The sequence below is a fragment of the Canis lupus genome, chromosome 38, assembly GCF_003254725.2.
Source record: "Canis lupus dingo isolate Sandy chromosome 38, ASM325472v2, whole genome shotgun sequence".
Classification (NCBI taxonomy): Eukaryota; Metazoa; Chordata; class Mammalia; order Carnivora; family Canidae; genus Canis; species Canis lupus.
In genome coordinates, this window is record NC_064280.1 from 9,993,545 (window position 1) to 10,065,633 (window position 72,089).

General features: G+C 33.6%; 1 long non-coding RNA gene across 1 annotated transcript; it reads right to left on the minus strand.

Moving 5' to 3' along the window:
- Positions 1 to 7,053: 7,053 nt before the first annotated feature.
- On the minus strand, positions 7,054 to 46,047 carry LOC125754566 (uncharacterized). Its single transcript, XR_007409177.1, has 3 exons — positions 44,911 to 46,047; positions 41,515 to 41,587; positions 7,054 to 7,937 (listed from the first exon to the last, which is right to left on the minus strand). It is a non-coding gene; the product is annotated as an uncharacterized LOC125754566 (long non-coding RNA).
- Positions 46,048 to 72,089: the final 26,042 nt, after the last annotated feature.

Here is a 72,089-nt window from a genome sequence, read left to right on the forward strand (position 1 = left end):
ACACAGGTCACAAACTATGAGAAAATATTTGGAAAACACTAATCTGATAAAGGAGTTGTATCCCAAAATGCAATGAACAATAAGAAATCAAACATCCCAAATTTAAAAAAAAAATAAAATGGGTACAAGATATCACCAGACACCTTACCAGGAAGGTATACAAAGAGCAAATAAACATGAGAAAAGATACACTGGGGGCAGCCCCGGTGGCTCAGCCGTTTAGTTCCGCCTTCAGCCCGGGACCTGATCCTGGGGACCATGGATGGAGTCCCATGTCAGGCTCCTCACATGGAGCCTCCTTCTCCCTCTGCCTATGTCTCTGCCTCTCTCTCTCTCTCTCTCTCTCTCTCATTAATAAATGGATAAAATCTTAAAAAAAAGATACACTGAATATCATTTACATTAGAGAAATGCCAATTAAGACAGTGATGAGGTACAATTACACGCCTATTAAATGGCTAAAATGTAAACATATGAAAAAATTAATGACTTACAAATATATGGAGGAATAAAATTTTTATTAATTGCCATTGGGAATTCATGTTGTTCAGCCACTTCCAAGGTTAGCAATCTTTTATAAAACTGAACATAGTGTTGACATATGATCCAGGTATCAAACTGTATTTACTCTATTGACTTCGAAAATTTATGTCCACACAAAAACCTGCATGAAAATGTTTATAGCAGCATTATTCATAATTGCTCCAAATTGAACCAACCAAGATGTTCTTCAATAGGTGAATGGAGGGGCTCCTGAATGGTGATAAGCATCTTTTTTCAGCTCAGGTCATGATCCTAAGGTCCTGGGATTAAGCATCGTGTTGGGCTCCCTTCTCAACAGGGAGTCTGCTTCTCCCTCTTCCTCTGCTCCCTGCTCTCTCTCTTGCTCTTTCTATCTCAAATAAATAAATAAATCTTTTTTTTAAAAGTAGGTGAATGGGTAAAAATGACTATACTACATCCATAAAGTGGAATATGATTCAACAAGAAAATGAGTTATCAAGCCATAAAAATACATAAATCAATCTTAAATGTATACTGCTGATTGAAAGAAGGCATCTAAAAAGACCAAACATTCCATTTTTATGCCATTATTGAAAAGGCAAAAAAAAAAAAAAAAAAGGCAGAACTTGAGATGTCTAACAAATCAGAAGTGGGACAGAGGTAAGGGTGGAGGATGGTTGAACAGATGAAGCACAAGGCATTTATCAGGGTGGTGAATCTCTTCTCTATGATATTATAATGATGGACCTATGACATTCATTTATCAAAACCTATAGAACTTTACAGCACAAAGAGTGAGCTTCACTGTAGGCAAATTTTGAAAAATCATTTAAGAGTTCATGGAGTCTCAGGATAGAATGCAGACTATAACAAAAGACTAACTTATCCCGATGTTTGAAAATTCTTAATGAACAGGGTGAGGGAAAATTTGGTAACCTAAGTAACTTTGGAAATAAGAGAAATCTATAAGACTAAAGGGAAAATCTTTACATAAGTACTTTACTCTCTTTGATAAAGTTGTATCCTACAGGGGTATGGATTATAAATTCTGACATAGTTTTTTTTTTTGCATACTGAAATTGAATAATTAAGTAAATGGATGGCAGGTGCTGGGAACCAATATTCTTACTGTTAGAGTGGGTCATTACAAATTAGCAAGGAGGAAATACCAGAATGATTTAAATGAAACTTAATTAGATTTGAAGCATCAGTATGGACATAGTATTTATCTTACTGTGGATACAGATATGGAGAAGTATTTATAGATATGTGCATGTATAAGGATTAGTTTACAAATACATAACCCCTTATTTACTCTGTTATCTGAGAGATTCTAGAAGCACTGACATTCAAGCAAACACACTGAACACCAAGATATTGCTCTCTTACACCATTTACCAATAAAAGGAACCAAGTCTCCTCAGAGAGAAAGCTGAATCTAGGACTGAAGCATAAAATACACAAGATTAGCTTGAAGCAACGTGTATGTTAAAAAATAATTAAGTAATAACAATAGCAACAATAACAAAAATCTTGCAACTGTGGGGGTATGTCAAAAGTAAATAGAATGAAACTGAAAGAAGACCAATATCCAAAACTGGAATTATTTGACAAAAAAAAAATAATAAAGTGGTATCAGTTCATAATCCAGTTTTAAAATTACCATGCATAGGTCCACACTGATAAACATTTATAAAAATTAGATAAATAAATGACAGAGAACAAACAACTAAATCTCACATCCAATAGAATTCCTAATAATTTATGTAGATACTCTGCCCTCAAGGACATGGGTCATAATTCCCCACCCTGGAAGCGTAGGTTGCACGAAGTCATTTCCTACCAAAGTTAATGGTATAGGTAGGGGAGAAAATAATACATTGAAACTGGAAAAAGTTGACAAACATTACCCTAGCCAAGTGTTCAGCCAAGTGTCCAAGAGGATCAACAGTGACCTATCAGGTTAATAATATCTACCTTTGATGGGATATGATGAGAATAACACTTTTTCTCTGGGATCTTACTCCCCTCAAATACATAACCTCATCTAATAATGTAAAAGCATTATACTAACCCCAATTCAGAAACATTCTACAAACACCTGACCATTACAATGCAAAACTGTCCAGGTTGTCAAAAAGAAAATAAATAAAAAGGAAAGTCTAAGAAACTGTCACAGTCAAGAGGAGCCTAAGGAGACATGACAATTTAATGTAATGTGGTATCCTAATGGGATCTTGAAAGGAGAAAAAAAAAGGTACATTAAAAAGAATGGGAAATTTTTAGTAGTAGTAACGTAACAAGCAAAATGATAGTTATGACAAATATATAAATACAAAAAATAAAGTTATGAATATATAATCTTTTCAATAAATCAGTAAAGGTAAAAATATAATCAAAATTATATATAGCAAAAGTTTTAAAGAAAGAATGTAATAATCACTGTTTCCAAGTATCCAGAAAAAAAATCTTTTTTTCATGCATTTAAGTGAGAGTTATCTACTTTATTAAGCTATTTGCTTTTCCATGGTTGTTGGATCAGCAGTCAACTTCAATGTGATAGTTGCTTCTCGAGGTTTCCTAACTAAGATATTTAATGGTTGTATCTTACTAATTCTTGTCATTTTAAGATGGCTGATGTCATTTCAGTTATTAAGTCTGCATCCAAAGATAAATGTTGTTTAACTGTTAATTAGGAGAGCCCCATGAGATATTTTGCATTGAAAATCAAGAGCAATCTATCTCTGGTCAAGTATACATCACAGTCATGCAGGGGATGATTAGACAGTTGGGAGAGTAAAGGTAGCCTGTACCATTAATGAATATAGGAATGATAGGAATGATCATACTTCTTACATTTTTCACAACATATAGATAGATTGAAATGTAAAAGATTGGAGTAAGTTATAAATACAGATACTTCTAGTGCATGAGCCTATTTGTGATGGGTTCTATCTCTATGACTTTATTAAAGGTAATCATGTAAGGCCATGACAGCTAAGGAAATTACTTTAAAACATGAATTTCAAAGTTGTTTGATAATTTAACTAATTTATGTTTTACATCATTTGTTCTTCATGTATTTTTCTTTTTTCATTTGCTCTTTCTTCTTTTCCATATTATTGGGCATAATCAGTACAATCAGTTTCCTGAATAAAGGGCAATGCCTTTGAGTCATCTACATCTAACTGTCCTAGTAAAATGTATTTCTTCATTACTGAGGAAGTAAATCAGAATGGTCCAGGCATTTTTGTGGTTTTCTCAAGATACTGTGAGTGTCATGGCTTTTGTTAAGTAGTCAATTCTTTAGACTTACACAGGAACTCAGTATATATTCAGTGATGCATTTTCATAACCTGTAATGGGAGATAGTAATATCAAATTCATTTAGAGATGCTCAAATCTTCCCTAGGATCTGATTACTGTTCAGGTGCCACTTTTCCACCTTTTCCAGCAACATTTGGTTATAAGTGAGTTATGAATTGTTACTGCAAAAATCCATCAGTGTTCAACTCTATTTTAAAAAATGTTGTCTAATGGAGTACTTTAGCAAGTGCCCACTTAAGGTTATCTGATTCCAATGCACAGTTACCTAGCTTTCTCAGATTATTTCCTCTTTGATCTGACAACCTTGATTTTTCCAAGATATTTTTTCAGACTCAGAGATTATGCACCTAACGTGAAACCTATAAAGGTCTTCATGGATTTGGCTTTGCAAAAAACCTTAGGTAGATCAATTTATTTAGCCTAATGATTTGCTAAAGCTTTTTCTCCTACTCCTATATTACCTCTTTCATACAGAGCCAGTGCTATTATTCTGAAGTGGACAATATTTTTCTGACTAATGAAAGACAATAAGCATTTCATATATTTATTGTCCATTTTTATAGCATAGTACCTGAAGAGGTTAATTAAAAAATTTTGTTTCTAAAGCACTCTATGAACTGTATCAAAAGCATAATGAATATGAGGATATATTTTTAGCCTCGCACTTTTAACAATTTGTAGAGTCCCAGGGAAGACCACAAGTTTGAATACCTGGAATTTGTACTAACCTAGATTTAAAGAAGTCTGAATTAGTTATTACAAAACCAGACTAAAACTGTCCATTATTTTTAAGATAAGACCCATCAAGAAATGAAACTAACGCAGGATTTACTTAACTATAATAGTATCCAAAAGATCTATTCTCAATAATATGTTTTATCATGAGTTTCTTCCTCCTTGTGTATTCATAAAAGTATTTTTGGAATCAGAGTCAGTGGATAGAAAAATGAGAAAAATATGTAACAGTGATGAGTTAATTATCTTTCAGAGAGATAGATATTAGGTACTTTGAAGCATCAGTAGGAAATATACCACATTTAGTAATTCTAGTTTGAGACCTGAGGATGCATGTGAATTGAGGGGAGAACAGAAGGAGGGAAACTTTAAGCAGACTCCCTGTTGAGCATAGATCCCAATGCAGAGCTCAATCTCACAATCCATGAGATCATAATCTGAGCCAAAAACAAGAGTCGGACATTTAACCAACTGAGCCACCTAGGTACCCCAATCCTTAGATAATACTCATCTTTCACTTAACAAATCATGGGCAAGATAATATAATTATTGCTTTACATAGAAGCTTTGTGTCACTTTTCAGACTGATCAGAAAATAAATGTATAGAATTGTGGTAGATAGAATGATGTTATCCAAAGATATCTACATCCTAATCTCCAGAAATAGGTTATTTTACATAGCAAGATGGATTTCACAAATGTGATTAAATTAAGGACCCTGAGATGTGAAGATTCCTGAAGACCATCTAGGTAGTCCTAATAAAATAATAAGAGTTCTTATAAGAGGGTCACAATCCAGAGGAGAGAAGTGGTGCTGGAAGCAGGGAGGAGTAATATACTTTGAGGATGGAAGAGGTAATTATGAGACAAGGAATCCAAGTGGTAGATGCTGGAAAAGGCAGAAAATGAATTCTCCTGGAGTCTCTGAAAGTAACAAGCCCTTGAGGACACTTCAAATGCAGCCCAGTGAGACTGATTTTGGACTCTCTAACCTCCCAAACTGTGAGAATAAACGTGTACCTTTATAAACCAAATTTGTGGCCATTGTTATAACAACAATAGGAAATGAATACCAGAACTGATTTTAGATTTATCCATATTAATACAACATTAAGAGAGGATTTCTATGTATTTTAACAGAGTACCCCCACAAGGATACTGCAAATCCATAAAATTCTAGTTTTAGGTTTATGAAACGTATCCCTGAATTTCAGTAAATCTTTGGAGTATACTTGCAATATTTACATAGTCTATGATTCATTTGTTCTTTTCCAATGCTTAGAGAAAAGAGAACCTTCAGATATTTTGGATGGAGAAGTAGGTGTTTTATGTAAAGATGATTAGTTGATTTTAAACAATAACATTTACTGTTTAGGGCTATTTGAAAGTGTTTAGCACATAGAGGAGACCTTCTAATTGTGTGATTTCCTTTTCCAATATATTTATTACTTTTCCTGACTAAATCCCTTATTTCAAGCCTGAAGGTATTTCCAAAAAAAAAAAAAAAAGACCAGAAATTCCTCTTTTATCTTATCAGTATTTTATGCAGCAAAATATTGTACTATAGTTTCTCAGAGTCTAATATTGAAGACTCTTACTGATTTATCTGTTTTATTGTAATTTTGAAACTTAACCAGTTTACCCTTAGATAAAAGCTTCTGAAATGTCTTTATGCTGTGTATTTATTATTTTTTCTCGTGCTATGAAGATTTTTTAAATTAGGCATGGCTGGGGTATAATTGTATATCCTAACTTGTTTTATTTAAACATTTTTTTCCTATCTGAGTTAATAAATAATGAAGTCAACTATCTTTTATAAATCTTATGGTCTAAGACCAAAAGCCGCTAGCTGAATCCTGAATTCTGAAGCAAGATTTTACACTATTTTTTTTTTTTGGCTTTGGAAATTCTTTAAATATAAGATTGAACATCATTTCAGATTAGGGTTTCAATTCCTATAGATCTTCCTTCTAGACTCATAATTTTAAGAAGTTATTGCTGCCATGATATGATTTTCTTTTTCTTAAGAAAAACCCTCAAGATATTCTTAACTCATCTGGCTCATTTTGTTTAGGGAAAATATCCAAAGAAATAGAATCTTCACAAGTAGATGAGTGAAGCTTACAGCTGCAGAAAGATACATAAAGCTGGTGAAATTATATATACTATATATAATAGTTATATACACACATATATATAAAGAGAGCAAGAAGAGGGTTGGTTACAGAATATATCAGGTAGAATTAAATTTCAGGTAGAAGTAAATTTTTTACTTGGTTTTTGCTTAGAAAATTTGTGAGAGGGAAAATAACATGGGATCATTTCATTCTGAAACAGCGTACAAATCAAAGGAATCTGATCAGTGTTTGGTATTTTCTTTGCTCTTATCCTTTTCTAGAATTGTTCTTAACTGTATTTTCTGACAGGTCATAAATTTACCATAAAGATCATTATAATTGTCATTTTTAGCAAACGTTTATTATTTGTAAAAAAAAGTGTAAGATCAAAATTATAGTGGAGCATACATAAGAAGCAAGAAAATGCTAACTAGGATTTATGGTTTTGACAAAGGCAAATCTATGGGAAACATAACAAGTCAATCAAAACTGTGTACTCATTAATGGTGTCTCATGTTCCCAACCAAACAGGGTATGAAATTACTGCATGATCAATAGCCCAGTAATCAGACCCCAGACTATGATCTAAGCAAAACAACTTTAATGATTTTCATTGCTTTTCTTTTCATTGTGCTTATTATTTTGAGGACAATCTAGTTACATGGTGCTATGTGCTACAAAGGAAATACCCTAAACTTTGAATTCACAATGACCCATGTTTAAATCTCAACTAGGATACCTAAAGCTAGGTTTTTATGTATGTTCCTGATCCCCTGTGGGGAGGATTAGTGAATTAAAACAAGGTTATCCTGTCAGGATGACCACATTTATTCAAGGTAAAGAATGTAAAACACCCATTTCTCTACCTGGCAATTAGAAAGGAGTTGTCTCGTTAAATATTAGTGTCTTCGTCATGCAGGTTAAGGCATGTACTAAATATAGAGAAAATTGTCTAATAGGAATATTAACTTTTCTTTCTTACTTCCAGATCTATTATTACTTTGTACACAATACAGGATAATCTCCATACTTTCTTGAAGTGTCTTGGATCCCCAGTTATCAGTTTTGTTTGTAGTGTTTTCTATTTTGGCTTTGTAAGCCACTTGATACTGGTACTTTAAAGGTTTAACTGACAGGCCAAAATCTCTCCTCATCACTTTCTTCTTGAGGATTTAGGTTGTTCTTATGCAAATGAATTTCCACTGGTCCAGTACTCAATTCCTCTTGAACGAGAACATAAATAGAAACAAGAATCTGAAAACATACATAAATAATAAAGAATTAAAATGAATTATAAGAACCTGGAAAATATCATTTCAAGAAATTAATCACAAATCTTTGCTAAGTGTTTTTATTTGGAAATTTTAATTTAAAGATTAATAATAATGAATTGTAGAACACGAGTGCATCTTACAATAAGTTTAGCATTAGAAATGTATGCAATTGGAAAGGATTTTTTTTTCAACACAGATGGCAATTGAACTCAATTTTATAATCAAAAGATAGTTTTTACATTTTCCTTCTTTGTTTTGCATGACATTTGTCAATAAACTAATAAATTTAGAAAATTATTTGTGATTATGAAATTTAAAGTCATTATAATAATACTAGAGATCTAGTTAATAAGGATAGCAATCCCAGGAGGGGCTATTATTCTTTCCACAATCTGGTGGTTTATGAAAGAAAAAAAAGAGAAAAAAATGTTGCATTTTCACATTGACAAAAATAAACAAACAGTCTTAACAGTAAGCTGAAGATTTCTTCCTCTTTTTTCTATTGTTTTTCCCTTTATTTTTAAACTAATGAGTTTTAGTGCAGTGGTCGCTAATCCATCTGCTATTGTATAAGCCTCAAATATTCACGTCAAAATTTAAGACCACAGGCCACTAACATCATTTAACATAAAAGCTTGCCAGCTTTCAAAAAATATTCATGTTGTTTTGTAAATCCAAAACCAAGGTGTGAAGAAAATGTTAAATATATCATGTTAAAAATTATTTATAAAAATGTAAAGGGAATATTTATGCTCTCATTTATGGTCTCAAAGCTATACATTTAGATTTGCATAAAATGAATAGAATCAAATTCTGCATACTTTAATAATCTACATCTGAAAAGCTCTCATCAGATGGTAATACTGTGCCAAATTATTCATGTATTCTACAGCATAAATTACTCTGTCTTTATATGAGTAAAACGCTTTTTGAAGAAAAGTTTTTCTTTTATTTTTTCTTTTAATTTTGTAAAGATTTATTTATTTTAGAGAGGGGGCAGAGAGTCTGCACACATGAATGGGGGGACGATAGAGAACCTTCAAGCAGACTCCACACTGAGTGTGGAGCTGGACAATCCTGAGATCATGACCTGAACTGAAACTAACAGTCAGTTGCTTAATTGACTGAGCTACCCAGGTGCCCCAAGTTTTTCTACTTTTAAAAGGCAACATTTACAAATAATAAAAATAGCTTAAGAATCCATATGCTGATTTCAGACTACTTAGGTATGTATCTAAGTTGTTTAGAAAAATTGCTTAATCCTTTTAATCCTCATTTTTCCCATCTACAAAATGAGTATTATACTCATTCCCAACCAAACAGGGTATGGTTTCTCTGGGCATTGATTTAGAAATAAAATTTACAGTGAATAGCAAGGTATCTGGTACATGATCATCATTTGGTAAATACAAGGATTTATAATTGCTCTTACTAAAGCTGTTTTAGCAGGTTGCATTTCCCAGGAAGCAGTCTGAGAAGTTCAGCATTAAGCATGATTCCTTAACAATGCTCTTGGATTGGGGCACCTAAATGGCTCAGTCGATTAATCTTCAGCTCTGGATTTCAGCTCAGGTCGTGACCTCAGAGTCCTGGGATGGGGCCCCACATTGGGCTCTGTGCTCTGAGGGGAGTCAGCTTGAGATTCTCTCTCTCCCTCTCCTCTCTGCCCCTTCTCACTCTCTCTCAAATAAATAAATAAATATTTTTAAAAAGAATGCTCTTGGACCTAACCTCTATGGAACTGAGGGTAAGTGGAAAGGAGTGGGTACAGGATGAAGTTGAGCTGTAATATAGGTTTAGTGTCAACCTCTGCAATCTTAGTAGGAGTTCTAGAGCCAAACTGGCCCTTTAGAGTTGTCCCAAGTCAGGCTTTACTCATCCTCAAGTACTTATGAGATGTGGTTTGCCTGGGAAGGGGAATGGTCTTGGCAAGGTAGCTTTGGGCAGCTGAGGCATCTCAGAGAGCAGAAGAATGACTTACAAGAGCCATCTGTGCAAGTGAGATAAGCTCTTTGTTGACAGAATTTGATTGGCATATTATAGTGTCTACCACAGTTATTAGCATTATATCATTATTCAGTGAATTTTCAGTAACATCAATATTATAAATCAAATTAATAGAACTGAGTCTTATATTTCAGGTCTCTTAATGTTGATATGAAACATTAAATATAGAATTAATATGCAGTAATATATAATATCATATATGATATAATTAATATATAATATAATTAGTATACATATTGAAATGAAAATTGAATATACATTATATAAAATTGAATGTATTTGTTGATTAGATAATATTGATTCCAAAATCAGGTAATCATTAAGCTGCTTCTATAGAAGTTAACATCCATTTATATCACAGAAATTTTCACCCTATTGATTGGTGGTACACTTGAATACCTGACACTCACACTTTTTCACATTACAAAAAATAATTTCTGAGTGATTCATTGGGCTAGTTTTCTCTACCCCTTGGAAAAAAGACAGCATTCTTGATTGTTATGGGCCCAAAGACTTTATTAGAACTTAGTGAATTCCCTGAATCTAGAGGGGAGTGAGGCCTACATGTGGCTTTTGTTTACATGCATGCTAGATCTGTTCTACTCCAGGTTGAGCTAGCATGAGAAATCAGGCTTTAAAAATAAAATAACATTTGTTGAGGGTTAAGTGTGTGCCAGGAAATACTAAAGCACTTTACATGCATGATTATTTTAATCTATAATAATTTATTCCCACTTTGCAGAGGAGGAAGCTAAGCTGTGGTTAAATAACTTTCGAAGATCATGTAAATGGGAAAGGAATTTGAACCTGGGCAGTCTTATTTAAATCACAGGCCCTTTAACAGTGTGTTTTTTTGGCTATTTTACATTCCTGTATTATAAAATCAAGGAAACCCAAGCACCACATTTACAGGTCCCATTCCTGAGTATCAATGCCTTTTCCCCTCTTTTTTGCTGCTAGTGTTTTATTAAAGCATAATTTATACACAGGAAACTTCATGAATCTTAAGTGTATGCTGTGATGGAATTTGACAAATGTATTCAGGGATGTGCTGGTAAACTGGCTCTCTGGAAGAAAAAAAAAAAAACAGCCTGATATATAACATTTAATGATTTTCATGGTTTAAATACTGCCACCATAGCTGATTTCAAGCTAGCGATGGTTTAACGAGCGGCTCATAAAATTATCTTGATTAAATAAGAACTGACTCTTGGAATAATGGGAGCCATGCTCAGCCCACTGCTGACATGTAACCACCTCCAAAATCAAGGTACAAAGTATTTGATCACTCCAAAAGATGCTTTCATGGTCCTTAAATTAATCCACTTAATCATCCTGCCTTAGGCAACCGCAATTCTGAATTTTTTCATTCAAAACCAAATTAATTTTGAACTTCATATAAGTGGAACTACATAGGGCATTCTTTTATTTGAGGCTTCTTTTGCCCAATTTAATATTTTTGAAATATTCATCTATGGAGCTGCAGAAGATACTGTCTTAAAATCATTGTGTATTCCTTTATATTATTATCTGTGTCCTCGTATGGATCTTTGGTCGATTACTGGAATAGAATCTGTACTTTTTTTTTTTTTAAGATCTTTTATTTATTTATTTGAGAGAGAGCGTGCACAAGCAGGGAGGAGGGGCAAAGGGAGAGGGAGAAGCAGACCCCTCGCTGAGCAGGGACCCTGATGTGAGATTCAATCCCAGGGTAAGATTATGATCTGAGCTGAAGTCAGATGCTTAACCAAACAGCCACCCAGGCACTTTTAGAATCTTTATTTTAAACCATAGTTTTCCTTCTTTAAAATTCCTTTTTCTTATTTGTTTCTTCTAGCTTCTCAGTATATAATGTTGACTGTACTGCAATAGGATGTAGGAAAAAGCAGGAGAGTCTTTGTTAATATTTCTAAATTTCAAATCTCATATTTTATCAAAATAGCAAGTGAGTGGGGCAAAATCATATAATATCATCAGGAGCTGTTTCCCATTTAATTTGACATTTCATGTTGTATATATGAGGTATGTGTTGTGAATCTCTGAATATGGTTATAGCAAAGCCTAGCCACAAGATAGTATGCATCAGTCAGCCTCAGACCTAAAAACAGCCTGGATTTGGTACACACAGGTCAGATTGTTTTCCACGGCAACACCTCAGATTCATCATAAAGACATCAGAAGCCAAAGGCTAGGGGTGAAGGTCTGTAATGTCCAAGGACCTGAGTGCAGGAGCTCTCCAGGTAAACTGAGGACTTTGATGGCCATAATACTCTTTATGGTCACTTGTAAGTCCTTTTTATAAAACGATTATATGCATGTGTGTGTAGGAAGGGCTTAATTATCTAAGCATGCATTTAAATTTGGAACTCAATATCAACGTTATTAAAATTCTTTTTCACCATCTCGACACAGAGCATTCCTTGAGCCTTTCGTTTCACAGAAGCCTCAGATCTATACCATCTCTTTTCTTGTTTTCCTTTGTCTGCCACAACAGACTTACCTCATTTATTTCATCAGTTCAAATCAAAACAACAGAATACCAAACTCTACAAATTCTTCAAACTCTGTCTTATAGAGCAACTTAACTACTGTATCTATATCTGTAACTATATCTATATCGATATAGAGGTTGTGTGTGTGCCTGGGTGCATGCGTGTGTGTGCATGCGTGCATGTGTGTGTGTGTGTGTGTGTGTGTGTTCTGATGCTTCATTTCTTACCCAAATACACTCTGGGCTTTCAACTACATCCCTGAGCTACTTAGTAATACATTCTTCACAGTATTGTTCCTTATGAAGAGTGTCTTTATTCCAAATATTAAAAGACATATTTCACCTCTTCCCACACTTACAAAATGTAATGATTTTTAGGGCTTTAATTAAATGAAAAGTTCCTCAACTCAATTTTTCATATAATCAGATAATTAACTAACTGATTTGGCGCAATTTTCTCAAACTTGATGAAATTTCAATAGGCTGGATTTCACCCATAAAAAGAAATGGGTTGAAATTAAGAAAATCTAAGTCCTGCAAACTCTAAAATTACATAATCTTAGAATGAATCTTACCTATTCGGTAGATAAAATTAAAGTTTCCTAATTTATACTAGCCAATACATAATCAGCAAAGTTATCTTATTCTTAGTTTTGTTGTCACTAACTTTTACAATACAGTAAAATAACATTTTGAATGTGAATAAATTTAAATTTAACTTAGAAATTTTGATTACAATAAATAATAAAGCCAAAATGATGAAAATTAACTCAAAAACATTGCAGTCATCAGGATTAATTTTGAAAAATGAGTGTCTTGATAAAACAATAAAGCAACAGATACCAAATATTAACATAGAATTATTACAAAGAATTGTTGAAGTTATTTGAAATCAATAAATTCTTCTTTTTTGGGTTCTTACTCAAATTACCCTGTTTAAAATGTGAATGTTTGGGGATGCCTGGGTGGTTCAGCCTTTGAGCACCTGCCTTTGGCCCAGGGCATCATCCTGGAGTCCCGGGATCGAGTCCCACGTCAGGCTCCCTGCATGGAACCTGCTTCTCCCTCTGCCTGTGTCTCTGCCTCTCTCTCTGTGTGTGTCTCTCATGAATAAATAAATAAATAAATTTTTTAAAAAGTGAATGTTTTAGTGGTTTGATAAATAAAGGGATTAATATTAATCTCATGAATAGTTGTATATAGGTTAACTTGGTGTTATATTTTAAAAATCAGCAAACTTTAACCATCCTTCTATGCCCTCCTTCCTGTTAGTCTTGTCTCTGAAGGTGCAAAGTTCATAATTTCTATATATTAAAGCACATAGTTAGAAGTTTCATTAGACATATTCTCCAGACTACTTAAAAATACAAATAGAAATTAAAATAAGAGTTTAAGTTAAAAAGTCTTATAATCTTGTTCAATATGTAAAAGAAATTACAATAACTTTAGTGGATGCATTAGAAAATAAAAGAAGATGCTTTCATTCCTGTACATTTTCCCCTGACTTTAAGAATAGAAATACTAAGTATAAATGAGACAAGATGTGTTTCCCTGGCTTTAATGTCAATTTCACTTTGCTTAATATGTGAGAAAAATTCAGGCTGGAACCTTAGGGGGAAGATGAAGTAGAATTGAGGTGTTCAAAAGCATAAGAAGTGAAGATCAAAAAGTATTTTACTGCAAACTCATATTTAATAAAATGTGAAAGAAAAAAATGCATTAGAAAGGAATTGTAATAAAAGGAAAGATATTCTTGCAAGCTTATCTTCAATGATACCTACTTTTTTTTTTATTCAAGTTAATGCAATTCAACCTTCAAAAAAAAAAAAAAAAAAAAAAAACTTTGCCATATCCCAGGTGCCATTTTAAAGAATTACAGGGATAAAAGCTTGATAGACCTTTTCAAAAGGATTTATTTTAAAGACATCTGACCGATTCTACCTCTCAAAGCTTTTCTGTACTACCAGTTGAGTCTTTATTAGGCACTCCAGAGTCAGACCATCCCTTAGGCTCTGGAAGACTGCCTTGACTCACAGTTGACTTAAGTCAGAAGAAATTAAGAAGTATTAAGTTACCTCAGGTGAAATAGTCATTCTTGCTGATGTTCAGGAACCATCTGTCTACTCTGATTGTAATAATCGGTCTTAGGCCTTGTTTTGTTATTAGTCCTTTAATGGTATAAGAGAAGACTTCATTTTTTAAAGATTTTATTTATTTATTCATGAGAGACACAGAGACATAGGCAGAGGGAGTAGCAGGGACCTCAGTGTGAGACCTAATCCCCGGACCTGGGATTATGTCCTGAGCGAAAGGCAGATGCTCAGCTGCTGAGCCACCCAGGCATCCCAAGAGAAGACTTCATTTAAATTCTTACTCTTAGGGCAGCCTGGGTGGCTCAGTGGTTTAGCGCTGCCTTCAGCCCAAGGCGTGATCCTGGAGACCCGGGATTGAGTCCCACATGGGCTCCCTGCAGGGACCCTGCTTCTCCCTCTGCCTGTGTCTCTGCTTCTCTCTCTGTCTCTCATGAATAAATAAATAAAATCTTTAAAAAAAATTCTTACTCTTAAAATTTACTGAGGGGGAAAAAAAAATTTACTGAGGGACCAGTTCTACCTAAAGTGTTCCTGACTATCTCTGGAAAACTCAGAACTAATGACATGTGACTTAAGTCCTTCCACTTACTGATAAATGTCTATACTGTTAGGTCTGAATATATTTGTCCAACTGTTCTGGCACTCTCTAGCATGTTATAGCAAATAGTATCCTACCTGTCTCCACTGACAACCATGTATTTAACTCTTCCTGATTCTATCTATATAGAAAAAAAAAAAAAAAAAAAAAAAACTTTCTTCTATGACCATGCAATCTTGAAACCACAATTTACCCTCAGGCAAGAGAGTATCTGTGCCTACTTCAATTTTTCTATTTGCCATATCTGGTATGAAATTTTTAATTAGGACTAAGCTCCCAAGGGCGCTTTTTACAGTTACTGACACAAGGGAACTTATTATGTTTCATGAATGTATGTTAAAGAGGTGGAAATATTACGATGGTGACAAGAATGTGAATAATGAAAAATTTAAAGTAATATATCAAGTGTTGCAAGAGAAATACAATTTTTATGGCTGTTCAGAGGAAGAAGTCAGATCTAATTAAGGGAAAGCAGAAGTGACAAAAGTTCTGAGACAGAAATTTTATAACCAAGTCATATAAAACTATATGTATTATAGTATACCTGTATTTTACCTATAGTAATTATTACTATCAGCATCACCATCATTTTTATTATCACCATCATTTTGTTAAACAAAATAGTGAAATAACATTCACAGAGATAACTTTTTGTTAGTTTATAAAACAAGAGTTAAATTTGGAAAGAGACATAGAAGATAAAACAGATGATAGAACATAGTATATTAAAAATAATCTTCAGTAGAAATGATAAAGTTGACACAGAATTACCTGTGCTTGGTTAATATATAATTTTTCTTCCATAGTTGATAGAAAAGAAGAGGAACATATATGTGTGAGGGGAATGAAGACAGTTCATAGTGTCCTATTGAGTTCTGCTATAGTTAGCCTGAAAATTTCTTCAGAGGAATCAAACTTTAAATATGGAGTTTTGTGGATGGAGTAGATATGTCCCCAAACCCTTTAACTGTTTTATTTTCATATATTTTATCTATTTATTCATGAGAGACACAGAGAGAGGCAGACACACAGGCAGAGGGAGGAGTAGACCCCTTGCAGGGAGCCTGATGCAGGCCTCAATCCCAGGACCAGGGGATCAAACCCTGAGCCAAAGGCAGACACTCAACCACTGAACCATCCAGGTGCCCATCATTAAGCTGTTCTAATTTAAATTGTGATCAGCATATTAATAATTTTATTCAAAGGTTTTCCTAATAGTGAACTGAGAGGTAGGAAGCAAACAATTTAGACAAAATATAAGTGTGGAGAACCTTGAACATTATGGAACTTATGCAAAAAATATTATTTATATCTTTGATGAAGGGTCTAAATTGCCATTTATGAAGTTTACATTGACTTAAACCAATTTGGTAGTCTCAGATGATTAAGGGTAAATGAAATTTTAGATTTGCTTAGTGACATATTATGGTAAATACAAGTATCAGACCAAAATTTGCCTCAAAAGGTTATACAGACTGTTTATTAACTTTTACAAAGATTTTTGTCTCTCTCTTCTCCCCCTCCCCCCTTCTCCTCCTCGTCCTCCTTCCTCCTTCTCCTCCTCCTCCTCCTTTCTTCTTCTCCTTCTTCCTTCTTCCTTCTTCCTTCTTCCTTCTCCTTCTCCTTCTCCTTCTCCTTCTTCTTCTTCGCTATTTCAAGATTTTACCTGAAGGTTCATTTTAAGACAAATGCAACATATTCTGATAGCAGAATTAACCATGTTCCTAGGCAGATCAGGTGACAAAATCCTTAAAAGCCTGAAAGGAAGATCAAACATAAAATGCAATCTAAAGATTGTACCCTCAGGCAGCCCCAGTGGCTCAGTGGTTTGGTGCCACCTTCAGCCCAGAGCCTGATCCTGGAGACCTGGGATCAAGTCCTGCATCGGGCTCCCTGCATGGAGCCTGCTTCTCCCTTTGCCTGTGTCTGTCTGTCTGTCTCTCTCTCTCTCTGTGTTTCTCATAAATAAATACAATATTTAAAAAAATAAAAAATAAAGATTGTACCCTCCACTCATCGCAGTGTAGAGGTTGGAAATAATCTTTAATCAACTGTAAAACATGAACACTGCTATTCAATCTAATGATAAATCATTTTAAATATGCTTAATGTAAACAAAGGTTCCTTTAGTCAGAATTTAAGTAATATTACCTTATCAAACTCTAGAAAGAAGCTTCTGAATATGAAATTTATAGTTAATTTACAAACACAAAATATAAACACTGATCACTTGAACTTTTATCTTTTACCATAAATTCCAGACTTTGTGACATTGTGTAATGTGGAAAAGTGTAGATAAGAAAGAAACTACAAACAAAAATAAGAATATCTCATTATTCAGTTTAGAAATAGTGAGCGCTCCAAATTTGGGAGTGTTGGAGACAGTGCTGGTACAGAAGTCAGTGTAGGTTGAGAGCTTATCTGATGAGGGAAGCTTTAGTATCAAAGTATATTCTGATATGTGGATCTGGACGATTAGAAATAGAAGGCAAAATGAATGAATAAGCAAAGACAGTTTGGGAAGTTATTAAGTTCCCCACGGGTCTGAAAAATGAGTCTATTTAGTCCATGAGTAATTTAGTGGTATTACTTGTTTGTATTATAACATATTGGGCAATAAATTTTTAATCAAAGTGCATCCCCAGATTTTCTCACAGTTATGGCAATAGTCCTAAAAGATTGTTCCGTATTGTTTGTTGGTTTTGACCCAATTTCATAATTCTTTTATTTCTGGCACCTATTCATCACACAGGAGATGGTAAAAAGGAAATTCTCTTTTTCTGCATCTGGCCATAACTTTCCTTCAAGTTGATTTCATGGTCTCTCTAAACTATAGACTGATTCATGTTGTCTTTGAGTAAATACTTTCTCTTTAGCTTTATCACAAGAGCAATGCTCGTGATGGATTCAACTAACCTCAAATTTAAAAGTTCACCTATTTTAAAATATCTAATTTCAGCAGTATCATTAAAAGAACATATTTTAAAAATATGGGTTATTTTCTAGGTACAGCTAGAACCTTCAGAAAGAAAATGCAAACCAAAAAAAAAAGCTAAATACTCATTGAGTAATTACAATTTTTCCAGGTATTAGGCTAGATATATTAACTATATTTTATTTAATCATCACAATAGGGTAGGATTTTAGGATATATTGTCCAAGCTTATATACTTAGAAATTGCACTTCTTTTTTTTTTTGAAAAAAAAATTAGTTAATTCTGAGGAAATAAGTAAACTAGTCTAACAATGTTTATTTTAAAAATGAAAATGCTTAGGCTAGCAAGATTATACATAAGTATTGACAATCAGTGAGATATATTATACTTATTGAATCCAAGTAGATCTGGAAACTAGTATAAATAGGGTACCTGGGTGGCTCAGTAGGTTAAGCATCTGCCTTTTGCTCAGGTCATGATCCCAGGGTCCTGGGATCAAGTCCCATGTTGAGTTCCCTGCTCAGTGGGGAGTCTGCTTTCCCCTCTCCCTCACTGCTCCCCCTGCTGTGCTCTCTCTCTCTCTATTACATGCACTCTCTCAAGTAAATAAATAAAATCTTCAATTAAAAAAAAGACTTTAGCATAAATAGAATCCCCTAAACCAGTAAACTTTTATAAGAAATACTGTATATTATTCTTCTAATCTAATAGAATAATACAAGGCCACAAGAAAGATGAAATAAATACCACATGATTTTATTATATATAAATAAATGCATTTTATAAAGAATGTCTACTAAGTTTCAAACTACTTGGAAATACCAGTTTTTAAAATATTTATTTGCTGACAGAGGCATTTAGTTTTATTATAGTTGAATGCCATTTGGAAATTTAGAAACTGAATGAAGTGAACCGAAAGTAAACTTTTAAAGATTGGGATTTGAAGTTTGTTATTTTCTTCAAAATTTTGGCTTATTAAATCTGACACCTGAGGATGAGAGAGCAATAAGAGAGACCGTAGCATAGAATATATCTGTAATGTTAATATTCTCTTTTGAGGATTCAAGCTTTTTGTATTAAGTCTGTAAAGTCACTTTTGAGGATATGAAAGAAAGGCATAATACCAAACTCCTTCCGCAAAAACTATTTGGAAGATTGTCAGTGGTTATTTCCCTATTCTGGATTATTTGCTTCATAAAATCTAGAGCCATATGGTGTTGAAATATTGCAAAGTTAACTTTTTAACATCATTATTGATGTTTAATTGACTTAACATAAAAATTCACCCATTATAAATATATAATTGACTACAATCCGGTTTTAGAGTATTTTCATCACTCCTAAGTGATTCCTTATATTCTGTTGTATTTGAATCAATACCTGTATCCACCAACCCATCTCCTTCCCCCATCACAGTCAGACAGAAACTCCAGTCTAGAATGATACAACCAAGAAGCCAAGGCTCCTTATATGCTCAGGTCCTGGTCAGAGGACTACATCCTGGGTGGGGCAGGACAACATTTCTCATCCTGGACCCAGCTACCTGGTATTGATATTACATTCTGTTTACTTCAGCCAAGAAGTAAGAGTTCTCATCTTTTGCACAGTTTCCACTTGTTCCAAAACTATGTTATGCTGCTGAGAATATGAGCCCAAATCACCTTGTCTTGGCATGTGAGGTGAAGGTTCCACACCAAGAGGCAAGTCAAGGAGACCTGAGGGTACTACTGCCCCTTATCCACCAAACTCTCAGCTCCTAACATAGGGGTGTCAGTCAGAACTGTACCATTGTACTCACTTTGACACCAAAGTAGTGGTTCAGATATGTGGATTCAAGTGTGAGTTAGGCCTTAGAAGAGAGCTCCAATCCTTCCCCAAAAGGACTCAGTTCATGTGCCACAGGGTATAGAGAAGTTCAAGCCTAATTGTATGCTTACCAACAGTGGAAGCTATGGTAAAAAGCTATTAAAAAAGAATGAGGAAAAATGGATGATAAACTGTAAACTAGTTTACTAGAGAGAAATGGAGAAAGAATAACTTAAAATCACCTTGCTTTGGCCAGAACAATTCTTAAACACCAATCCCAGGAAACAGTCTTTCCAAAAAGCCCAAATGTAGTTGAGTATCTCCATGAAGCAATTTACGAGGCAGAGCATTGTAGAAAATGAGAAGAATTAGCCAGCAATTAGTGAAGCTTAATAGCTATGAAGGGCCAGGAAAAGAATTAGTCAGAGAGCCTAGCCAAAACCACTGGTATCATAGGGCAATTATGGATATACTCAAGGTTGTGCCCACTGAGGAATAATGGCACATGCTTTGCGCTATAGTGGGAAAATAGATTTCACTAAAATAACTCACCTAATCAATATATAAGACATCTAGCTTTCAACAAAAATTAGTAGCCATTATGAATATATTCAAAGAACTAAAGGAAATTCTGAATTCTGAATGAAGAAGGAAAGAATGGTATGATGACAATATGTCATAAATAGATAATTTCAATAAAGAGATAAATTATAAAAAAGTATAAATGGAACTTCGGAAGTCAAAAACTACAATAACTGAAATGATAATTCACTAGAGCACCTTAACAATAACTGAAACAGAGAAAGAACTATTGACATTAAATTGAAACTTATAGAAATTATACAATCCAAAGAGGAAAGAAAAAAGAATGAAGAAAATGAATAAATCCTCAAACACAGGAAACAGAGAAGAGAAAAAGAGTAGAAAAAAAGAACAATATAACCAAAAGCTAGATCTTTGAAGAAATTAAAATCGACAAACCTCTAGCTACATTGAGAATAAAAGAGACAAAATTCAAATTAACAAAATCAGAAATGAAAGGATATTACTACCAGCTTAGAGAAATAAGGATTCTGAAGAAATGCTATGAAAATTGTTTGACGAAATTATACAAATAAAGTGTAAAAATTTCTAGAAAGATGCAAACAACAAAAACTGACTGAAGAAAAAAATAGACCATGTGAATAGACAATAGTATAACAAGTAAAGAGATTTAATTAGTCGTTAAAATATAAGGGAAAGCTTAAGGCCAGATTACTTCATTAGTAAATTCTACCAAACATTTAAAGAATAATTAACACCAATTCTTCACAGGCTTCAGAAAGATAGAAGAAGAGGGAATACTTTCCCTCATGAAGCTCATATTACCTGGGTAACAAAACCAGAGAAGGCATCGTGAGAAAAGAAATCTATAGACCAATACTATCTATCCATGTGGACACAAAATTTGGCAACAGAATACTAGGAAACAGATTAAAATGACACTTAAAAAGTGTTATAAACCATGACCAAGTGGGATTTATCCTAGGAATGCAAAGTTAGCTTCATATCAAAAATCAATGTAATAAATTATAGAATAGAAAACAAAAAAAGCACATAATCATTATGTTGGATACAGAAGAAAATATTTGAAACAAGCAAACATTGCTTCAAGATAAGAACAATCAACAAACTTGGAATAGAGTGGAACTTCCTCAACTCAATTAAAAAAAACTGTGTTTTCCGTTGGAAAATTCATAGAAAATATTATAGTTAATGGTAAAAGAAATCAATGTTTCCCTCTAAATTCTGGGACAGGAAGTGGATGCCTTCTCTCACCGCTCCTATTTATCATTTCACCAGAGTCTCCAACCAGGGTAATTAGGTAAGAAAAATAAGTAAAAGGCATCCAGATTGGAAAGTAAGAGATAAAGCTATCTATTCATAGATTATATCACAATTATATCATATCAGGAATATCAGATGAAAAAATATTAAAAGTTCTGTGGTATTTTTAGTATTAATCTTCTCCCTCAATCATCCTGCTATTTTTTTTTCAGAATCTTCAGATAGCTCCATGCATTCTTTTCACATTTTATTGCTATATTCAATGGGAGAGAGAGTCTGCTTACTTTGTCATATCTGCAACTATGAATTTTTAAGCATTCTTTTTTCTTTTCTTTTTTCTTTTCTTTTCTTTTCTTTTCTTTTTCTTTTCTTTTTTTCTTTTCTTTTCTTTTCTTTTCTTTTCTTCTTTCTTTTCTTTTCTTTTCTTTTCTTTTCTTTTCTTTCTTTTCTTTTTTTTTTCTTTTTCTCTTTTTAAGCTTGAGGTATGGAACTAGTTTCCATTATAGACCATTCTCTATGAGGGAACAAAAGTGATCTGGTTAAACCATTAATCAGAGAATTTCATGTCTCCATTCAAAACTTTGCAAGGGCTTTCAACTTCACTCAGAATAAAATCCAAAGTCTTAACCATGCCCACAAGAGCCCACATGAGTTGTTTCCTACTTGGATACCTCCAGATGTAAATTCCTGCCCATCCTTCTTGCTTACCCCCCACTCTGGCCATGCTGATTTCCTCACAGATTCTCAACGTGGAAAGACATGCCCATTTCAGGGTCCTTGCACCTGCTGTCCCCACTGCCTAACAGTGCCTAACTCTATAACACACATAGAGTTTCTGCTCACTTTATCAGAGAGGTTATGTGATAACAGATGGATATTCCTTCTATTATTATTAGAACTATTATTGTTCAGGGGCATGTGGGTGGCTCAGCTGTTGAGCATCTGACTCTTGGTTTTAGTTCAGGTGATGATCTCAGTGCTGGGCTCTGTCCTCAGAGCGAGATCTACTTGAGATTCTCTCTTTTTCCCTTTGCCCCTTCCACATCTCTCTTTCTCTCTCCCAGAAATAAATAGATAAATCTTTAAAAAACAGAAATATTATTGTTCAAAGAAGCTTCTGGAGTAAGTCAAACTATACTGTTTTGAAGTTATCAATAGACAGGTTATAAAATCTGAACCAGACACTAACATAATTGGAATAATATGATATATAAAATTTAAAAATGTTTTAACTTGTTGCCACTTTTATATCAAATGGTATTTTAAAGATTTTATTTAATTTTATTTGTTTGGGAGAGAGAGAGAGAGCATGAGTGGGTCAGTGGGGCAGTAGAGGGGCAAAGGGAGAGGGAGAAGCAGGCTCCCCACTGAGCAGGGAGCCTACCACAGAGTTCGATCCCAGGACCCTGGGATGATGACCTGAGCCCAAGGCAGATTCTTAACTGACTGAGTCACTCAGATGGCCCTGAATTGATACTTTAAATATAAATGTTTTACCTTCTCCTATTTAAAAATCAGTCCCCTGAAGGCATAGGTAATTCAATTTCTTAAAATAAAATTCTGGGGATCCCTGGGTGGCGCAGCGGTTTGGCTCCTGCCTTTGGCCCAGGGCGCAATCCTGGAGACCCGGGATCGAATCCCACGTCAGGCTCCCGGTGCATGGAGCCTGCTTCTTCTCCCTCTGCCTATGTCTCTGCCTCTCTCTCTCTCTGTATGACTATCATAAATAAATAAAAAAATAAAAATAAATAAATAAAATTCTGTTCTGTCTCTTCCAGATAACTTATAATTTTAAAATGTACACATTACCTCTCTTCTATTATTTTATTTTTTTAGACATAGGCCCTTTATTCATTTTGCATAGATAAAGTTTGGATTATTTATTTAGCGCTTATATCCAGTATTTATCCTTACATTTATATTTTTTAATTCCTATTTTTTCAGTTGGTCCTTTATCCTGACTCCTTAATGATAAATTGAACATGAATTTTTCATTTGGCTTAAGATCTCTCCTGTTTTTTTGTGAGTAAAGTATTCAACATTTCTGACCATTTATTGCTGCCCCCCCAAAAAATATTAAGGAGTTATTGCTCTTCCTTTAAATACATAGGCTTGCTACAAATTGCTTTTGGAGTCAAGAGACAGAGAGAAAAGATCTTTTTTTCTAGGATGCAAGATTTCCACCAAAAAGCCTGAACACATACAATTTTCAGTGATTTCTTCAAAGCTCATTGTAACTCTTATGACATAATTGTCTATATAAAGGTCAGATATGCTGTACCATTCCTGTACAGCATGTTCTGTGTCTATATATTTCATTTGATTTTGATGATGTGTAATGAAATCTGCAATTGCATCTATTTTAAAATTGTATCTCTGAATCATTATAGAGACAGTTCTACTACTAATATGGAAAAAAAAATTCTCCTGCAGTACTACAGATTTCCAGAACAGTTACCAGTGTGAAATTGGTCAATTTTTGTAATTGATACAATTCTACATTTTGCAGTTTTCATGTCCTGCTCTTCTCTCTTTAATTCTCAAAATCCAGAAGTATTCAAAAGACTTTCTTGCCAACGTGCCGCTTCTCAACTCTGCGCCTTCAGATACACACTGCAAAGAAATGTATCATTTGCTTTATGTTCCTGCATTGACGTCTTATACATTCAGCTTTTGAATTTCCAGGGTCATACTTACTCTTCATTATACCAAAAGTAGCATATGGCTACCACATGTAATGATACTTAAAAGAGAAAAAAAAAGTTTCCAAAGCACAACTGATTTCCTTAGGAGTAAAATGACAGTTCCTCAGTTCTGAGTTAAAAGATAGGGGATGGGAATGGTTAATAGACTCTCTGCTTATGATCATAACAGCTAATAGATAGATAGATATGAGCTAAAGATATATCCATTTAAACATAAGAAATGTGAACCTTGGAATTAAATATTGGCACAGATTTTCTACTAACTGGAATGAAGCATTTTCTATTATTGCATGCTTTCTTCCAAAAAGTTCAGCTAGTTTATCAGCAATTTTAAGCTCAGTTAATATTCTTCTCTAAATGAAAAAGCTCTATTTTCTCCCTTGTTATTTATTCAAATATCCTTGGTATATACTCACTTTTTTTCCCTGAAAGTACATTAGGTAAAATTTGGTTGATAATTAACAACCTGCATTTAAAATAAGAATCTAGGGGCACCTAGGTGGCTCATTAGGCTAAGTGTCTCCCTTTGGCTCATGGTCCTGGGATAGAGCCCTGCCATCAGGCTTCCTGCTTGGCGAGGAGCCTGCTTCTACCTCTCCTTCTGTCCTCCACCCCCTTGCTTGCATGTGTGCACACACACACTTTCTCTTTCTCTCTCTCCCTCTTTCTCTCTCTCAAATAAATAATAAAATCTTTAAAAATACATGAATCTACATTTTAAACTTCATTCTACTATAGCCACAATATTCCAACTCCCAGGATATATATATAGAACAGGGAAAACCTATTTTATATTTTTATACAAAAAAGAATGCTTCCCTAAACCTAATGTAACTCCTTTGGTGAGATAGTTTGTACCACCAGGTGAACATCTCTCCCTGTCTCCAGGTTGCATCCGTTTGCCAAGGGAAAACTGTACAAAAGTTTCTATTATATAAATCTAAAGGTTCTAAATTCTTTTAGAGAGTCCCAACGTAACCATTCAAAATATTTCAATTTTGGAGATCTTCAAAGAGATGTACCCTCTTCTCCTTCACATTGGAAGTGTTCTAAGGACAGATTTTCAAGTGATGGTGAGAAGTGGTATATATAATACTTATGTCTCCACTTCCAGTGCCTTACAGGAGGACAGAATAAATATGAAAAATTGATGTTACTGTATGACAGTGTTAAAATTGCAAAATATTTTTCAGGACAAAAAATAAAGCATATCATAGTGTTTATGCCAAGTAATTTACTCCCTCTTCTTGCTCTCTCAAGTACATCTAAGTATGGGAAATGCTGTGTATGTTTGTTTAAAATCAGCTGAGCTATTATAGCCTTTATCAGCCTGCTGCTCTATATTCTCTCTGAAAGGGCAATATCCAGCAACATCTTTCACCCTCTAGCACTACAAAGGGATTTCAGTGCAGGTAGGATAAACACCCAGAAAAAAGCACTGTTCTGTGAGTTATTTTAAATTATCCAAGACTTTGTTTGTTGCCACTAACTTATGCTCAGACTAAATACGGAATTTGCACAAAAAGCTAGGATTGTTATAAGCATAGGGTTATCGGGTTTTGTGGTATTTTTTTTACAAGAACTGATGCAAAATGTAATAGTCATAGTAAAGCACTAAGTCTTTGACAGGTAAACATTAGCAAAAATTAAATTCACTTCATTATCTTAGGTGAAGTTGACTTTCAAATACAAATTGTAACTTTATGATCCTATTCATTTATTAAGAAATTTATTAAGGGATGCCAGGGTGGCTCAGTGGTTAAGTGTCTGCCTGCGGCTCAGGGCATGATCCCGGAATCCTGAGATCGAGTCCTGCATGGGACTCCTTGCAGGGAGGCTGCCTCTCCCTTTGCCTATGTCTCTGCCTCTCTTCTCTGTGTCTTTCATGAATAAATAAATAAAATCTTTTTAAAAAGAAATTTATTAAAAAGTAGTATATTTATTTCTGAATTTGTAAAGCCAGAGAGAGAACAACCCTTCTGACACCTTGTAATCAGCCCAGTGGTACTGATTCCAGACTTCTGGCTTCCAGAACTGTCAGAAGCTGTCTTACTTTTCTGATGGACCTGTGAGTGACTTGGAGGATGCTTTCAATCTGCACCATGTCCAGCTGAGCCCATTTTGTCTTTGCTCCTCTGTCCTCCTTGTTAAACTTTGACTCCTTGACATTTTGATTGTTGCTCCAGGTTTCACAGAGCCAAAAGCCTTCTCTTTGCTCAATACTAGCAACTGTATTGTTTTCACCATCTTAAGGCATGAATTCCTCTCTGCTGGGTACCAATAAAGTGAATACCCCTCGACAGAGCTGTGGAAATACTAGTCCTTTCTTCTGCTCCTCCTCCTGGGGAGAACCTCTCTGCTACTGCACCAGAGTGATGGGAAGGCGTGGGAAGGCGTGGCAAACTGTTAGTCCTGCAGCGATTCCTCCAACATACTGGCCGGAATCAGGCAGCAGGATGGCAGCCTATTATTTCATCTTTCATTTCTGAGCATGGTACCTCTGTCCTTCCAGAGGGGTCTGGCATGCTGGCTATTGGAGTACCAGGTGTCTTCCACCTGCCACTCCTGAGTTAGAGCCTCAAGCCTGTGAGTGGAAGCTGAGAGAGGAAGGAAGCCCCAATCTTTCCCTGCTTTGCCCTCCTGGAATAGAGCTCCCACAACACAGATTCCTGGGGATGAAGTGAAAGACACTTGTGACCTGCTCCTCTTAGTGTGAAATTACTGTCGTGTGGTTTGGAACTGAGGGGAAATGGAACCTCTGTCTTCTTGCCCACATCCATTTATGGTAGAGATTCTGTAACACAGAGAGCTAGACTGGAGATGAGAGAAGACCTGGCTCTAATGCTATAAACTAAGATTTAGTAGATCTCCTTGAAAAAAAAATGTTTTTGACTTGCTATATGCCCTAGACTAATTTCCAGTAACTTTTAAATGATTTTACTATGTACTTTACACCCACTAAATGTTATTTAGCTGGAGACTTTCAACTGAGCTCTCCACCCAGCCATTCTGTAAGTTCCACTGTCTTTTCTTTCAGTCTTGATACTGAAAATTATCTTCCTCACTCACCCTGTCTTGAAAATGGTCTTCTTATGGGTTTGTCAATTATACTAATACTTTTGAAGAACCAATTTTTATTTTCTTGTTGTTTTCTTAGTGTTTCTTTTGTACTTCATTTTCGCTCTCTTTATATTTCTTAAAAATTCTATTTACAAAGATAAATTTTACCAGTTTTTTTTACGTTAGTTATCTGTATATACTTGGATTTATATATTTTTTAATTATTTTATTTGTGCTGCTAATTTTCAATTTAATTTCACTTATATTTTTAACCTTGCATAAATAACTTTTAAACAATTTGTACAAAAATATTTCTGCATAATGTAAGATGTAACAAAACCAAACAAAAAAAATATCACGACGGCAGCAGATGTGGTGTGTGGTCCACTGTGTTTTGACACCAACCCCTGGAGTTGCAAGGAATGAGGTGTCCAAAACAAAAACACCACCACCAACAAAAACTTCTAAGCTCATGCTTCAGTAAGAGAATTTCTTCAAAGTCCATCTTTCTCTCCAGCAGGAATGTCTTCTTGGTAAAGGCCGCCTTAATTTCACTTGAGTAAAAATATGTGTTCTGCGTAATTTCAGTCTATTGAACTTTCTTGTGATAGGTTTCATAATCTTATATATAAACTATCCAGGTGACAGTTCTGTGTTCAATTGAAAAGAACTTATACTATGAATCAGTTTCTTATAGTGTTTTAGAAATGTCACTCAGGTCATGTATTGGTTGACATTGTTGTAAAAATCTTCTGTATACTTACAAGTTTGCCTCATCAATTAATGATGGAGGACTGCTACAATTTCCAGCTAGAATTGTGACTTTTACTTTTTCTCCCTTTGGCCATATAAACTTTGTTTCATAAATTTTGAAGATTTACTGTTTGTTTCAAGCATGCATTTAAAATGGTTTGGTCTTCTTGATGAACTAACCATTTCTTTTAATATTATGAAATATCCTTTTTAATTTCATTATGATATTTTTTCAGCTTCTGTCCTTTTTCTAGCCACATAGCACATTAATTGAGTTAGGATGGAATATCTTTCAATTCTTCTACTTTGTATCTATCTGCATTTATGTTTAAAGTGGGTTTTTGTAGACAGTATGTAATTTGGCTTGTATTTATTTATTTATTTATTTATTTATTTATTATTTATGTTTACTTAGTCTGATAACCGCTTCCTTTTACTGAGAGTGTATATACTACTTACATGTAACGTAATTATCACGTATGGTTTAGTTTGGGTGTATCATTCTATGTGTTTTCCATCTTTTCATCAAGTTTTAATCATTCATTTTTCTTTCTTACCTACTTTTGGGTAAAGTAAATGTATGGGTATGTTTGTATGTGTATCTATATGTGTGTTTGACACCTAGATAGAGGTTCTGAACCATTCAATTAAATTAAAGATTGAGCCTAGAGATACAGTTAGTCACAAATTTAGTAAACTCTGGTCATCTATTATTTGTCTTTCTACCTTGGCCATGCCCCTCCTAATCTTTTGACTAGGTGTTTGGCAAATTTTTCTCTCTTCTATGCCCTCATAGCCTTGGATATAATTTGCTCTTTGGAGATTTTTATCATAGCTCTCTTAGCTCTTCTTACATTAGCTTTCACCCTTGTAAATTCCATGTCTAGAAAATATCTTATAATGGAGACAAACTGCATCTTTCAGACAAGTATCTTCTTTCTGCTTAGAAGTTGTTTCTACTTAGATTATATGTAGGAAAAATAAACTATATAGATATATGATTTTTTTTCATAATTGGTCTTAACAAAAGAATATTCTTTTTGGTAGAACTCTATCTTCTGGGCACTATTAGAATATTAATCTACTTCTTTAGACTAAGATTAGTAACACTGCATTTTGCATTATGTCTAAACAATTTAGTAAATTGAGGGAAACTACCAGAGTTTTGGGCTTCTTTAATTTCCAGTCTATTCATGACATTTCTTCAAGGTAATGAATATCTTCACTGGTTTCTGTTTTTCCTCTTTGAGAACTTGTGTCTGAACTATGTTTGATCCTCAGTCTGTATCTTGGATTAAAAATGACTTCAAGGGTATAAAACTTCCCAAGATCGCTGTGGGATGTCCCTCTACCTTTCAGTTCTTTTTTGTTGTTGTTGTTGTTTAAGATTTTATTTATTTATTCATGAGAGACACACAGAGAGAGGTAGAGACTTAAACAGATGGAGAAGCAGGCTTCCTGTGGGGAGCCCGATGTGGGACTCAATCCAGTACCCTGGGATCAGGCCCTGAGCTGAAGGCAAACGCTCAGCCATTGAGCCATCCAGATGTCCCCCTCTACCCTTCAGCTCTAATTCATCAAGTCCTCCCTTATTTCCTCCCTGTCTGCTCAAAAGCCTATTAAATTATTACTCCCTTTGTAGTTTTTCTTCTATTTATGGCAGTAGGGACACTGGACTACCATGCTGTACTGTATTCTACTTAAATAGAGATGACAACTAGAAATATGATTATTAATTCTCCACATGGGTGTGCATAGGCTTTATATCCTATCCAAGACCACTGCACATTCTTCAAAATATAAACTGAAATTCAGCATACTTCAAAATATACCTGCTTGTGAACTAGCTAGATTTACCTCACAGAAATCCTGTTTTGCTTTCATTTTTAACCACTTCTTATTTCTTATTTTACTGTTATTTGAGTAATGCCTTTTATTTTTTTACTTTTAAAGATTCTTATTTTATTTACTCATGAGAGAGACACAGAGAGAGAGGCAGAGACATAGGCAGAGGGAGAAGCAAGCTCCTCGTAGGGAGCCTGATGCGGAACTCGATCACTAGACCTGGCATCACTCCCTAAACTGAAGGCAGATGCTGAACCACTGAGCAACCCATCCATCCCAAGTAATACCTTTTAAAATAAGTTTTAATATTTCTTATTTTTTAAAGTGATTTTCAGAGAGATAGTTGGCCACATTATCTAATCTGTCATCCTGGATGAAATTGAAACTTTACTTGTTTTTATATCCATTCTAACACCCTCTCCTTCTGGTTTAAATACTCATAATTCAAAAAGGGTGTGGCCACACCCTTTTTGAACTCGGCCTCAGTAACTTCTTGCAAGATATATCCACGAAGGCAAAAGAAACAAAAACAAAAATGAACTATTGGGACTTCATCAAGATAAGAAGCTTTTGCACAGCAAAGGATACAGTCAACAAAACTAAAAGACAACCTACAGAATGGGAGAAGATTATTGCAAATGACATATCAGATACAGGGCTAGTTTCCAAGATCTAAAAAGAACTTATTAAACTCAACACCAAAGAAACACACAATCCAATCATGAAACGGGCAAAAGACATGAAGAGAAATCTCACAGAGGAAGACATAGACATGGCCAACAAGCACATGAGAAAATGCTCTGCATCACTTGCCATCGGGGAAATACAAATCAAAACCATAATAAGATACCACCTCACACCAGTGAGGATGGGGAAAATTAACAAGACAGAAAATAACAAATGTTGGAGAGGATGTGGAGAAAGAGGAACCCTCTTATACGGTTGGTGGGAATGTGAACTGGTGCAGCCACTCTGGAAACCTGTGTGGAGGTTCCTCAAAGAGTTAAAAATAGACCTGCCCTACGACCCAGCAATTGCCCTGCTGGGGATTTACCCCAAAGATACAGATATAGTGAAATGCCAGGACCCCTGCACCCCAAAGTTTATAGCATCAATGTCCACAATAGCCAAACTGTGGAAGGAACCTCAGTGTCCATGAAAGATGAATGGATAAAGAAGATGTGGTCTATGTATACAATGGAATATTACTCAGCCATTAGAAATGACAAATACCCACCATTTGCCTCAACGTGGATGGAACTGGAGGGTATTATGCTGAGTGAAATGAGTCAATCGGAGAAGGACAAACATTATATGTTCTCATTCATTTGGGGAATATAGATAATAGTGAAAGGGAATATAAGGGAAGGGAGAAGAAATGTGTGGGAAATATCAGAAAGGGAGACAGAACATAAAGTCTCCTAACTCTGGGAAATGAACTACAGGTGGTGTTAGGGGAGGAGGGCGGGGGGTGGGGAGGAATGGGTGATGGGCACTGGGGGGGGGGGCACTTGACAGGATGAGCACTGGGTGTTATTCTGTATGTTGGTAAATTCAACACCAATAAAAAAAATTATTAAAAAAGAAACTAAAATTTGTGATTGCAGATAGCTATGGATAATTTAATATTAATTTAATCAAGATCATAATTATAATTTGAGAAGCAATCTGTGAAAATATATAAGAAAATAGTACCATTTTACTTTATTCTTTACTTTATATTTCTGTATAAAATTAATCTATTGCTTCTTCCTGAGAAGAACACCAATAAAAAATCAATTTATTATTATAAAATAATAAAATAAATAAAATAAAATGGTGCAAATACTAAATAAATAAATAATAATATATACTCATAATTGAGGGGCTCCTGAGTGGTTAAATAAGTTGAGCATTGATTCTTGGTTTCGGCTAGGTCTTGATCTCAGTATTTTGAGTTCAAGCCCTAGCTGAGGCTCCACACTCAGCAGGGGGGTATAGAGATTCTCTCACTGTCCTATAAAAGGGAAAAAAATAAATTATGTATTACCATACATAACCTAAGCAAGAGAAACAGAACAAAACATCCATAATATAGCCTTAAAAATTATAGCATGGGTTTTTTTTTTGAAGTTTCTAGACGTTTTAGAGATAATATTTCCTTTTGAAAAACTTTTTATTTATTTATTTATTTATTTATTTATTTATTTATTTATTTGACAAAGAGAGCAAAAGTAGGCAAAGTGGCAGGCAGAGGGAGAGGGAGAAGCAGGCTTTTAGCAGAGAGCCTGATGTGGGCCAGGACCCTGGGATTATGACCTGAGCAGAAGGCAGATGCTTAACTCACTGAACCACCCAGGAGCCCCTATAAATAATATTTCATTAGCCTACTCTTCTAAAAAAATCTTTTTATGAATTTTGGGATTATATTTATCATAGAAGAATTACATACATAAAAGGTGAAAGATTTGTATACTCTAAAGAGAAGCCAAATGCAACAATGAACGATTGGGACTTCATCAAGATAAAAATATTTTGCAGAGCAAAGGAAACAGTCAATAAAACCAAAAGACAACTTACAGATAGGGAGAAGATATTTACAAATGTCTTATCAGATAAAGGGCTAGTATCCGAAATCTATAAGGAACTTATTAAACTCAACACCCAAAGAACAATTAATCCAATCAAGAAATGGGCAGGAGACATGAACAGACATTTCTGCAAAGACGACGTACAAATAGCCAATAGACACTTGAAAAATGGCTCAAAACCCCCCAGCATCAGAGAAATACAAATCAAAACCACAGTGAGAATACCATCTCACACCAGTCAGAATGGCTAATATTAACAAGTCAGGAATTGACAGATGTTGGCAAGGATGCAGAGAAAGGGGAAACCTAGAACACTGTTGGTGGGAATGCAAGCTGGTGCATCCACTCTGGAAAAGTATGGAGTTTCCTCACAAAGTTGAAAATAGAAAATAGAACTAGCCTATGACCAAGCAATTGCACTACTAGATATTTACCCCAAAGATACAAATATAGTGATTGGAAGGGGCACCTTCACCCCAATGTTTGTAGCACTAATGTCTACAACAGTGAAAATATGGAAAGAGCCCAGATGTCCACTGATAGATGAATGGATAAAGGAGATGTGGTATATTATATATATATAAAATGGAACATACAAGTGGTATCCCATTACCAAATGTAATTGTATAATGGAATACAATTCCGCTATCAAAAAATTATCAAAAAATATCAAAATAAAAAAAATATCAAAATCTTGCCATTTGTAATGATGTGGATGCAACTTGAGGACACTATGCTAAGTGAAAGACTCAATCAGAGAAAAACAATTATCATATGAATCACACTTATATCTAATTTAAGAAATAAATCAGGATCATAGGAGAAGGGAGGGAAAAATAAAACAAGACAAAATCAGAGAGAGAGACAAACCATAAAAGACTCTTAATCATAGGAAACAAATTGAAGGTTGCTGGAGGGGAGCAGTATACAGGGACAGAGTAATTGGGCTATGGGCATTAAGAAGGGCACATGATGTATGAGCACTGGGTATTACACAAGACTAATGAATCACTGAACTCTACCTCTGAAACTAATAGTACACTATAGGTTAAATAATTGAATTTAGAATTTTTTAAAGTGTAATAAAAAAGGAGGAGTTACATAATCTTATTAATTTAATGCTATGATTATGTATAAAACTCTTTATGATATTTTTCTGCTCCTCATGTATGGCATAAATAAATCTGTAACATATAAAGAAGCTCTTAGGATTTCCCTGAGCCAAAAACAAAAAAAAAAAAAAAAACACATATTTTTCACATGAAATTTTATACATAACTCAAATATATGAAAACATAAATTATATATATATTTTATAATAAATTCATTTTTATTGGTGTTCAATTTTCCAACATGCAGAATAACACCCAGTGCTCATCCCGTCAAGTGCCCCCCTCAGTACCTGTCACCCTTTCATCCCCCACCCCCGCCCTCCTCCCCTTCCACCACCCCTAGTTCATTTCCCAGAGTTAGGAGTCTTTATGTTCTGTCTCCCTTTCTGATATTTCCCACACATTTCTTCTCCCTTCCCTTATATTCCCCTTCACTATTATTCATATTCCCCAAATGAATGAACTTGTAATGTTTGTCCTTCTCCGATTGACTCATTTCACTCAGCATAATACCCTCCAGTTCCATCCACATTGAGGCAAATGGTGGGTATTTGTCATTTCTAATGGCTGAGTAATATTCCATTGTATACATAGACCACATCTTCTTTATCCATTCATCTTTCGATGGACACCGAGGCTCCTTCCACAGTTTGGCTATTGTGGACATTGCTGCTAGAAACATCGGGGTGCAGGTGTCCTGGCGTTTCATTGCATCTGTATCTTTGAGGTAAATCCCCAGCAGTGCAATTGCTGGGTCGCAGGGCAGGTCTATTTTTAACTCTTTGAGGAACCTCCACACAGTTTTCCAGAGTGGCTGCACCAGTTCACATTCCCACCAACAGTGCAAGAGGGTTCCCTTTTCTCCGCATCCTCTCCAACATTTGTTGTTTCCTGCCTTGTTAACTTTCCCCATTCTCACTGGTGTGAGGTGGTATCTCATTGTGGTTTTGTTTTGTATTTCCCTGATGGCAAGTGATGCAGAGCATTTTCTCATGTGCATGTTGGCCATGTCTATGTCTTCCTCTGTGAGATTTCTCTTCATGTCTTTTGTCCATTTCATGATTGGATTGTTTGTTTCTCTGGTGTTGAGTTTAATAAGATCAATAGATCTTGGAAACTAGCCCTTTATCTGATATGTCATTTGCAAATATCTTCTCCCATTCTGTAGGTTGTCTTTTAGTTTTGTTGACTGTATCCTTTGCTGTGCAAAAGCTTCTTATCTTGATGAAGTCCCAAGAGTTCATTTTTGTTTTTGTTTCTTTTGCCTTCATGGATGTATCTTGCAAGAAGTTACTGTGGCTAAGTTCAAAAAGGGTGTTGCCTGTGTTCTCCTCTAGGATTTTGATGGAATCTTGTCTCACATTTAAATCTTTCATCCATTTTGAGTTTATCTTTGTGTATGGTGAAAGAGAGTGGTCTAGTTTCATTCTTCTGCATGTGGATGTCCAATTTTCCCAGCACCATTTATTGAAGAGACTTTCTTCCAGTGGATAGTCTTTCCTTCTTTATCGAATATTAGTTGACCATAAAGTTGAGGGTCCACTTCTGGGTTCTCTATTCTGTTCCACTGATCTATGTGTCTGTTTTTGTGCCAGTACCACACTGTCTTGATGACCACAGCTTTGTAGTACAACCTGAAATCTGGCATTGTGATGCCCCCAGATATGGTTTTCTTTTTTTTAAATTCCCCTGGCTATTCGGGGTCTTTGCTGATTCCACACAAATCTTAAAATAATTTGTTCTAACTCTCTGAAGAAAGTCCATGGTATGTTGATAGGGATTGCATTAAACGTGTAAATTGCCCTGGGTAACATTGACATTTTCACAATATTAATTCTGCCAATCCAGGAGCCTGGAATATTTTTTCATCTCTTTGTGTTTCCTCAATTTCTTTCAGAAGTGTTCTATAGTTTTGAGGATATAGATCCTTTCCCTCTTTGGTTAGGTTTATTCCTAGGTATCTTATGCTTTTGGGTGCAATTGTAAATGGGATTGACTCCTTGATTTCTCTTTCTTCAGTCTCATTGTTAGTGTATAGAAATGCCACTGATTTCTGGGCATTGATTTTGTATCCTGCCACGCTACCGAATTGCTGTATGAGTTCTAGCAATCTTGGGGTGGAGGCTTTTGGGTTTTCTATGTAGAGTATCATGTCATCAGTGAAGAGGGAGAGTTTGACTTCTTCTTTGCCAATTTGAATGCCTTTAATGTCTTTTTGTTGTCTGATTGCTGAGGCTAGGACTTCCAGTACTATGTTGAATAGCAGTGGTGAGAGTGGACATCCCTGTCTTGTTCCTGATCTTAGGGGAAAGGCTCCCAGTGCTTCCCCATTGAGAATGATATTTGCTGTGGGCTTTTCGTAGATGACTTTTAAGATTTGAGGAATGTTCCCTCTATCCCTACACTCTGAAGAGTTTTGATCAGGAATGGATGCTGTATTTTGTCAAATGCTTTCTCTGCATCTAATGAGAGGATCATATGGTTCTTGGTTTTTCTCTTGCTGATATGATGAACCCCACTGATTGTTTTACGAGTGTTGAACCAGCCTTGTGTCCCGGGGATAAATCCTACTTGGTCATGGTGAATACTTTTCTTAATGTACTGTTGGATCCTACTGGCTAGTATCTTGTTGAGAATTTTTGCATCCATGTTCATCAGGGATATTGGTCTGTAATTCTCCTTTTTGGTGGGGTCTTTGTCTGGTTTTGGAATTAAGGTGATGCTGGCCTCATAGAACGAATTTGGAAGTACTCCATCTCTTTCTATCTTTCCAAACAGCTTTAGGAGAATAGGTATGGTTTCTTCTTTAAACGTTTGATAGAATTCCCCGGGGAAGCCATCTGGCCCTGGACTTTAGTGTCTTGGGAGGTTTTTGATGACTGCTTCAATTTCCTCCCTGGTTATTGGCCTGTTCAGGTTTTCTATTTCTTCAATTTCCAGTTTTGGTAGTTTGTGGCTTTCCAGGAATGCGTCCATTTCTTCTAGATTGCCTAATTTATTGGCGTATAGCTGTTCATAATCATAAATTATATTTATGATGTTCATTTACTATATAGTAAAGTTATCAGAATGTAGTGAATGTAACACTTAAAACTCTACCAGATACTTAAAATCTGAACTGTTAATTTATGTTATTTAAATAACCCATGGATATTTAAAATATAGCTATACTTTTCAAATGTTTGAATAATAGTAATTAAGTGAATTAACTAAATACACATTCTTATTTATTTATTTATTTTATTTTTATTTTATTTATGATAGTCACAGAGAGAGAGAGAGGCAGAGACACAGGCAGAGGGAGAAGCAGGCTCCATGCACCGGGAGCCCGATGTGGGATTCGATCTCGGGTCTCCAGGATCGCGCCCTGGGCCAAAGGCAGGCGCCAAACCACTGCACCACCCAGGGATCCCACACATTCATATTTAGTACATCACAACATTTAAAATTTTATCATTAAGGCCAAAGAAGTACATTGAAAATACATAGATCCTTTAGTCTTCTCTGCAGTGAAGTGTGCATTGATAATTCATCCACTGACATGTGTGAAAGAAGTATAATATCTATTTATTTTTCACTCATAATTTTAATTTGTTCTTTGTAATTATTTTATGATGTGCATTATATCTAAATATTCTCTTAGAGGAATATGTAAGTGATGTATAAATAAGAGTCCTCATCTATGTAAAATTCTATGATTCTTAAAAATGTATTAATATGAATATATAAATACTTAAGTAATAAATGTTAGTTTTCTTTTGGCCATTATATTATTAACAAGACTATAACCTGAGATTCCATGATTCTTTATTCCACAAATATTTTAATTTATTTAGTAGTATTATAACTCTTTAAACCTGAAATTTTTAAGGCTCTTGACAAGCCAAATTAATTTGTTTCCATAAAAACGAAAGACAGTGCTATACACTGTTCATAAATATATATTTTTATTTCTATTCTGAAGATTTCAAGAAATTATTTTAAGTAGTGTTATGTTGTATGATACTTACAAATATCTTATGGAATAAAAAGGGTTGTCTATCTTTTAGAGACCAGGAATTGACCTCAAAAGAGATTAAAGGGTTTTCCAAAGTGATCCTGATAACCAAATGTAAGTAGCAGAATTTAAGCCACCAAGTATTTTCCACATGGTCTTACATTATGCTACATTACATTTAAATAAATTTTAAAAAATCTTGTTTCCTTGACTTTCACTGAGGTAGAGGCACTGTAAACAGAGAAGCTGCTTAATGATAGTGTGTGACAAAAACCATTACTTAGTCATCCATGTAGATCTAAAAAAAAAAAGGAAATTGGAATAGAAAAAAAAAAAAAAAGGAAACGACACTTCTGATCACAGCAACTGTTACTGTTATCCAGTATTAACTGCTCCTTCCACATTTCCACACTGAAAGTTATGGTATTTCAAAGACTCTTTGTCTTTGGCTCTTTTCTTTCAGAAGATTTGAAGACAGACAAACTATTTATTTTCATCCATTTACAGTAGACAATTTATTTTAAGGATCATTTCTGGGAAGATGATTGTAATTCTAATTAAATAGCTTGTCAGGGAAGCATTTGCCTTAACAGATCTGTTGTCATCATGATACCAGCCAGATATAAAGCTGACATGCTGATATATTTGTACCGCATTTTTACCACTGCTACATTTCTTTCTTTCCTTTTTTAATTTCCAGCTCGTAGTTTCAAGAGAGCAGAAAGATATCAAGGAAATACCTTTATCTGGGAAAGTAATTACAACATATTTGAATTATCAAAAACCTAGAAAAATAAGTAATGATATTTAAAGATGATTACAAGTTAAACCAAGATCTGATTAAAAGGCTAGGCTTTTTATAAATGATAATCAACAGTTTGGGTGTTAATATTCTTAATTAAAAGAATTTAATTTATTCCATATAGCCTCATCATTATTCAACTAGGTAGCTTACAGAAGGCTTGATTCTTATCTTTAAGGAGGTTGATGCATTCTCTTAATTTTTTGCTTTTTTAAATTAATTAATTAATTTTTTGGGGGGGAGAGAAAGAATCTCAAGCAGACTCCACACCCTCACAGAGCCTGACACTGGTGTCAATCTCACAACCCTGTGATCATGACTTGAGCCAAAATCAAGAGTCTGATGCCTAACCAACTGAGCCACCCAGGCACCCCAATTTTTCTTCCTTTTATAGTAAGATTTGAAAAAAAACAATGAATGTTATGGAGGTCCAATATAAACCATTCTTGTTTTGCATCTCAACCCTGAAACATGGGTAGGTAATACAAAACTAAACCAAAACACAACAAAAATCATGTGTACAACAGTAATGCCAATTTTAAAATCTATATATCTGAACTGGAAAACATAGCTAATGGTTTTCTCATAGCTAAAATCTCAGAATGAATATTCAGTGTCAAAGTGTCTAGACTAGCGGATCACTTCAGAAAATGGAACTTACCCCTTGGAAGAAGGAGCTAAGTAGTAAAATGTGTATTCACTGCAAGCAGCATGATTCCCAGAGAGAAGGAGGAAGGAGCTATGATGAAAACATCCCAAAGTCATGGTGCTCAAATGTGCCAGCAGAATAGTTAGTCCTTTATAATGAAATTTCCTCTCGACAGAAGGAAACATTAGGAATGGAGTGGTAATACTATCCCAACAAATAACTAATTGCAGTTTTCTGTAATGCTAAATTCTAAATGTCATTTTTCTCTTTCCCATTCTCTCCATAAATCTTCAGTAACAACCGCTCTGAATAATGGTCCATTATTATTCAGAAAGTTGTTGGTTCTTACAGGTAAGAGAGGATTTTTCAGACATATCCTTCATATTGTCCATATTGTCCTGGGTGCTCTTTACTGTCTCTGCCATCAGGGAGAAGATATGTAGCCTGCCCAGGACTCATCCATGTGGCATATCTTTGATGAACTCTTAAGTGAATGGAGACTGAGTGTAGGGAATGAGATATGGACTCTTACTCATAATCAATGAGTGTTCTAATGTATTGAGCTGCACAGCATAAGGGCAAACTGATTACAAGGGAAGGATAATGTTATTTTAAATATCACTATTTCGTGATGGTAATATCTTTACTCTGCCTTGAGGATGTCTCTTAACCTCCCATAGCTTTACATTTTTAGCTCTTCTAGAAGGTCCATTAACCAACTACTCCTCTTTTTACAACTTGAAAAGCAACTTATGATTGTAACTGTAATACACAGGGAAAAAATGGAAAACCAGATGAAATAGATGAAATAAACAAAAATAATTATTTTCAATGTATTATATGACATTCATAAAAGTGATTATAAATTAATTATAAACTAAAACTCAATCAATGTTAAAGAATCTCAGACTAGGATTTCTGATCATGTCATTCTGTCATCACAGTAATTTGGAAACCAATAACAGAGGATAATTATAAATATTTATTAGGTCCAAAAATCAGCATCTGGCACAGGCACATTGTGCAAGACTATGTTCCCTCATGGAGGCTTTGAGGGAGAATCTATTTCCTTGCCCTTTCTAGTGTCTAGGCATCAACTACATGCTTTGGATTTAGCTCCCTTTTTCCACCTTCAGAGTCAATAGCACATCAACTCCTCAAGTCACCCCCACTATCCCACTCTTCTGACTCTCTTCCACTTTGAAGGATTCACGTGATTATTGTAGCCACCTGAGTAATTCAGAATAATCTCTCCATCTCAAAGTCTTTCACTTCAACTATGTCTGTAGGTTCCCTACCATTTTGTAAAGCAACATTTCACTAGGAATACTGGGGATTAGACGAGGATGTGGACATCTTTGGGGGATCATTATTCTGCTTACTACAACCAGTAAATATGAAAAATGAAACTGTTTGATGAAAATCACAACCTATGAGCATCTGCCTTTGGCTCAGGGTGTGATCCTAAGATCCTGGATTAAGTCCCACATCAGGCTCCCTGCAAGGATCTTGTTTCTCCCCCTGCCTATGTCTCTGCCTCCCTCTCTCTCTCTGTCTCTCATGAATAAATATATAAATCTTTTAAAGAAAATCAAAACCTAGAAAAGAGCAAAGGAGCACAAATAATAGCTTTAAAACAGAAGTGCAAAATTAGGAAAATGAAAATAGTGGATATTAAAAAACCTGACTTTAAGTGAATATGGTACATAATTATATTGTAAAAAATAAAGAAGATACAAATAAACTAAAATTTAGAATGATACAGAAAAAAGCTGACAGAATAGTTTAAAGAAACTAATATTTAAAAAATAGATCAATAAATTACAAGGCATGAAACAAAATGGACATATTTTCAGAAAATGACCAAATGTAAAATTAGAACAGAATTTAAAAACACATTTCAGGGGCACCTGGGAGGCTCAGTCACTTAAGTGTCTGACTCTATATTTCAGCTCAGGTCATGATCTCAGGGTTGGGAAAGCAAGCCTCGTGTCAGGCTCCAGGCTGAGCATGGAGCCTGCTTAAGATTCTTACTCTCCCTCTCCCTCTGCTCTTCCCCACTTCTCCCCAAATAAATAAATAAATAAATGAAATTTTATAGAAATAAATATATTTGAATCAAAACCATTGTGTATCGTTAAACCCCAGGCACTGATGGCCTTCAGCAGAGTTTGCCAAAATTTTTTGAGACAAATAGCCTTAACCATATATGAGTTTTCCCAAAAGGGCAAGATGGAAAGGTAATGTGCTCATTAGGCTAGGTTACTACTGTACCACTAATAAAATATAACATAATTAGAGCTTACTGTGAGAATGACCAGAGGAGAGTTGTCACTGTCACTACCATGACCATAATGTTCCAGCACAGTACAAAGTTTCCTGGTCAATGTAATATGACAAGGGAATTAATTAAATTAATCATTTAAATAAAGAAATGAAATAGAACTTATTATTTGCAGATATTATATTCTTACAAGATAAGGAAACCCATAGATCTAATAGATAAATCCTAGTTTTAGTCTTCAAATAAAGAATCAGGAGAGAACATAGGAGGTATAGGAAAATGGAAGGACAAGCAAATGTATAATTTTCTTGAGAAAACAGAAAGATAAGTTGTAGAAGGTACACTTTTATTTATTTTCTATTTATTTTATTTATTTATTTTTATTTTTTAAGTAGCTTCTATTTCCAGGGTGGGGTCAAATTCATGACCTCAAGATCAAGAGTTGCATGCTCCTCCTAGTGAGTTAAGTAGGCACCCCTGGAAGGTAGACCTTTAGAAGAGAACTGCTATCAATATGCACCTACTTTTACAAGAGAAAACAATGATGCTTGGTATACATATGGTAGCAGAGAGTTGAGGATGTATTATATAATTGCATGTTTTTTTTCCCCTAAGGAAAAAATGTTAAGACTTATAAATGAGAGCCAAATCTAGGAAGCTAGTTGGAGGAGACTCAAATGGTTTTTGTAGAATGAGAGTTGATGAGAAAAACAAAGTAAGATTGCAATGTTGAAGTTTAAGTTGGTGTAGGTGTGTTGAGATTTTCTGTGAAATTAATATTTTGTTGTGTGATTATTCCTAACAGTTAATGCTAACCAGTGGGTAACAGATTATCTATGTTTGATGATTTGCTAAAGAAATGTAAGGAAAGGATAAAGGACAAATTAGTTTGGTGGTTTGATGAAGGGTTATTTTAAAAAGTGACTCAAGGAATCTACACTGGATATAGATGAAAAAGACACTAGGGTAAATGGGGGGAAGTACACTATAACTAGGCATATCATGTTAAAACTATAGGAAATAAAAGAAAGAAAAAATCTTGAAAGAAGCTAAAGGAAAAAAAAAACTCCTTATATAAAGGGGAACAAAAATAAGAATTATAGTTAATTTCTCCTCAAAATTAATGAAGCAAGACCAGAGTGTGGTGAAATATTTAAAGTGTTGAGAGAGGGGTGCTTGGATGGTTTAGTCATTTAAGTATCTGCCATCAGCCCAGGTCATGATCTCAGGGTCCTGGGATTGAGCCTGTGTTGGGATCCCTGCTCAAAGAGAAGTCTGTTTTTCCCTCTCCCTCTGTCCTGCTTGTACTCTCTCACACAAATAATAAATAAAATTTCAAAAAAATAAAAATCAAGTGTTGAGAAAAAAAAAACATAACCTTAGAATTCTATATCCTGCAAAATTATCCAAAAGTAAAAGATATATAGACTTAAACAAAAATTGGAGGAATCTGTTGCCAGTAGACCTCTCTTGCAATAAATGTTTAAAGAAGTTCCATGGAGAGAAGAAAATATAGGTCAGAAACTTTAATCTTCATAAAGGAGGAATATCAAAGAAAACTTAAGTGAAGGTAAAATAAAAACTTAGTTTTCTTATTTTTAATTGATCTAATAGATAACAGTTGGCTTAAAATAATAGCAACAATGAGTATGTATATATGACATATATACTTAAGCATACATATGTTTATGTATATTTATTTACTTATTTATTTTTCTTAGCAAGGGAGATAGAGTAGGGAGGAGAAGAGAGAGAAAATCCTGAGCAGACTCCATGTCCAGTGTGGAGTCTGACTGGGAGCTCAATTTCAGAATGTTGGGATCATGAACTGAGCCAAAATTAAGAATCAGATGTTTAGCCAATTGAACCATCCAGGCACCCTTGTTTATGTATATTTAGTATTTGCTTACATGCATATATATGTCTGTATACATATATACACACACATGTCAATGAATGTTTATATAGAAGTGAAATGAATGAGCAATGATACAAAGTTTGGCATGAAGGAATCAGGATTACCTTGTTGTAAGAAATTAGGATTACTTTGTTATTGGGGTGCTGGAGTGGCTCAGTCAGTTGAGTATCTACCATCAGCTCAGGTCATGATCCAGGGGTCCTGGAATTAAGCCCCATGTCTCCCTGCTCAGTGGGGAATCTGCTTGTTGCCCTCTCCCTCTGCCCTTCCATCCACTCATCCTTGCTCTTTCTCTCTTGTGATCTCTGTCTCTCTGTCTCAAATAAATGCATATTTTTTTTAAGAAAAAAGGATTACTTTGTTATTATAAAGTTTCATAGGAAAAAAGGAAATAAGTTAATGGTCTGGGAGTTCTGATAGTTTTCATTAAGAAGATTAAGTGGGAAAAATTTAGTAGGAAACTGGAAGAAGTAGGAAGTTGTATTTAGAACATGAGTGGTAAAAACTTAATAATCTAAACCCAATAATATCCTGAAAAAAAATCTCAAACAAGAATTTTAAGTGTAATGCAGCTATTAGAATAGTTGCTAACCTACAGAAGTTATTATTGCCTGTTGTACACAACATAGGTCAACTGCGAACATGAAGCAGCTGAGCTTAATGACTATTAATCAAATAATGAGGCTTTAATCCTTTAAAAGACCCATGAACAGGAAAACAAAATGACTTGGTGAGATAATTCCAAATCCGTTGTGAAGAATGAAAAAAATCAAATATATATTGATGAAGGTGAATTGCCTTAATTCTGACTTTATACATGCCCTGATACTTGCTAAATTGAAAGTCCTTTGGCCATATTAAATGCTATTTCCAAACCAAGAAAGTACTACATTTAGGATATGCATATGTTCTTCACATAACTTTACAGAAATAATAATTGTAATATGGTCATTTCATATTCCTACAGGATATAGTTCCCCACAGACCTCTACTTTGTATGTCATACTCATAACCTTTTACATTAAAATGTGCTTTTGCTAAGTGATTAGATCTGATCTGAGACACTGTCTCAGAGCCAGTGCAAGCTATCATAATTTTAAGGTAGAAGCTCACATTACAATATTATAGCCCCTATAAAACACATTTCTATTCTTATTCTTTTCATTAAAACACAATTTCTGAAAAACTGTAGAACTATTGAAAGACTTTCAACATACTCTTCAAAGGACATACCTTGTCTGGTACATCAACACGCTACTTAGATTTTTACATTAATTATCTTAAAAATCTGAATCAAGGTATTCACTTACTTTTCAAAGGATGCAAAATTTCCTGATAGGTTTAACTTCTTTTTTTGCAGCTACTATAATCAAATCTATATTTTCTGGCTTTTCCCCCCCTCCCTTTACACATTATTATGAGAACATAATCGTTATGATTTGTGTACATAACTTTCTTCTCTATATAAGCAATTTCCTTCATGGTGCACATTTCAATTACCTGATGGAAAATTTCTTGTGTATTTTTCATTTAAGTGAAAAAGAAGTACCCCTTCGGTGCCTGGGTGGCTCCGTTGATTAAGTGTCTGCCTTTGGTTCAGGTGATGATCCCACAGTCCTATAATCTAGCCCCATGGATTGCCTGCTCAGCGGGGTGTCTGCTTCTCACTCTCCCTCTGCTCCTCCTCGTGCTTATGCTCGCTCACTCACTCTCTTAAGTAAATAAATAAATATATATATTTTTTTAAAAAGAAGTACCTCCAATCAGGTCTTACAACAAAATCTTAAAAGGGCTGATGATCCTTGTTTCAATAGCCAATAGTTAACTCATGTTCACATGTACAGAATATTTAAAGTTAGTTTACTTTCTCATGATAGGTGTTAAAAAACTTCATGTGCAAAAGAGATAATTTTCTTTTCTGATTAGCCTCTGAAATAATTAGTGGAGTTAAGGGAGATAAGATTCTAAGATACGTTTCTTGGCACCAGCACCTTAACTGATCAAACTGACCGTTGCTATTACTGGATTTCTAACAAGGGTAAATGGACTCATTTATTTTGTCCGTGGAACAAAAACAAGGTGACAGATTCATATTTTGCCCACCTTCCTCTAGATTTCTAATGTTTCCACAGAGCAAAACCTTCCTATAATTCATGTGTTCTCCCCTAAGATGAATATGGATATTAATTGATGAAAGGGTAAGAATTACCACTGTTCCATCATGGCTTGGATGTAGATGGGAAACTGAAAATGGTGTTTCCCTTCACAGAGAAGAGTCATTGAGTTAGTTTAATTTTTCATCATACCCTCGAAAGTAGCAAAACAAATACATGAATAGGACATAGTTCTTTAAAGATTTTTCCTTGTCCCTTTATTAGGAGAGTGGATTACTCCACACTGAATTCCATGCTTACATGGCCTGTACCTTTTCCTTTTGTTTAGTAACACAATCTAGGTCTTTGAGGGTGGCAATAAGCTAGGTTAAAATGAAACAAAACAAAATAACAAAGAAGTAAAAACATACATAATTTATATTCTTCCTTTTAATGGTTTTATGGATCAGCAATGAGACTTTCATTTCAATGGAAATCTCTCACTGGAGTGAAGAAAATAGGAAAGATAATAAAGAAGAGAATTAAAAACATAGATTTGAAAATGAAAATAACTGTGAGGTTACTGTTTCTTCCTTTTTTTTTTTTTTTTTTTTTTTTTTTTTTTTTTACTGTTTCTTCCTTATTGGAGTTTTGGAATCAGACTTCTCTTTGTGAGTTTCCTTATGGTAGCAAAACATTATCCAGGATTTGCAAAAAAAAAATCTTTTCTCTCTTTGGGATCTGGATTTTTTTATTCCTGGAACAATGTTTGACAGCTTGAAGCTGTTGGAAGAAAGAGAAGAGCTGCCCATGGTCAGAAAGAAACAAAGTAAAAGGGAGGCTAGGATGTATTCCAAAATGGGATTGTATAGGTAAATTATGCTCATTATGTATTTAAAACAAACATATCTATACTTGGGAAAAAAAGAATATGGAGAACAATGGTGTCCTTTTATCATGAAACTACAGATGAGTGATAATTAACAAAGTATTAGAAGTAGTAATAAAATAAAAATGGCCTAAACAAACTGTTATAACAAAATACCAACAATATTTTTGCCTTTTTTGGCCATGATGATAGTAGCTTCAGTATCAAGACATGTCCATCCTCTGTGGCTGCCAGGACTGGCAGTGGGCATGGTGTCCTTTAGCTTCCTAAGAACAAATCTGGGCCCAATGGTGGTTAGTGAATATTCACAAATATTCTAATGGACGTAAGGATTTATGACATATTAGAGTAAAGGAAAGAACAGAACTTGTGCTAACCCAGACCAATGGGATTTGGATTGGTCATACTGTACACTGTTCATGCAGAGTAAAATTGAACAAAGTTCAAAACTAAGTATATACATTAATTTTTTAATCAGTGCTATAGTTAAGTGACCTGCCAAGAAATGGGAAGAAAAAATAAATAAGAAAAACCTCTCCTTTCCTTAGAAATAGAGAGTAAAGACTGCTGACCTGCAGTGGACATTATCTAATCTCTTGAGAGCCTGAATAGGGGCAAAAAAGTAGAGGAAAAGTAAATTTTTCCTCTGTTTTTCAGCCAGAACATTCATCTTTTCTCCTGCCCTCTGACATCAGTGGTCCTTGTTCTTGGGTCTTAGGACTTAGACTAATACCTTTGGCCCTCAGGTCTTAGATTTTATGACTCAGGCTGGGACACATACCATGGGTTCCCCTGGTTCTCAGGCTTTGGGGTTTTGACTAGGCCTCCAGTTTGCAGAGTGCAGATCCTGAGATTTTTCAGCCTCCATAATTGTGAGCTAATCTTTCACAATAAATCTTATCTATCATCTATCTATCTATCTATCTATCTATCTATCTATCTATCATCTGTCTATCTATTCATCCTATATTATCTTACTGGTTCTATTTCTCTGGGGAATCCTGGGTAATACATTTTTTGAGGTAGATCTACATTAAGTATAATTAACTGAAATGTTGGTTAAACAACATATCCAATTCCATGAACATGCAGCCAATATTATTTAAACTGGAATTTTAAAATAAGGAAGAAAGAAAAAATATAGAACGGAGACTTCTCAAGTAAAAGAATTGTTCAAATGTGATTGAGAAAGCCAGTAGTTTCTAATCAATTCTTCAGACTTACTTTCCAAAAGAAACTCACAGATTTAAGCCTTGCACATAGGGATGCCACTTAAAATTGCATTCACCAGCCTTCTTTCTAAACCACTGGAAGACTTGTGCTTCCTACTTTCCCTTTTCTTCTCTTCAGCACAATGTAGAAAGTGGCTGGACTTGTGTGAAGACCCATGTTGAGGAGGGCAGAATTATTGATGATTAGTGCCCATATCCCAAAACTATGGAGTCCCAATAACACATTTGCTTTGCTTTAATTTAAAATTTTATATGATAGAGAAATAATTACTTTTAAGTAGCTGTTTTTTTTAAAAGCAGGAGTATTTATTAAAGCAGTAAAAATGTGTTCTAAGCAATGCACCAACCATAAATAAAAATCAAATAACTGCTAAGTTATAAAACACAAAAGAAATGTAAAAATAACTTTATCCATATACATTTGTGAAATCGTTATGCATTCTAAAATTTGCAGCCATCTTGAGAATTTCCTTTAAAATTCCTCTAGATATTTAATTAATAAGAAAATAGCTGTCATGTTATTTTTTCTTCTTAAATGTCTTTATTTCCTTAAATGTCTTTCTTTTTTTTTAATTTTTTAATGTATTTATTACACAGAGACAGAGAAAGAGAGGCAGAGACAGAGGCAGAGGGTGAAGCAGGCTCCATGGAGAGAGCTCGACGTGGGACTCGATCCCAGGTCCCCAGGATCATGCCCTGGGCTGAAGGCAGGCGCTAAACCGCTGAGCCACCTGGGCTGCCCAAATGTCTTTCTTATTATAAGAAGTGCATAGGAAATGTCTTGGTAATTAGCTCAATGTTTTTGTTTGTTTGTTCAGTTTTGGTTACTCACTACACAGTATTAATAAATTTAATAGTGAACTTGGGAAACTAGGAGCTGACTGTAATATTGAGATACGTTTTTTAATGTTCATAGACTTGCTATTCATTTGGAGTCATTTGGAGATAAAAATACATACTTTGAATGGCAAAACTATTTCTAATATCCTTTAGTTTTCCAAGTAGAGTATTGAGAAACAAAAACAAACAGTGCTGAAACAGGATTGGCAATGAAACCTGAATTTTAGGCCAGAATTTCAACTGAAAATATATTTTAACTATTCAACCGTTGTGATCTATTTTAAATAGTTATATTGATATTTATGATTCAAGGGTTAGTGATTCAATACATAAACCCTTAATCTGAAGCAAGACAGTATGAAAAAAATAGGTTATCTCTACATTTAAGAGCATATGTTTAGACAAATACGTCTATAGGTCTTTCTCTCCTGACCAGGATATAGGAAACTGACACAACCCAATATAATACTACTAAACCAAGAATTAGGTAAGGCTGGAAAGTCACATTAATGACATATGAAAGATATTGGAAAGATGTGGAAAATTTGACCTGCAGTTCCAGAATGGAGCCAATCTGAGGTGAGATGACCATCTCTGGCTCTTTGAATTCTTGGGCATGTTTGCCACTTCTCTGTGTGGACATCGGATTGGGCTTAGCCCAAAAATAAGAGCCTTCCTGAAGGAGAGAAACCAGAAAAGTCTTCTGGCTGCCTCTGTGGATTGGCCTGGCAGCATGAAGAATTAAGAAACCAGAAACACTTTTTAACCTAAGACATTTTCTGAGATTTGGGCAGCTTGTGAAAGACTCACAACTGTGTTTAGGAAACACATTTCTACTAGTTAATTTGATTTAATGTAAATTGAAACCACAATGTGGGGGGAGCCTGAGTGGCTCAGTAGGTTAAGGTCTGCCTTGAGCTCAGGTCATGATCCAGGGTCCTGGGAGAGAGTCCCATATCTGGCTCCCTGCTCAGCAGGGAGTCTGCTTCTCCCTTTGCCTCTGACCCCCCCCCCCTGCTGATGCTCTTTCTCTCCATTAAATAAATAAAATCTTTTAAAAAACCAATCACAATGTTGTATCATAATACACATACCAGAAGAGCTGAATTTAAAAGAACATACAATTACAAAATATTGGCAAATATGTAGAGCAAATGAAATATTTATGTGTTGATGGGACATATATTGTTTGCTAAAAAAGCTAAATACACACTCCTATAAATACACACACACACTGCGGTCCAGCAAATATAATCACTGGTATATAAAGGAGTGCTTCTGTCCAAAAGACATATCCAAGGACAATATGGATGAATCTCATAGGCATAAGTCCAATAAAAAGGAAACATGATGCATGAATCCATTTATATGAAATTTAAAAACTAGCAAAACTAATCTATAATGATAAAAGACAGAACAGCATTAACCAATTGATAGTATCAACTAAAAGGGCACATGAGTACTTCCGGGTGTTAGAAATATATTATGCCTTGATCTGTGCTACAAAAGTGTAAAGTATGAAAAGCTCATCAAGGTCTATATTCAATTATTGTGTACTTTTACATATATTTGTTAGACCTCAATAATATATTCACATTAACTACTGAAAAATTCTGATTTTCTACTTAGAAGAATGAAGGCAATCAGTCAAATTTGTATTTTATTACTCTAAAAATACCAAAACAGTATTTTTATTGGCTTGTAATACTTCGAATATTAGCCCTGATCATTACACAATGTTTAAGGATGTGGCTTCTACAATCGGAGTAAATATTTTGGTATCTTCCTTTACTACATAGCATCTCCCTGACCTTGAAAATATTACCTAACATACTAAAGCTCATTTTTTTTCATGTTTAAAGTGAATACATCAGTACCTACCTTATAAGGTCATGTATGATCCTTAGTAATGATTACTCTTCATATTTAGTGAATTACATAAACTTTCATATTTAGAAATTACTTTGATCATATGCAGGTTTCCAAATCTTTCCTTTTTTCTTGTATTTCTTGTACATCTGTAAAAATTTTAAACAATGAAATTCTCCATTACATTAAATAATTTATGTCTTTGTATATTATCCACCTTTATACAATACAATGTTTCTATTGTGATAAAAAATTTCACAAGTACATTTAAAATGTTGGAAAATATATTTAACAAGCTTCACAAAGATACAAGTATCAGAAGGAGGCTAAGACATAAAGGTGGTAGCAAAATTCCAAACATATATAATGGAAAATAATTTATTTTAGTCTTTTTGGAGTATACAATAGATTTGAAGCTCCTCTAAATATCTATCAAAAAAGTAGTGTATATTAAATTGTTTACTATGTCATGAAATATATTTTCAGTAAGTGGTAAATAGTATTTTATTTCAAAGACAAATAAAATGTTTTTTCCTTTTGAACATGCAATTTGGTGTTTCAATGTTAATTTTGGCCGTATTATATGGGTTTGAAGTTTGTTTCTGTGGGACTGTCGTTCACCTTTGTGAACAGGTATAACAAATATCTACTGTTCTAGACAACTGGCTGGTTGCAAATGTGAATTCTGTGGAAACATTTTGAGAAGTCCAGGGATGAAGAAGAAAAGGAAGGACAAGGAAAAGAAGTTGAAGAAGAGGGAGATGAAGTAGGGGAGAAGAAAGGGAGGAGAACAGAGAGAAGGAAAGGAAGTAGGGTAAGAAGGAGAACTTTTATTTCCACACTCTGCAAACTACTGAGAGTCTTTAATACATGATGCAAGTCCTAAATATTTGAATGCAAATATCTTAATGGAAGATAGTATACATAGCTTTTTACAAAAAGAAACAATATTTTACAAATACATTGAGTTTTATAAAATGTAATAAGTATTGATATAAATAGGAGAAAAAGCTTATGATCTATATGGATATGTAAATATTTTTCTTCTGATCCTAAAGGAAAGGTCGTTATAGGTTTTTAGGAAAACAAAACAAAACTTTTTTTTTCAATGAATGCTCAAAATCTATTTTACAAAGAAAAGAACAAATACTTGTTTTTATAAAATTTCCCAATTTTTATATTTCACTAATCAATAAAGACAGGGTTATCTTATAAAACATCTTAAAGTCTTGAACTGTTTATTTGCTTCTTTGTCTTGTTATTTAACTGGTTCTTTCTCTCCCTTTGGTAGATGGAAGTTACCTCTAGAAACTTTTTTAGATTCAGCTGATTTAGATGTTCAGTATTATGTTGTATCAATGACACATAATGTCTGGTTATTACATATTTAATTAAGATTGATCTGTGGTTCAGATGGTGATATCCTATTCCTTCCATTAGCAAGGTCTCCTGAAGTACTTATTGGTTTTATACATGGATGAGCCTTCCCTGAATCAAACACTCCATTAAAGGATTACTCTTGTCACAAGTGTCAGCTAGAACTCCATTTATATAAATGTTGTGGGGATCCCTGGGTGGCTCAGTGGTTTAGCACCTGCCTTCGGCCCGGGCGTGATCCTGGAGTCCCAGGATCAAGTCTCACACCAGGTTCCCAGCATGAAGCCTGCTTCTTCCTATGCCTGTGTCTCTGCCATTCTCTCTCTCTCCCTCTCTCGCTCTCTCAAGAATAAATAATAAAATAATATCTTTATATATATATAAAGATATAAGATATATAAGGTCATGTATGATCCTTAGTAATGATTACTCTTCATATTTAGTGAATTACATAAACTTTCATATATATATATATATATATATATATATATATATATATATATATATATAAAGCTACCTTGGCTTTCTTTTCACATCTATTTGCTTGATAAATGTTCCTCAATTCCCTCACTTTCAATCTGCATGTGTCTTTAAGTTTGAAATGTGTCTCTTGTAGGCAACATTTAGATGAGTCTTGTTTTTTTATCCATTCTGTCACCCCATGTCTTTTGATTTAGTCCATTTACATTCATTTGCATTTTCTGTTGGTTTTTTACTTGTGATTATCATTCAATGTATAAATAATATTGTCTGCATTTAGCATCCTACATTAAGTTGATGGTCACTTAAGTTTGTATCCATTCTTTTACTCCTCTCCTCCCCACATTTTTAAGGTATATGGTGTCATACTTTACATCCTTTTATTTTGTGAGTCCCTTGACTGGTTTTTATAGATATATTTTTACTGTTTTTGTGCTTACTACTTTTTCTTACTCTTACTTATGGTCTTTCCTTTGCACTCAGAGTCCCCTTTAAAGTTTATTCTAGGGCTGGTTTAGTACTCATTAGTCCTTTAACTTTTGTTTGCCTGGGAAACTCTTTATTTCTCCCTTTATTCTGAATGATAACCTTACTGGATATAGAAATCTCGGCTAAAGATGCTTTCCTTTCAGCATGTTGATTTTATCATGCCACTATTTTCTGGCCTGTAAAGTTTCTGCTGAAAAATCCACTGATGGCCTTATGGGGTTTTCCTTGTATGTAACTGTCTTCTTTTCTCTTATTAGTTTAAAAAAAAAAGTCTTTCTTTATCACTACCATTTGCCATTTTAACTATATATGTCTTGGTGAGCATCTCCTTCTGTTGATTTTGTTGGGAGATCTCTTTGCCTCCTGGATCTGGATATCTGTTTTCTTCTCTTGATTAGGAAAATTTTCAGTGATTATTTCTTCAAATAAATTTTCTTCCCCATTTCCTCTCTCTTCTGAAATTCTTATAATACAAATGTTATTATGCTTGATGGAGTTACTGAGTTTCCTATGCCTATTCTCATTTTGCATATTTTTTTCTCTCACCTGTTCAACTTGGTTACATTTCCATTATTCCAGGTAGCTGATTTGTTTTTCTGCTATGTATTACAATCTAGTGTGTTTTAAAATTCATTTACTGGGTTCTTCATCTGGGGTTGGTTCTTTTTTATCTCTTTGTTAAGAGACTCACTGAGTCCTCCACTCATTTCTCCCATCCAGTGAGTATGTTTATGATCATTACTTTAAATTCTCTATCAGCCATTTTACTTATCTCCATTTCACTTAGGTCTTCTGCTATGATTCTAAAACTCTACTTATAAAGAAAAAACTTTCTTATCAATTAGGGAAATTGCCCTAGAATGAATAAATGATTAATTATTTTCTTTTACTTGACAATTACTCAGGGCAAGGAGTTTATGCCCCAAATATTTTTAAATGTGTCCAATATTACTCTTTTTAAGGTGGAAGAGGATTAGCAGATTTTTTTATTGTTCTTGATTAATTCCTTCTCATAAAGTAAAATGTACAAGTATACCATTTACTAAGTGATTGACAATGTATCCAAATATACGACATTTATTTTCCCCACCTTGTTAGGCTTGTGGCTTATTTTGGCCAATGAATGTATGAGGACTTCACCATCCAACCAAAAACTTTAAATATAATTGCATGAATTAGCTGAATCTCTTGTTTTTCTACCTTCTGTAATGAGATAAGCATGCCTTATCTAAGGGTGACACATTTATCCTTGGCTCTGAAATGTGAAGACATGTAAAGCAGAGCCTAGCAAAGTCCAACAGAGCTGAATAGATTTCCTCTCAAGTAATCCACAAACACACAGCCAGACACATCAACCACTAATTTAGGAGACTGACTCACTCTGAAGGATTAGTGTGATCTAGTTTATAGCACACTCAGCTGCATTGGGAAGTCTGCATATCTCCATTGCTTTGATAGCACCTATTAGGGGCACACCTTTGAGAGGCTAACTTCATTGGCAACACAATTCTGATTTTCCAGTTTGCACTATTGTCTTAGATTTGGGTCACATTATTGGGTTTTACTTTCTATTTGCCAATCAATTTGCCCCTATTTATCCTTAACTATTATTGGATTTTCCAACTAGAAGAATTTAAATAGCTCCTCATTATAGTAATGAAATCCAATAGTGTTTATTAATGACTGTTTGATTGCCATTTTATTATTTATAACTTTTGTATGTGTTTGATCAATAATATTCAAAAATAAATATTACATCATTTCAGACTAGGATCTTAAGGATAATTGATTTACACTTTGCCAATTATAAAACTTAATAAATTAAACTTTAATTTTGAAGTATGCCACAATGCTCAAGTCATTCTCTCTTTGCCCTTAGCAAAGATCTCTAAGATGGATGCACAGCTACGATGCCAGTATCCAGAAGTTCATAAGATAAGAACGATAGCATAGGAGTGAAACAGGGCAACAGCGAGAACATCCATTATTTTGACTGCATTCTGCAATTACTAAAAAGTTAATGGACTCTGCCTGAATGACAAATAATACAATACTACTAGATAAAATACTGCTAGACTTTTTAAAATATTATTTTAATGGACTTGTTGCTAATGTTGGCAATTTAACATCTTTAATTGTTTAAAATTAATACTTTTTAAGGTGTTATTATTTTTGCATCTCTAAAGATATTATTTAAAATATTAAATAAGTTTTAATCTGCTTAACTATTATCTTTGAGGGAAACTATTTTCTTAACTGAAACTTAAATTGATTTCAAGACCAGAATGGTTATATCAGGTATAGAACTGGTTTAATTACTGAGCAATTTTGTGTATGGATTATACTTCTTCTGCCTTAAGCATACATCATGATATTATCACATCCTTCCTTCTTAAAATAGTCAATCACTAACAAAATTGCACACAATCTAAATTTGAAGTAGCATCTGTATTAGCATTCTTTGAATCATGTAATATACATTTTAAATAAGAAATGAGGAAATAAAGTACAGAGGATAATTTCTGGTATAAAGGTTGTTTCTTCCAACCATCCATGCAACCACTGAAAATAATTTATTTTATTTTATTTTATTTTAGTCTATTTTATTTTATTTAAGGATGGATTTGTTTCATGAGTGGAGAATGTAAATCTGGTGAAACAATGTGGAAGCGACTGCTTTTGCTGACCAGATAAGACAAAATAATACAAAAGTTCAAAACTAAGAGGGCACAAGAAAACAGTTATAGTAAATAGGATTATAAAATTTGTTTTCATTATAAAAAGTGCACATGATAGGGGATATTACAAAGTAGGACTGACTCAAACTCTGAGGGAAGTTTATCATAAATAAATGATTTTTAGCAGTTTAGTAGGACATATTAAAATATAAGGTATGGATATCCATAATGAATTATTAATTTACTATAATGGAATGGCATATGCTATACATGTACAAGAATAAATTTTATATTATTTCTAAAGAATTTGCCTCCATATTGACAAGAACAATCATCTGTATAATAGAAGATATCAAATAATCAATTAAGAATCTAATTGTATGGGCAGCCCGGGTGGCTCAGCAGTTTAGTGCTGCCTTCGGCCCAGAGCGTGATCCTAGAATCCCAGGATCGAGTCCCACATCAGGCTTCCTGCATGGAGCCTGCTTCTCCCTCTGCCCGTATCTGCCTCTCTCTCCCTCTCTCTCTCATGAATAAATAAATAAAATTTTAAAAAATCTAATTGTAAAGGTTACATAGTATGAGAATATATGGAATTCATAATCTTGCCATCTGAACTAAGCTGGGAAATTTTAAAAAAATGCTTTATACATTTTCACTCTTATTTTCAACGTTTGTAAGTGATTAGAATAACCTATAAGGATAAATACATTTTATACAAATAGAACTAATAATAGGAATAATAGGAAACTATTATAACAAGAATAATAGGAAACTATTTTTTGCATGAACTGTGAGGCTTTAACCTACACACACGTATTTTTTATCTACCTTAAAGTTATGATATTATGACAACTATGCAGTTTGTGATTATTTTACAAAAGTAAGATGATCACCCCAAACTATGTGTTGAACTTGCTAGAATATACTGTACTAAAATCACATTTCAGGAAGAAATAGGCCTAGAAACAGAGTTTAAATTATGGATTTTTAAGGTTATGTTAAGCATTGCAATGTGATGCTAACCTTTCACACAGATGGAATAAAGTCTCCATCTGCCATTTCAGCACCTGCCCTTCAGGGTGTTTATAGCTGATATTTAAGCAGACAGTAAATGCAGAAAGGAAATATCATACAGCATAACCAACAAATATGTGTAAAACTTCAACTCTATAACTAAAATCCCATTACAGATCTATTTAATCTTATTTTGAAGGAAACGTCATTTTTTTTCTTTCTATAGCAATAAAATGCTACATTTAAAATCAATTTGTGCATAACTCACTGACATGGATTAAAACTCTAGCTTGTGTGGCATTTTTAGCAGACTTTACAAAATGGAAATGTCACCTTTTCTTTTGGGTGAAAGTCTTTTGGCTTTTCCTAGAATAAAATATATAGAATTTAACATTAGCTTTTAAAAAAAAATCTCTGTTAACCTAAAAGTTCACCAAAATGTTAAGTCTGCAAAACTATTACTAAATAAATAAACTGCAAAATTATTGCTAAATAACAAAATGTCTAAAAATATGTCATTAATAAAAGGCAATAGATCGATTTTTGAAGAATATTTGGTAATTCAAATAAACCATAAATAATCTCCTAAAACAGTGTATGGAAATCTTAAGATACACTATGTATCCATTCATCAATTTCCCTAGGAGTGCCATTTGAAAGTTAAAGATACAGGATTCCTGAGTATTACATGTCTACTGATACGACCAAAATAAACTAAAATGATGAATGCTACCAGGATTCTGATAACTTGACACTTCTTTTCAGAATTCTCTTATGCTGATGGGCTGATTTCTTTTTGGCTTTTCTGAAGCCTTGAACTGTTTTTACTTATACTTAGGTCAAAAGAATATTTTGTTACATGATATATGACATTTGTCTATCATGGAATAAACAGAAAAATTATTTTAAGTAATGAACTTGATAATTAGCCCATTATAAGAGTTACATTGTTTTTGTTTTGTTTTGTTTTTCAAAGGTGCAGATATCAAATGTTATATAGTTAGGGGTAACAATTTGGTAGTTTCTATTTTTATTTTTTTTGTTTTATTTTTTACATTTTGGTAGTTTTTAAAATAAATATCATGATGAATATAATTTTGAGATTATTCAATAGAGTATAATTTTTAGGAAAAGGAAAAATACTATCCAGCATCTAGGACTTAAACTAAATAGCTGACATGAAAAAAATCATGAAGACAGAGGAATTACACGTTCTACAATTCATTCTCAAAAATTAAGAAAAAAATAGTCCAAATTGTGACAGGTTAAAACAATGCCTTCTTTCTAGTGGTAATTGGAAATGGATATCCAGATGCTTTACAGTAATGTAAGTACAGTTAAGATGGATCATTATTTAAAATTGCTTTTATACTTTTATTCTTCATCCAAATATAAAAATACTAGCTATAGCATATAGTCTTAAGAATATAACATGTGTTCACAATGATATTATAACCTTAAATTAGTTTCATTTAGCTAAAATAGTCACCTTAAATTTTAGCTTTCATATTTATGTATAGTTAGAAAAACAATTCTTCTTTCCAGGCTTTTACATACTTTGAATAATTCTCAACCTAGTAGTTATAAAACTTCAATAAGATAGCTCTGTGGGACCGAAGCAAAGTATACCCGAAAGACTTCAGAGAAGCAAAACCATAATTGAATATTCCTCTAATCAGTGTTAATAATTCTACTTGTCATTTAAATAATATTTAAAAATAAATTTCCTGAATTAGAGTATACTCAGTATTGCAAGAAATAAAGGAGAAAAAGAAAAAGAAAAAAACATGTAATAAACGAGTCAAGTTAACAGGAAAAGTTTTTATTTGTGACAGTGAATACTCAAGCTTATTCCATATTTGATATATTTGAGTACATGTATAACATGCATAATGTATTTTATATTTATGTCAAAATATCTTAGCAAGAATATACAACAAATTTTAAAATATAAGGAAAGACATAAGTGACAAAAAATGTTATACATATACACAAAATAATTGTTGTAAGATTGTGAAAAATCTACATGACAGACAGCTTCTAAAATACCTCCCAAAGATCTTTGTCACCTGGGGGTGTGGTGTGTGTGTGTGTGTGTGTGTGTGCACATGCATGTAAAATTCCTCTCAAGAATATGTGCTGTGTTTCGTATTGCTTCCAAGCACAGCAATGAACAAAGGTGATGAGATACCAGTATTAGTTACCAAAATACTGTGACTTTTGCCTGACTTGCCATCTGTCAGCCACTCTTGTTCTCTTGTTTCTCTGATGGACATCAGCTGACAAGTTGTGAGCTGTCCTATGAGAAGGCTCCACACAGTGAGGAACTGACACTTGCAGTGCAACAACATGTGAGGAACTGCTAACAGTTATTGGAATGATCTTGGAAGAGGATCTTCTTACAGTTGTGCCTTTATATGATTACAGTCCTGGATGACTTAATTGCAGATGTGTGAAACTCAGAGCCAGAGAACCCAGCTAAGCCATATCCAAGTCCCTGACTATAGAAAGTGTAAGATAATGTTTATTTTAATAAGACACCACATTTGGGATAATTTATTATGGAGGCATAGATAATTAATACAATCTCTCTAAACACAAAAACCAAAAGATAAATAAAGCTCAGTTATAAAACATCAAATTATGTATATATCAAGAATGATATAAAATTAATAAAACACATAGGAAAATATATTCTTCATAACCATGCAAAATATTAATTTTCTTATATAACAATATCTTAAAATCATAAAAATATAAAATATTTTATGATAATGGAAAAATGTCTGAATAGATTACCCCTATACATACAAATAGAATTGTCCAATAAATAAACAAGTCATATCATTAATAAGTAACAAATTTTATAGCATCTTTTAAGACTATTTTCATAGAGTAATTTTAGTTTCATAGCAAAATTAAGAAAAAGATACAAAGACTTTCCAGATACCACCTGCCCCCACACATCCAGAGCTACCTCCATTAACATTGCCCACCAGATTGGTATATTTATTATACTGGATGAACCTACACTGACACATCATAATTACCCAAAGTCCATTGTTTACATCAGAGTTCATACTCAATACTGAATAAATACTCAACGGTGTGCATGTACCATGGTTTGTCTATCCACTCATCTCCTTCTTAAAGTTTGGACAGTTATGCCACAAGTTTATTTTATTTTATTTTTTAAGATTCTTTAAAATTTATTCATGAGAGGCAGAGACTTATGCAGAGGGAGAAGCAGGATCCCTACAGGAAACCTGATGCAAGACTCCATCTTAAGACCCAGGATCACAACCTGAGCCAAAGGCAGATGCTCAACCACTGAGCTGCGCAGGCACCCCAATGGCACAAGTTTAAATATGAAGGGGTAAGACTGCTGAATTGTATGGTAAGAGTATGTTTGGTTTTGTAAGAAAACTCCAACTGGGGTATCTGGGTGGCTCAATGACTAAGCATCTGCCTTTGGCTCAGATTATGATCCCAGGATCCTGGGATCCTCTATGTCTCTGCTTCTCTCTCTGTGTCTCTTATGAATAAATAAATAAAATCTTAAAAAAAAAAAAAACCTCCAATTGTACCATTTTGTACTCCTCACAGCAGTGCATGAGAGTTCTTATTTCTCCACATTCTTGTCATCATTTGATGTTAGTGTTCCAGATTTTGGCCTTTTAACAAGGTTTACATGAGTAATGATCACAAAACGGTCACTATAATGTCATGAATAGGAGGCCACAGCATGAGGTTCTAAGGATCCTGCTTGTAAGCAGATATCAGGCAGCAGCCCATCGACTTCTCAAAAAATTTTCAAGGACTTCTTAAGTCCCTTAAGAATTTAAGTCCCTTAAGAATAAATGGGTCCTTATTTTCATGGACTTATTTTGCTTATTTAAGCAAAGCAATGTGATGTCCTCATTTTTGGGTGGGCAAGGGGAGAGAATGAAATTGAAGGGATTGAAGAAAGAATATATAAGTAATAGATAATGGTTACTTTCAAATAGTGAAACTATGGGTTCGTTTCTTATATGCATCTTTTTCCCCACCATATGCATGATGAGGAGAAACAGGAAGAAGTTAATTCAATTTGTTAAAAACCACTAACTTTTGATAATTTGAAGTTCAAATATATTATTAAAACATAACACTAGAGATTTCTTATTAATGGTTTACATTTTCTAAATACATTGTTCACACAACAATGTAAAGTAAATTAAATTGAAGAGCTTACATGATTTTAATGTGATTAATTTTGATAAGCTGAGTATTTAATTCAAAAGTTCATTTTCAGCCCAAGGGGATATGAGCTATTTTCTTTTCTTTTATAACGAGAGCATAGAGAGAGTTTTTCATTCACTGGCAAAGTCTATGAATATGAGTATTAAAACTAAGTCCAAGGCAAATGATTGACAAAAGTTCACCAAGTTCAGCAACATTCTTTTTCTTTACATTCAAAATGTATCACCTGTGGCATAATTTAGTTTTAAAACTTTGAGTTTTTGTCTTTGTCCTTTAATAAGTAGCAGTTGTAATATTTATATGTTGGCTTATCTATGTGGACTACAGCAGTCAAGGTACAATCTTTGAATAGCTGCCTCAATTCAGGCTATCACTCAATTCTTTTTATCACTTTTGGGATCTTTAAATGAGGATGAAAGAGAATAGAAGAAATTAGTGGTTGAAATAAACTAATTTCATTAAAAATGAAAATATTAGCCATTATACATTTATTGAAATTTCTAATTGCTTATTTAAGGAATACAATAACTAACACTACACTAAGGACATATGATTTTATCTGAATCATTGTAAAGAAGCAATTAAGACATCTAATATCATACTCATGGCATTATATTGAGATTTTTTAAGTTATCCTATTGTGTCTGTTTAATATGAGCTCAGTGAATCCTGGTAGTAGGCCAATTTTATATTTTCATTGTCAGTATATTTATTGCACATATAACATTTTAAATTTTTGTTGCCTAAATAATTTAAATAATGTGAGAAAATTATAAATATGACAAGGAACTAAAAGGAGAAAAATACTATTTTATATACTTTAACATATCATGAAAGTTATTAGAGCACTTATAAGCTTTAATCTAGATTGATCAATCATTTCAGACCTGAGTGCTGAAAGTTAATTTGAATTCTCTCTCACTAGTGGTTACATCTACCTTAAGCAAGTGATAATGATACTTTCAGTAAAGAAGAAAATATACTATATCCAAATGCTAAATTATTAATATTTAATCTGAACAATTTCAGGGTAAAAAAAAAATGAATGTGAGGTTTTTAAATTAATACATATTTTTAGCCCATCTATATTGAGAAGCCTAGGCCAGATCCCTAAAAGTCTGTTATAATTGACTATATGGGCTGCTCTCTCTGGGTTAAAGTCAAAGCAGATCCCCAAAGTGAAATTTTCTTCTCTTTTGTAATAGTTATTTTATATTGAAAATGAATCACCGTGTAGCTGAGATGGAGATTTATCACAGTCAGAAGGAACACCTGGGTGAGAACAGATACGATGATGTGCTCTTGACAGTACAGGAAAATTCACATTTGACATGCTTAAAAATGACACTAATTGAAGTGTTCTCTTTATTTATCCATATTTGTCTGTTGTATTATTTCATGTGTTGATAAATGATTGGTCAATGTCAACAGTGAAGAAAGATTGTTAGCATTATATATGAATTGAGCCAAAGCTAATTATGTTGAAATGAAAAGCTCAGATATCTTAATATTCTCAGGATATAGTATAAAATGAAGAAAAATTTCCATATAAACTGAAATAATTACATACATACCTATTCCTGCTCTTTTCCTTAAAGTTGATTTTTTTTTTTTTTTTTTTCCTGAGAGAGTGTATGAGCAGTAGAGGGAAGGGCAAAGGGAAAGAGAGGATCTCAAGTAGACTCCATGCTGAGTGCAGAGTGGGGCTGGATCTCACAAACATGAGATCATGACCTGAGCCAAAATCAAGAGTTGGTTACTTAACCAACAGAGCCATCCAGGTATCCCCTTAACTCAATTAAAAAAATTAGACAAAAAAAGGAAAATCATAAAAATTAGTCTTCAGTAAAAAGATAATCACAACTCTATAAGATATGAAAAAAATTGTCACAGTCAAACTTGGGCAAAGTTTTGTAGAGTTAAAGAAGACACACATCTCTACAGATAATGATTACAAGTATGTGTGTGATGCTAGCTAAGAGCCCAACTGTGAAGGTCTTGTAGGAACCAATCAGATCCTGAAACCAGGGCCATGTGGAGTATCTCCATCACCTTTCACACTGAAGAATGGCAGATGAGGAGCAGTTTGCAGCAATGTGGGCTGCCTCTTCAATGACGATTTTCAACTTTTATCTCCTTTTGAAAAATGTTTAAGGATTCTGAAATATAGCTAGATCTATGTACACATTCCTAATTGGCAACTGTGAAATCCAGGCAGTTAAAGATCAATAAACTACAAATCCCCCCAACACTTTTTAAAATTTTGGAATTCATTTTGAACTAAAGATATTTAAGTGTTAATGGCAAACATGATAAGAATGTGTTCTCAGGCAACAGGCTTAACTGTCTAAGCTTTAGTAAGGAAAATCTACACATATCAACAAATGAGAAACCCAAATCAGTAGTGAATAAAATAAATAAATAAATGATTAATATAAAAACAAAATAGCCTTCAAGCTAAGATTGATTTAAATTCCCAAAGAGATAACTGTCAATTTGAAAAACTACCTCTGAGTTGTCAAAGCAGTAGGCTTTCCAGCTCCTGCTTTCTAGAGTTGGTTTCTTTCTTATTGACACACTTCTAGGAGTTTTCTAGGATTTTTAGGATTCCATTACACACTCAGGGGTCTGGGGCTGATGATGTATTCTTCTAATGTATATTTAGTTTTTACCCTGGGCTCTAATCTATTTTTTCATGTTAAAGGCAATCTCTAACTCTCTCTTTCGATACCATATGGCTCTCATTCTCATTTCATTCAGGTTTACACTCCTTCCTCATATCACTAAAAAGAACTTACCTTATCGTACTACATAAATGAATAATCATCACACTTTTCTTTTACACTATATTTTATAGAATATTTCTGACAATAATTCTATACATATATCTGATCATATAAGATTGAGATCTTTGTCTTATTTTTAGATTTATCACAAGGATTATTTATTTATTTCCTTCAGAAAATTACTTTAAGTAGAAAGGGTAATAGGTAAGATTCAGTTATAATAAAAATACATGTGATATAAAAATATAATGTAATAAAATGATTAGAAAAAGAGGTTGACTATAATATATAACAGAAAATGATAAAATTACTGTGATAGAATGACTTCAATTTTACAAAAAGTAAAATGGTCTCCTATTAGAGAAAGAGAAAATTGCTAAAAAAGCATTGTCGATGTACTTTATCATGAAGACATAGATGAATACTAGAAAGAGTGTGGGAGAATGTAGTTCAAAAGAAGGATGTACAATTTTTTTCTAATGGATTAAGCACAGTTATTTGATATTCATAAATAAATTGTCAAGTTAACTTTATGCTGCCAGTCAATTCTTGATTATTCACATTATTATAAGAATACATCGGTCCATGGGGCACCTGGATCACTCAGTGATTAAGGTTCTGACTCTCAGTTTCCTCCCAGGTTCTTGATATCAACCCCTGCATCAGGCTCTGTGCTCAGCATGCAGGGTCTGTTTGTCCCTCTCCCTCTGCTGCAACCCCTGCTTTCTCTCTTCCTCTCTCTGGAATTAATAAATAATTTTTTTTTTTTGAAAAAAGAACACATCAGCACACAAGGGAAAGTTTAGTGTGGTAGTAGCTGTGGTTATAGTGGTTATAACTGACACTCAGAGTGAGTGGGAGGAAGTTAGCCCATCATGAGTAATGGAGCAGAAATAATTGACCGCTCAAATAGTAAAGAGTGGCTTCAAGAAAATTCTCTATCCTCAGTCTTCCTCTTTTAGAAGTGGATAATCAGAAGTTGATTCATTAAAATAGATATTGTAATGCTTACATTTTAATTCATGCAAAAATAATTGAATACTATTCTGTGCCAGGCATGATCATTGGTGAGGAGATGGTCTGCAACTTTCATTGGCATTAAAGTCTAGTGAGTGAAAGAAGCAGTTAGGTAATTACTCAAATAACTGTTAGGGTCATTCTAAGATGCTAACCATCAATGCCTATCCTATTTTTTTTTCATTGAAGTTGAGAAAGATACATTCATTTCAATAAATATTTAAAACCTGTTTCCTACATGTATCATTTAAATTTTGAATACATCCAATGCAACTAATATTCAATAAGGTCATTCTGGGTAAAATGATTATACTAATTAGAGAACAAGATGAAAGAAACAAAAAAAAATCAAAGTTATCTCAAGAAAAGTTAACGAATTATTTTTATAAAGAGGGGAAAAGCTGCATTACATTATTTGTGCTTTTTCTAACTTATTAATGGAAGTGTTGATAGACATATTATTTCTATTCTCTTTCTGCTAGATATTAATGTGGGTGTCTTGTGAAAAGCTTTTTTCTGATTGCTTTTCATTTTTATTTTTAAGCACAGCCAGTTTCTAAAGAGAGCTCTGAGGTCACCGACTCATTGTGCATATATTTATAAATTATTCTAGGCTATTTAATACTGATTAAATTATTAAATATACAAATTTTAATCAAAATATTTTATTAACAGGAAGAAATTAATATTTTAAAACAATTACTGACTATAATGTCAAATGAAGTGGTATTGGAAGGACTTAATTTTCAGTTAATCATATTGTAAACATAAAACACTGATCAATTTTCCAAAGTTATCAGTTATATCTCTTCTACTTGATTGTCTTGACTATCACAGAATGCATATTCTATGGTATTTTATCTTAAATAATAATCATTGATGCCATGCCTCCTCAAACATCCATAGGCATAACCAAGTTCTACTATCTGGAGAAGCAAGCCTAAGAGTAGAGTAGAGGAAGAAAACTTAATGTAAAAAGAATGTTTTCAATCTTGATTTCAATTCCATATTTTACACTGCTTCCTTTAACACTACGTCACCATAATCTTAATAATGATCATTTCAAATAGTAGTAGCTCTATTTTAAAATTGTAGCTCTATTTTACACTTAAAATAGAGTTGGAGATGTATCAATTGTGTGTGGTATTGCGTGTGGTATTTACATAGACATGCACACTTGGTGCATATTTATATGTTGTGCACTTTTTAGCATGTATATTGAAATCAACAAATTATTAAAAAATGAGGAACCAAAAGAGTTTTGATTATACCTAAGAACATGAAGGTAAAAAATAAGAATAATCATACAACCAAATACAATAAAGGAAACCAATCAAGAGATGGGAAATTTATAAATTTTGTGTTCATAGTAAGTAATAAAGGATAATGTCTGAATTTAATCAGACATTATTTAGAGACTATATTTCTATAAAGTGTAGTTACAAATTTAAATATTAGAAAAATATTAGACTTCTTATGTTTAAATTTATAATAAAATCACAAAACTAAGAAAAAACCGCAATGGGAAATATTTAAAGAAGATACAGAAGTTGAACGTATAATAAAATAATAATAACAGAAAATATTAGACATCTGTCATATTTATGTATGGACTTGGTTATGGTCTAAACTCATCTATTTAAAGACAAATGACTATCTGATTTAATAACAAGATAAAATGTGACATTAAGGTATATAAAAGAGATCTAAAATAAAGGGATTTAGAAAGACTAAAGAAAAGAAGAAATGGAAAGGAAACATCAGGCAAAAGTAACAAAACTCCATTATCGGGAACCATAAACTTCTTATCAGAGAAATTTAAATTCAGCTAGAAATTATTAAATAATGTATTTTAATATAATTTTTAAATGTGAAAGGATCAAATTCACAATGAAGATATATCAAATAAGAAGTTATACTCTAAATAATTTATTAAACATTTACAATATAAGCATACAGAAAATATGAAGAAAATTGAAATAAATGACATAGCCACATATTGAATTGACTGCTAAAAGAAAGGGGGTTTTAGAAATGAAAGACCATAATTCTTGGTGTTATATAGCATGGTGGTACAACTTGTACTTATCCTAGTAATGTCATCCTTTTTATATCATGAACCACATTACTGGTCTGCTGAAAATTTTTTCCTGGGATTTGCCTATTTAAATAATCAAATGTATCTCACCTGATTCTTCCACCACAAACTCCTGCCCATCACCAAAAAAAAAAAAAAAAAAAAAAAAAAGCCTCCAAAATCCTCTTGCTCTCTCCTAAACAGTAATTGCCAAGGTACTTCAGACAAAATCTGCATTTAAGATTACATTCTAACTGGCAAAAACAAATGTAGGCTACAAAGAAAATATGTGGAAAATGAAATATGTAACATAAAATAAACAGTGGACCCTAACTTCATTATTTGAGGTTTAAGAAATGTGACTAGGGCAGTATTATTTTATGTGAACCTTGAAAAGCACATTATAGCATGGTTGTGCATCTATCATAAAGTAATCATGGAAAACAAAAATTCACATCAAATAATGTAAAATAATTATAATGGGTACATGAGTGCTGAGTAAACCATACAATTAAAGCAAAATTACACCTTTATATCTGACCAGTAATGAAAATCTTATCAAACTATTCAAAGTAAATAAAAGGTTATATTCAGGACCAATAAATTCCATACCAAGTATCTCTCAGAAGTTATAGTCAAAAAGCCATTCAACACTTATATAAAAATTTGCAATTCAGAAGACAATAGGCAGCTTAATCCATTATTGTTTAGCTCCACCTTATTTACAATTTAAATTTTCTTAGTTTTTCAATTTGAAACTACATAAAGTTAATCTACTCTCTCTATGTCATAGGTTATGTGTATCTCTGAGCTTCCAGTTGGTGCAAAAGCCAATGAGTATCTGTGAAAGGAAGGAAGGAACAGCAGTTCATTATTTAAATAGTTCTCACATATCGTCTTGAACTTTGTCATGCTAAACATGTAGTTATTTTGAATGATATCTGTGTGACATGGATTTCCCACCTTTTACCATTTGCATTAACTTCTGAATGTTCTTTAGGACTGAAATTCATAGTTTTTATGGAGTATTTACTATAAACTCTGGACTATATTAAGTTCAGTGCTTTAAAGATAAATAACATGTATCCAATTAATGAGCAAAATCCCCCTGGGGGTTTTCTTATTCAACATGGATTGCTGCTTGTGATTATTTTCTCTGAAGTTGCTTACACTACATTAATGCAAACAAGATTATGTCTGCTATTTTAGCATCTGCTTTAAATGATTGACTCATTAAACTTTCCAACCACTGACACCACCATATCCTGACATGATTCTCCACTGTTTCACTAATTGTATCTCTCAACTATTACTCATGTGATCTCATTTTAAAACATATATTTTAAAACTAACTTTACTAAATTTTAAAAAATTTATTTTATCCAGCATATTTTTGAAACATTTTTATATCCAATTCTGTAAGCCTAATAAATAATATCATTTACCCTTCTAGTTTTGTTACCAAAAGAAAAGAAAAAAGATTATGTATGCATTTACTGCCTTCATCCAAAGTATTAGCAAAAGTTTCAGAATTGGTAAAACTATGAACTTTTGATATTCCACTCAATATCCACATCTATTTTAATAAATAATATTAATGATTGCATAATGTACAGTTTATAACAATAATTTATAACCATTGATTTCACTATATTTATAAAACTAGACTTGTTAAAAACATTTAAAGACTTTGCTCAATTTATGAACTCTGTGACCATTAAAATATATGCAATTTTAAGTTTTCCCTTTTAACCTAAGGTTTTTGTTGTTTGTTTTATTTCTGAGGTCAGTGACTTTTCTTTGTTAGTGGTATTTTTGATAATTGTTTCTGAAATACCCTAAGAATTGATACATTTTCTCACTGTTTTTGAAAAATAAAGGTTCTTTCACTATTCTAGCTTTTTAGTTACTTCCCTTGCTAAAATTTTTCAAGACATTCAGAAATGACACTGCCACCAAATCTTCATTTCCTTAATAGAATTTTATCCACTTATTCCCTGTCTGGAGACATTTATAGATTAAAAGATTTAAGGGCTAAACTGCATCCTATAAGTTGATTACATGATAGGTTTAAAGCATTTAAAATGGAGAAAATGTTCATAATTATGATAACAAGAAAATATAAAGGTTGAGGATTGTGTCAGTTTACCATTGAGAGTAGGCTGACTAGTAGTATCAATCGATTATAGATTTCTCTGAAAGCCTGGATGATTTGACCATGGAATGCTCAGTACTAGTAATCTCCCTATGATGTTAACCACTGTCCTTCCATTAGCAACTCCATCGTATTTGGATCAGTTCTGCACCAATTTTCTCATCAGCATGTGCCATTATCTTTTGGATTTCCTATTTGTAATGTGCTGCTTCAACTCTTTCATACATTTTTATGTTGGGTTGTCTCTTTTTATCAGTGGTTTGAGAAGCTGTTCATATCTTCTATTTTCAAGTATTTTATTAATTGTGTGTTTCTAATGTTGAAGTTCAGATTTTCTATAAATTAAAATAGCACTCTGAAGGATATTTACACTGCTTATAGTATCCTATGTGACAATTTTCTTTCAGAAATTTGAAGACAACACTTTATTTTCCTCTGTTGATTCTTTTGTTCTTGATGAGTCAACTCTTAGATTTTTTAATTATCTCTTTTACTTTGGCTTTTTGTTCTATTTTTCATTATTTATTTCTCATTTTTCCTCCAGTTTGTAAGTTCTCCTTTTGTCTTTGTCCATATGTTCTTTTTAAAATTGAGGTATAATTGACATAAAATTATATGAGCTTCAGGTATACAATGTAATGTGAGGTATTTGCAATAGCTGCAAAATTATATTACCTTGTCAAATATGTTTTTAATACCATCCCTTGAATTATTCTATTGTTATTCCATTTGTCAGTTTCAGAATGTTTATTTGATTCTATTGTAAAGATCTCAGTTATTTACCAAAATCTATATAGCTTGATTCTTGAATATACTAAATACAGTGATTTTCAAGTTTGTAAATTTCTCCATTACCTGGTCCCCTATTGGTTTGTTCTTAGTATCTATTTTTTTTCTTGGATTTATTTTTATGTTTGTTTTTCTATTTAATCTATTGCATTATGTATGGAAAAAAAATCTTGAGACAACTTGAAACTAGCAGAACTGTGTTGCATTTCTTCAGATATAATACTAGATTGTTCCCTAAATGTCTTTGGTCCAATTAGAAACTTAAGTATTTTGATTTTAAGTCTCATTCCATGTGAAAACTGGTCATTAATTTGTTTAATATGGGCACTAGTAATTTTTTCTACCATCTTAAGAATATCTGAATCTGACCAAACATTTAGAAATTAAACTTTGATAAAAATGGAAATGTTCTTTATATATGTTGTCCAGTATAGTCCTATAATATAGTGGTATGAGTCTGTTGAACACTTAAAATATGATTAATGAAACTAAGATTGATTTAATTTTATTTGTTTATAGTTCATTTAAATATACATATAAATAGTGAATATGATAATTCAAGTTATAATTCTAAAAGTTTAATCATGGATATTCATCAATGATAGAAATCTCAAGTCTGTAGGATGAACTAGCAGAATAATAACTTATATATGGATGCTTTGAATTTGAAATACTTAGGCACAAAGAGAGGCAAGGTGTTTGTTTATCATTATTTATCACTCTGGATTGATATACCACAGCCAGGAGTACACCATGAATTCTGAAGTATAACAGTTGCTAATATATATTGACCATCCACCATGTGTTAGACACTGGTCAAATCCTTTATTTATTTTGTCTCCAAAACTGGCATCTTGCTGTCCTTCTTTTATGGATGAAAAAAACAAGGGGATTAATAAAGTTGCCTCACTGAAAACAGTGAGATAAGCATGATAAGACTGGGATTTAAAGGCAGGGAGTCTAGCTAGCTTTAAGAGCCCATACTCTTTTTTTTTTTTAATTTTTATTTATTTATTATAGTCACAGAAAGAGAGAAAGAGAGAGAGAGAGGCAGAGACACAGGCAGAGGGAGAAGCAGGCTCCATGCACCAGGAGCCCGACATGGGATTTGATCCCCCGTCTCCAGGATCGCGCCCTGGGCCAAAGGCAGGCGCCAAACCGCTGCGCCACCCAGGGATCCCAAGAGCCCATACTCTTAACTACTTGGCCTTATAATTTCATATGTGTAGGTTGAATATGATACACACAATATGTTACAAATAAGAATAAGGAAATCTGAAAATAGGAGCTATTAAAATTATAAGGCTACATATTGAACTGATACATCTGAACATGTTAATAGACCTTTGTAAAAAAGACTGTTATATTTATAGGTTTAACTAGGATTAGTGTAGCAGTTAAGAAAAATGAGATAGCATTCCCAAATGTTAGCCTACCTACGTAGATGAAATTAAATGCAAAAATAATCAGTAAAAATAGCACCAATACATTTAATACACACTCAAGGGTGCATTAAGCTTCACGAAAAAGACAAAACAAAACAAAAAACTCAACAAGGCATTTCCATAATGTAAGCCTCACAGAAGCATTCCTTTAATCTATTATGTATTAGTAAATTTTTAATGAAAGGCATCAATAGTCAGTTTAATTTGTTCTCATTAATTTGTTATCTGAAAACAGAAAATAAAATATAACATTTAGATTTATTATGCAGTGCTAAATTTTAGACCAAAATATTCTAGGAATCATATAAATTTATTTTTTTTTATTTTCAGTTATACAGCTATAAAAATATAACTTTATAATATTCAGTGTTTTAGGCAAACAAGGATTTCAACACACTTTAGTTTTTAAGTAATTAAATAAAGTAAATATATATGAGAAATTTGACATTTCTTATTGATATTTTATACAGTATGTTAGTTTTTAAAGTCTGTTATAAAACTTAAGCCTGCTTTTAAGAATCCTAATAAAAAAAATGTCAATATCTGATTCATCATGATGTTGGTGTCAAAAGATCATTTTTTTCTTATTCAGTAGTGTTTTTTTTTCTTTTTATGACAGATGAGGAGGTTTTTTAAAATTGTTTTAAACATGTGATATTATTATGTTAGAACACCTTGGGTTTTATTTAAACATTTTGTATTAGCAGGCAGTCACCTTGTTCAGGTTTAACATATAAGTCTTGGCCCACTTTTGGGCTGTGGTTGCAATGGCAGTTTAATTTTCAGAACCTTGTGTAGTGTTATTTTGGTCTATTTAGCTTATCTGGTGCCACTGGAGTCTCCCTAGCAGTTCTTGCTGATGCTGTCTGAGAGGACAGAAGAGATTTCCTCTGGTTGAATGTCTCTAAGTGGGAGATGGTCGTGATAGGATCTCCTTCCAGGTATCCACCCCATGCAGGCCCAAGCAGTGCTAGTGGTGTGCCTTGAGCACCAGAGGAGTGAGTGAGAATGGCTGGAATAAAAAGGCTTCCTAGGCCAGACCATACACTGTAGCTGGGTCTTTCCTGACTTCTGTACACCTGCCTCTGTATCTTTCAATAGAAAAGAGAAGTCTCAGACACAGAAGGGAAGGTGAGGGCTTTTCCTGGCTGCTTATTGTTGGTGGGGCTCCAAATTAATTCCACTTATTAAGGTATCAGGAGGT